The sequence below is a fragment of the Rhinolophus sinicus genome, linkage group LG16, assembly GCF_036562045.2.
Source record: "Rhinolophus sinicus isolate RSC01 linkage group LG16, ASM3656204v1, whole genome shotgun sequence".
Classification (NCBI taxonomy): domain Eukaryota; kingdom Metazoa; phylum Chordata; class Mammalia; order Chiroptera; family Rhinolophidae; genus Rhinolophus; species Rhinolophus sinicus.
Window position 1 is genome coordinate 11,545,627 of NC_133765.1, and position 72,089 is coordinate 11,617,715.

A 72,089-nucleotide genomic window follows, 5' to 3' on the forward strand; every position below is an offset into this window, starting at 1 on the left:
GACAGCAGCTGTGGTCCTGATACCCCAGATAAATACTGAATAAAGAACAATATATTAGGAGGAAACAAGGTGCTAAGTTGTGAGTGAGGATGGCGACTGAGATTTCTGGGGTTCCATTTCTGTTTGGGGTTATGTTTACCTAAGCAATGTGAATGTGATAAGATTCTTTGTAGAATTGGAGCATGGAAATGATCAAATTGTGGGTCATTCCCTCAATTATTTGATCAGCAACCTGGTACTAACACAGTCTTCTTGATGCTGAACACTGGGCTTGGGGCTGAGGCAGACAAGAGACGAGGCTGAGCACATGAGCCTTCGGGCCAGTGTTCCAGGTCCACTTCTCACTCTCTGAGCCACCTCACACAGCTTGTTCAACCTGGTGGAGGAGACAAATTGTGACTATGAAACTGATACCCTCACACACACACACACACAAAAGTTGAACAATTAAGTTCACAAACTTTCCACCATATAAGCACACGGTGTGTGTGTGTGTGTGTGTGTGTGTGTGTGTGTCTATATATGTCATGTAGTGTGGGGACAGAGCCAGGAGTACAGTTCCCAGGCTCTTGCCCTCATGTGGAAAGGTGCTGGCTCAGGTAGTAAATGGCCATCAACTGTGATTGGATGACCATCAGCAGTGGTTAGTTGGCCGTCAGCTGTAACCAGTGAGCCATTGGCCACTAATACAACTGCCGTGACTACGCTAGCAGAAAATGGGGGGCTAGCAAGCAGATGGTGGCTGAGCTAGCAAGAGTGGATTGCAGTTAGCATGGCGGATTGCAGCTAGCAAGTGAGGTTGGTTGGCAGAGAGAAGTGGACAGCAGGTTGTGGATAGTGTGGCTCTTGCTTTCTGTGTCTCCAACCCAGCTGTTAGAGAGATAATAGTGGTGTGACTCCCCTATCTATGGCTCTGTGGGTGTTCCTTTTTGGCCTCACCATGTCCTGTGTTCTTACATGGGAAGCGGGACCAGAGACCCCGCATGACACCCTGCATGACACATGGTGTCATGCGGGGTCTCAGCTCCCGTCCCCCACAAAAGAACGCAGGATATGGTGAAGCCAAAAAGGAACACCAACAGAGCCATAGATAGGGGAGTCATACCACTATAGTCTCACTGGTGGCTGGGGTGGAGACACAGGGAGAAAATACCCACCAGTACCCCCACAAGGGGTCTTCCTGCACCCCAGTCTTTCTGGCAGCCAGGAGAGACACACACAGGAAGTAGTATCCGCATGATCTGCAATCCGCCGTCCACTTTTCTGCCTGCCAACCAACCAACCAACTAACTAGTGCAGCTACGGCAGTTATATCAGTGGCTAATTGGCTAACTGGTTACAGCTGATAGCCATCCAATCACAGCTGACGGCCATTAATATCCAAGCCAGCCTTTCCACGTGAGGCTGAGATCCTGGAAACTGCTCTCTGGGACTCTTTCCCCACAATGTATATATCCCTAGGGGTTCAATAGTATATGTGTACATATTTAAGTATAACATACAGTTCCTACTTTTAGGAGCTTAATTACAGTTCTCTGCTTTTAAGTGTGCTGCATAATAGAATTACCTGGGGAAATTTTAAAAAGTGTCAATGCCTAGCTCCTTCCTCTAGAGATCCTGAGGACGTGGCTAAGTTTTAAAAACTTCCCATGTCGTTCTAAGGCACAAACAGGATTGGGGACAACTGTTTTACAAAACATAATTAACACAGGCATAATGAGATAAAACTGTACCTCTAAGTGTCTGAAGCAACTTTCAAAGAACCTTAGTCCTGATGGCAATATTCTCATCTAAGTTATCCACAGGGCTTTGAAAACTTCCTACAAACTCATTGAACATTTAACAGTTGTATTTGGAGGCTTCTACTAAAATTCATATTTATGGGTTCCTACTTTTTAAAAAAGTCCCTTCTTCCTAGTAAGCATCCTGGCCACTTTCTCTTGCTCTACCCATGCTCTGTTGGCTGAAAAGCATTTGAGACTTTTATCTCCAGAAGCACAGACAGATTTTTTTTTTCACTGTATCTCCCATGAAAACCAAAGCCAGGGAGCAGGAAGGAGAAATAGAGAATATTAATTGCCTTTTATAACCTTCCCCACTTCTCTGTCCCTCTTGCCCCTCAAACCCCAGCTCACCTGATTCCTATTATGCCGATGTTAATGTTTTCCAAGCCTTGGGCACTTGGAGACATTGTCAACTCCACAGCTACCTGGTCACTTCACTTCCCTTGCTCTTGTCACCCTGACCCAAAGCACCAACCAGCTCTGACCTGGATATTGACGAGAGCATGGACATCAAACTCTTAAACATGAGTGTTTTATGTCAATAAGACTTCTTAACCACCATCCTCCTCCAGTCTTATCCATCTCCCAAGCCAGGAAGTCAAATCTCTTAACAAATATCAGTAAACTAATCTTTCTGGAACCCTGGAAGGCGGTGAGACAAATTAAATATAAAGATGCAAGTAATTATCCAAGGCCATTGCAAGGAGAATCAGGTGTTCCTATCTCCCACTTCCCAACACAAGGCCTAGTTCTCTGTTTGCAGAGCACCGTGTTGCTGTAATAGCCTAATTGATTTATAATGTTTTTCTCCATATTGTACCATGTGTGCAATTAGTTACTGAAAAGGAAATGCAGCTCCGCTCACTTGCCGCATCTGCTGCTAGTCAGGGACGTGCAATTTCATGCCCTATTTTCCAGATGGCTTGATTAACATTCAGAGAAACCTGGTGACTTGGCCAGGGCTGCAAAAGAAACTGGGGGAGCTCAGGTATAATCGGAGCTGGGAGAACTAGCCCAGATGGAAAGAAAACACAGCACAACCTCATAATGCAAGCCAAACACACAACACTGTGAGAAGGAATCGAACATGTGGAATGGCTCTTTCCTTCCCCCATGCCATTCATGTGTAGTTCATTCATATAACAGATATTTATCAAACACTTACTAGGTACCCGTATTCTTTGATTATACAGTGGTAAGCAAACGGATATGTTCCATGCTTTTATGGAGCCCACAGTCAATTCGAGGAGTCACATATTAAATAATCGCACAAATAAAAATATGAATATGCAAGTAACATGTGTTAGGATGGAAGTACAGGACTCTGAATCAGGGGAGGCTTCTTTGAGGAAGAGGTATTAAATCTGAGACTGAAGAATAAATAAAGATTAGCTCCAGAGAGGCTGAAAGGCACTCCAAGCAGTGGGAACAGTGGATTAGTGAAAACACCTTGGTGAGTTTCAGGAATGGTGGGAAGGCTGGTGCGGCTACACGCAGGGGTGTCCAAACTGCGGCCCGCGGGCCAACTGCGGCCCATGATCCATTGTTAATTGGCCCGCAGCAAATTCCAAAAATATATTTAGTTTACTTAAATAAACCAGGTCAGGCAATACGTACTTCACCTCGAGTGAGTGGCCCGGCTGTTTGTGTATTTTACCGCATATGGCCCTTGGTGAAAAACGTTGAAAAAATTTGGACACCCCTAGGCTACAGCATAAGGACATATGGGAAGTGGTATAGGTAAGTCTGGACCTGTTGAAGGGGAATTAGATAAATTAAGTCTTTGAAGTTTTCCTTAAGAATTTTGTGTTTGGAATCTTAAAAGAAAAAGGCAATCTCAGAAACACAGAGCAGAGAAGTGGTTGTCCGGGGCTGGAGGGTGGAGGAAACAGGAAGATGTTGGTAAAAGGATACAAACTGTCAGCTATAGGATGAATGAAATCTGAGGATTTAAAGTATAATATGGTGACTATAATTGATAACATTGTATATAATTGAAATTTGCTATGAAAATAGAATTTAAGTTCACATACGTTTTATGTGTGGTGATGGATGTGTTAATTAACTAGATGGGGGAATCCTTTCACAATGTATATATGTATCAAATCATCATGATGTACACTTTAAATATCTTGCAATTTTGTCAATTATACTTCCATAGAACTGAAAAAAGAATTTTACATTGTCAGAAAATGAACTAAATTAAGCCTTTTAAGTAGAGGAGATGATATGATTTAAAACTTTAATTATTTTTTTTATCTGCTCCATGGAGAATGGAGACAGGATTGGAAGTTTAATGAGAAAAAGCAAAGATATTAGTTAGAATCCAGGTGACTGATGGTTGAAGCTTAGGTTTGGATAAACAGAAATAGAGTGAAATAGATGGTTTAGAGCGATATCTAGGAGGCAAAATAAGTAAGATGTGGTGGCAGATTAAAAGTGGAGAGGGAGAGAAAATGGTAAGAAGAATGTTGTTTTCTTTCTTAAGCCACTGTGTGTACATGGATAACATGTACTGAGTTGGGAAAAGGCCGAGTGGCAGTAATTCTAAATATTTGTCATATAGATGGAATTTAAAACAAGAAGGTGGAGTAAATCATTTTGAGGAAAATGTAGACTAGAAGGAAAAGAGGGCTCAAGGATGAGGCTTGAAGAGTTTCAACTTTAGAGGTCAAATTGGAGAAGCATCTGGTGAGGAAGAAGTGTATCTGGAGAGAAACGAGATAAACAAGAAGAATGTGGCATCCCAGCAACTTAAGAAAAAAATATATCGAGGAAGGGCTAATTAGCTGTGCTGAATGCAGTTGTATTATCAGATACCATGAGAGTTGAAAAATGTCTATTGGGTTTAGAGCATGGAAGTCATGAATGACCTATAGGAGACCAGTTTTGATGGATGTACGACATATTTTCAAAGGCCCAAACTCAATACCAGACTGACTCCCTGAGAAGTTATGTGAAGAACACCAACATGCTAGAGATGTTTCTCTGTAAGTATTGAAAGGAACTACTGGATGGTTGAATGGGTGGGTGAAAATAGACTTTGCCTGCATCTCAAAACTTTTTTTTTTTTCATTTTCTTAAGTCTTCTGGCTGGTCAATATAACATGGTAGAAATAAAGGAACTAAAAAGTGCTGGAGATGGGAGTTGTAAACTCTCCTTGCTGGGAAAGAAAGGCATGGAGAAGATGATGAAGAGGGATTGCTCATACATATCTTCTAGCTAAGAGTTTAAGACCTATCAGGAGATCCATATTAATCCTCCATCTAGACCAGCCATTCTCAAGCCTGGCTGATCATAAGAATGACACCTATACTTGCAAGTACACTAGTTCAGCAAGCAAGTGGTGAGCCTGGGAATCAGCATTCTACAAGGTCCACAGGTGACTCTGATGATCATTCAGTCAGAGAACCACTGCATCAGCTGACTCTTGGTTTTAACTTCTACCATAATGCTTCCTGAAAATTCCAACATAACCCTTTCCCCTATCCCTCTCATTGTTTTGTAGAATATTGACCACAAAGAGAACATATTTTTGATTCACTTATAGTGCCAATAAGTGTGAAAGAGTTAATTTTTCTCCTATCATCAGAGGAAACCGAGCCTGAAAAATAAGTGTAACATAATTATTTACATCCATAGGGCAGTTAATTTACAAAGCTGCTCATATTATTCTGGAATGAATATTGGGAGGCAATTATCAACTCCATCAACTTCATTTTTCATATGAGGAAACTGACAGAGAGATTAAATGCACAGCCATTACATGATAAAGTGAAGACTTCTATCCAGATGTTTTATCTCCAAGTACAAGTTGTTCTTTTGGGGGAGTTAGGGTGCTGATCACCATCCTGATTTTTGAGATGGAGACCTATACAAGAGGGGACAACCAGCCTGGTGACTTGTAATATAATCTATACCTTGACACCTAAATACATACATGCATTCATTTTGAAAATTATTGGCTCCGTATCAAGCACAGAAAGAAAAATAAAGTAGTAACTATCATGATTTCTGCCCTCAAATGAGCCTGCAGTCTCAATGCCATGATGGGACACTTACTTCTGTAATGCCCAGATAGCTAATAACACAAGGCTGCTGGGCTAAGTGCACAATGAGTACTACAGATCATATTAATAGCTGCTGAAGATTAGACAGAGGTCAATTGTAATCACTAATCTACATTCCAGGTAGATAAGTGCATCTTATGAAGCCTTCCACTTGTACATTCTGGGATGAACCCTATCCATGCATTCACATGCTCATACATTTTTTGTAAAATGTGCAAAAGTAAGACTTTTTAATTGTAAGATTTTTTTTTTAAAAATTAAATTTATTGGGGTGACAATTGTTAGTAAAATTACATAGATTTCAGGTGTACAATTCTGTATTACATCATCTATAAATCCCATTGTGTGTTCATCACCCAGAGTCAGTTCTCCTTCCATCACCATATATTTGGTCCCCCTTACCCTCATCTCCCACACCCCACCCCCCGCCCCCCTTACCCTCTGGCAACCACTAAACTATGGTCTGTGTCTATGAGTTTCTGTTTCCCATTTGTTTGTCTTGTTCTTTTGTTGTTTTTGGTTTATATACCACATATCAGTGAAATCACATGGTTCTCTGCTTTTTCTGTCTGACTTGTTTCGCTCAGCATTACTCTCTCAAGATCCATCCATGTTGTCACAAATGTTCCTACCTACCCAAAAAATCTGAAAACATTTAGAGATAAAGACACGTGTGCTCCAATGTTCATTGCAGCTTTGTTTACTGTGGCCAAGACATGGAAACAACCAAAATGTCCTTCGATAGATGAATGGATAAAGAAGTTGTGGTATATATATACACAATGGAATACTATTCGGCAGTAAGAAAAGATGATGTAAGATTTTTTAATGGTCTCTTTCTGCTTTGGCTTCAACTGCGTCATATTCTTCCTCATGCCTGTTGGTGTAGGACTGGCCCTGGCCATTTTGGAGATCTGGTTAAGGGGAGTTAGAGTCGGGGATATACTTAATTCAGGGTTAGTGGAATATGTTTATGTGGCTCACAATCACTTCCGTGCATTGTTAAATCATAGTGAGCAGTGCTGGTATAGAAGTAGCTTTCATTAATATGTGTACTGCTTACTCTGCCAGCTCACCAGCATCATGCACAACGGTTCTGGGTGAGTGGTCTTCTCCCAAATGAACATGTCCCATGGAGCCTGCCACAACAAGTATGTATTAATATGTGGGCAATTTTTAATGAGTGTATCAATTCAAAGATTATTTATAAGTAGTCACTGAATAAGAAAACTTGAAATCCTTGAAATTTTACAGGTCACATGTGAGGAAAACGTGTTAGAGATTTCTCCAAACTTGACAGCAATTCTCAACTATCAATTTTTGTTTTTAGATCAATGATGTATGCTAGAGGAAAGACTGGGTTATCTGTCTAGTCTCCATATAAAAAAAGATAATACAGAATTGCTGTCCTCTGAAGAGGACGATCATATTTTATTATTATTATTATTTATTAGTTTCAAGTGTACAAAGTAACATAGCAGTTAGACATTCACCTTTCACAAAGTGATAAACCTCTCCCCCAAACTACTTCCCCTCTGACATCTTACATACCTGTTACAATACCATTGACTATCTTCCTTATGCTGTACTCCACCTCATGTGGCTGTGTGTGTGTGTGTGTGTGTGTGTATATATATATATATATATATATATATATATATATATATATATATTTGACATATAATATTATTCTACTTCAGCTTAAATTGTACAGTGCATTGGTCAGGCATCTACACAGTCTATGAAATGATCCCCTTTATAAGGTGCCCCCATCTGGCACCCTACACTGTCTTTACAACATTGTTGATTATATTCCTCATACTGTATTTCATATCCCATGACTATATTGTGTCTACTAATTTGTTCCTTCTAATCCCTTCACCTTCTCCTCAAATAATAATTTTTTTTTCATAAAGGGCATCCTCCCCAAACTCTATACATTTCATGTCCACCCCGCCCCTCCACACACACACACAAAATGGATCTGCCACTGAGTTTAGGGAATGGATAGGTCACAGGGGAGGTTAGGCAAGGCTTCATGACTTCTAGAAAGTGGGGAAAACATTCCAGGTAGACACATTTTGCACGTGGAGGCAGTATAAAGCCCAGCTTGAAAGGAGCACTTGGAAACTGTTCCTAGTGTCCTTGAAGGAAATCTATCCAGGCCAGTTTTTGTGGGGCTGTTTCTTTGTTCCTATTCCTCGTATTGTTTTTTGTTTTTAGTCATTTAAATTTTTTTACATCTCACTGTTGTAGAGAGGGGGCATCTCCCAGTGTTTCCAGGTAGGGTTGCCACATAAAATACAGAGTGCCAGATAAATCTGAATTTCAGATGAACAATGAACATGTTTAAGTATAAATGTATCCCATGCAATACATGAGACATATTTATACTAAAACACTATTTGTTGTTCATCTGAAATTCAAATTTGACTAGGCACCCTGTATTTTTATTTGCTAAACCTGGCAACTTCATTCCAAGGATAAAGTTGGGAATTCTGAAGGAAGGAAGACCAGTTTTAGTTGTGGAAACCTCTGACTCTGGGCCAGGGGTCTGCCTCTAGACACCGTTCACTGAACCAGCTGCCATGCTATGTCCAAAGTACAGTTTTAGGATCTGAAGAGCCTCCTTCGTCGGTCCACACAGAGCAGGGTAGGTTGGTAAAGAGACAGCGCTGTTGCATGATGGACTTTACCCATTCATGTTGGTGGCAAAACTTCCTTCTGGGAAACAAATGTCAGAGAGTGAAGTAAAGGCATTCCCCAATGAATGGGGAACACAATTAGCACCAGCGAAACGGAACCCAGGAGAGCTTCACTCAAACAGATCTGAGGAACGGAAACCTGATTTTGTGCAAATCCAGGGGTGGTTTTGTTTGGTTGATTCTTAATGTATGCTTGGCCTTCCTTATAAAGATGTTTGGAATATACTTTGGTTTCCTTGATTCAAAAATAGTTCAACATAGATTTTTAATTTCAAAACTCACTTACATACAATATTGTGCTCATTTATACCCTAGTCAAATATGGGTTTGCTGTGTGGATGGCTTAAGGTCACTAGATTTAGCAAATAAAAATACAGACTGCCCAGTTCAACTTGAATTGTTGATGGACAGCAAATAATATTTCAGTGTAAAACTGAGATAACATTTGTTATCAATCAGCAATTCACATTTAGACGTGCCATGTGGCTTATTTGGTAACCCTATATGGAATACAATCTGATATTCCTGATTTTGAAGTTACACAAAGGTGAAGAAAAGAGAGGGAAAAGAGAGAATTTTGTACACACGCAACATACTGCATTTTATTAAGAGACTTCTGGCAATGGGGAGATTTGAAGTTTCCCTAGATCAGTAGAATTATATTCCTACACAGTCTCAAGCCACTCTTGGTTTTGTGACCCAGTCTCCACCTGAGAAAAACGAGGTATTTGCAAAAGCAAATGATGGACACCTGCTCTGCACACAGTCTGCTGCATAAATCTCCTAACTCAGCCCACATGCCAAAGATCACCCCTTCGGAGGACCCAGTTGGGTTTCTAGCAGAGGGCCAGACAGTGTAGAAAGGAATATCTTCCAAAGTACCATCTGTAGCAACTTCAGCAGATTCGTGGATCGCCTACAGAAGCTAACACGTTCAACTTAACACGGAAGGGAGACTTCGTGAACTACACCTTCGGATATGTCTCGACTTCTTCAGGTATCTCATTTCTCCTTCAAGAGTTCACTTCTCTCTCTCTTTTTTTTAAAATTAAATTTATTGGGGTGACAATTGTTAGTAAAATTACATAGATTTCAGGTGTACAACTCTGTATTACATCATCTATAAATCCCATTGTGTGTTTATCACTTCTCTTTGAAAATGTGACTATCTGAGTTTTTTAATAGGGGAAACTGTTCAAAGATGGAAAACGTGCTTCAGGAGGGAGTGAGCCCCTTGGATTTGGGAGACTGGGTGAGCATTTTGTGGGCATGTTACAGAAGTGATGCATATTTGAATGAAAATATTTGTTGAATGTTTGGACTCGATGACATGATGATTTCTCAGGTCCTCAAATCTGATGTAGCATAGCACAGGCTCTAGGATCATATAGATTTAGTTTCATATTCACAACTTTGCCTTTTATTAATATTAACTTTGAGTAAATTACTGTATTTTTCTACGCCTCTATTTCTTTGTTTGTAAAATGGGGGCAAGCCTAAGGAGTTGTTATAAAGATTAAAAAGATAATGGATCTAAAGCACATAACACAGTTATAGATACAAGTCATAGTGAAATGAATGTTAGCTATTATTCACGTTCCTTCTAGTTCAGAGATTATATATTTCTATGAACTTCTGCCAGAAAAACCAAAGATGGGTATTTAAAGAGACCAGGAATTTAGGTTTGTAGAAGAGGTTGGCTAAGTTCAATAGCATGAGATCCTACCATGGTAAAGATCAAAAAGATATCACGGGGTCTCTTCATCAGTATGTTTTTGGAATTGGCTCAAGGAGAATGAATTTAGGCTCTGCTTTTCTTGTCTCTCTCTCTCTGGCACCTGGCACAACATTAAGTACATTTTTGGTGCTCAGGAAATAATGTTTCATGGAGAATGTGCTCTTCTTTGCCATAAATGAGAGTAAGGACTTTGATGTTTATTCCACGAAACCTCTGGCTAGAAAGAAACAAGAAAGAAATTCAGTCACAAGGACACAATGAGGCTTTTCTGTTCTTTAATTTCTCTGCAGACCTTCTAAAAAGTGGTTGTGAGCTTAGTTGTGGATAAAGAATTCCTATTTGCATTTTAAGCAGCTCTTAGTGAGGGGATCTCACTTTTTGAAAGGGCAGTCTCAAGCATTCGAGGTAAAAGTTCTCTGACTATTTCAGTCTTTTGTCCATATTAGCACAGATTAATATTTCTAACTGCCTGCTAATCTGTTTCTCAGTAATTTGCAGAAACCCTTGTCTTTTTTTTTTTTAGGATGTCATCTTGATTTGATCCATTCTTCTAAAATAGCACTGTCCCACAGGTCAGCAGATTCAAATAATAAATACATTTGACACAGAGGCTTTATAAAAATTAGTTTGTTTCCTGCCCACATAAGGAATGTGTTGTGTATGCACAATAAACCGGGAAGATTAGTTTATGAAAATTTTAGGTCCACCCTGAGTGCACAGAGATAAGTTCTAAAAATAAAGCTGACTTGGACTCTCCTCCCCCCGCCCCCAAGGGTAAATGCTGAGCGTAAGTCTTCCAGAGCCTTGAGACTAAAACACAGCCATCGGTCCTTATTCTGCAGTCTCACAGTGCCACCTTTTGGTGCTAGCTATCTCTCGTTACCTGAAGGTAAATTCCAGACAATCAATTCTTTGGGTGATTTTTACAATCTGGCTTCCTTGGTTATGGCTTGACATAATTTCCCTGGGGAGTTCAGGCTTAGCGTATGATAATATACTTTGGATCTGCAAAGCATTAAAAGGGAGGATATTGTCAGATATATGATCTAGCCGTGGACACAGGCCAGATGCATTCGTAACGAAAAGAGAAGGCCCTCTCGTCCTGGTCCTCTCTCAACTGGTTGCCTTTGCTGTTACCTATCAGCACCTTTCTTACTTTTGCAGGAAGCCTCCATTAGTTTCATTCGTTGGCCTTCCACTTATGTTGCTGGGAGCTTTCTTATGGCCATTTGTAACAGGTGACAACACTGTATTTTCAGAGAAATAAAACCAAGAGGGCAATAGCAACCGTATCGTGTTCTAACGGCATCGTTGGAATATTTATCTACAGTAGAGAGTGGGCTGCAGTGAATTATTTATAATGGGGGCACACTTCATTTTATTTATTTAATTAATTTAATAGTACATTTATTTATTTATTTATTTATTCATTATTTAGGATTGGGGTTGTAGTTCAGGCATTAACTGAAACTAGACTTGAGTTAAGAATACGAAGTATGGTCAAATAATATGGTGAAGGCTGCTGTCGAGTGCCATCCAACGGAGAGGCAGGGATCTTTAATAAGGGAAGTGGCTCATCGAACCTTAGTGACAGTGTGTGACAAGTTTCAACTTGTTTGGTGCAGTCAGTCGGGTGTGAGCTACGAGTAAGGGGAGTGTTTTAAAGCGTGCCATAAATCGTGGATCATGAACAATGCATGAAATTTTGTTTCAAACTGCCAAAAAGGGCTAAAGAAACACAGGACATGTTAAAATTAGTTTATGGTGATGCTGCAGTGACCATGATCTGGCACCGTGCAACTTCTGGCTATTTCCCAAAGTCAAAATGATCATGAAAGGTAAACATTTTGAATCAATTCAGGACATCGAGGCAGCCATGACAGCGCAACTAAAGACACTCATGAAAGAAGACTTACAGAACTGCTCAGAAAGTGGCAAGAACGATGCGATAAATTTGTTTGAAGTGAAGAAGGGTATTTTGAGGGGCATTAATGACAATGTGTCTTTTACTGTTATATATTTTCTTTAATTTAAACATTCACCGTATTTTCTGATCACAACCCGTATAATAAAATAAATCTATCTGGGCCAACATTTTGGAGGGAACTTCAAAACAGCCAGAGACAATGAGATTGTGTTTTATGCTTGTGGCTTCTGGTTGGAAAACTTGAGAGAGAAAAAACTGGCTGAGTTCTCTACAACTAGGTTTAATGCACGCCAAACCTTAGAATTTCAAGTCAACCATTGTGGCTGAATTTCTACACGGCCCCAATAGTTAGTCAACTGAATGAAAACACAACCTCTGTTGTTTGCCCTCACGTATCCATCAGAAATAGTAGTAATTTTCCTCCTTTAGTTTTCAACCAGAAATTTTGGTTTGATAGAGACTCAGTCTGTGTTGGCAACATTGTAGAATGCTTGTTTTAGTCTGAGTTTCAACAAGGAAATAATGAAGAGATGTTAGAAATAGAAGCTCTGATCTCTACTTTCAATTTGTATTTTAATATACAAGATAAAGTATACCTTTTTGTTAGAATGTTTGAGCTCCTCTACTTACAAAAATCCTACCCATCCATCACCGTCCAGTTCAGCTTTTATTTACTCCAAAAGCCATTCTATAATAAATCCTCCAATAGAAGTCTTTCTTTACTCTGAATATCTTTATCTCTTTTACATTATGACAGTGTGTTGTGTACTAAAGATGGAAATGTCCTAGAAATCCCAGACCATGTCTTACTGACATTAGTGCTTTGTTCCTCAAATGCTCTCAGTAAGTGATTTTTGAATAAAATTATGAAGGTACACATGGCAAAAGCACAAGAACATTTCTAAAACACAACAGCATAGCTCAATATAGTATAAATATCTCTGTGAGTATATAGCCATTACCTCTCAGTCATTTCTTTTTTTCTTCTGCCCAATCTAAATTCTGCTGCCACAGCAGTCAAAAGCAAATTTGAGACTATTCCTCTTCTACTTTAAGCTCCATGCTTCTTTCTGGCCTCTGGAATAGGCTCCACACTCCTTAGATGGGTCTACCAGGCTTGTACTGTGTGTCCCAATTCACTTCTACAATTTTTCTTCTCATCGTTCCACCCCATTCACACCTTGGTCGTACTCTGACTTCTTCTGCTGTTACCCTTTTCGCAAATATCCTTCCCTCACTTTTCTGCCTGGACAAATTTTCTTCATTATTCAAGACTCAACATAAAAGTTTTCAACCTCTGTTTAGGATTTTCCAAAGATCCAAGGCGGAATAAGTCTCAACTTCCTCTTGGATTTTACATAATTTTGTTTATTATTTTATTATAGACCTACCATGTCTTGTATCAAATTTTCCCTACTTACATTAAATCACTTACTAGATTTAAGTGATTTGAAGAGATTTGAAGAGAGGGACCATATTGATTTATTTATATCTTCAAGCAGCTAGTCCAGTTTCTAACATGTAGCGAGCTTCCATAAATGTGTAACAATGAATAAATCAATAATCCTGAAGGATAATAATAATGACAATGGACTGGGAATTGGTAGGCCTGTGTTCTAGACTCAGCCGTTTCTTTCTATTGTGATCTCAGACAGTTTAATCTTACTGGTCTCTGATTACCAGCATGAACAATGAGTGCTTCAGATTAGATTATGTAGCAAGTTTCTTCTGATACAAGGCCTGTGAAGTTTTGGCTCCTGAGTAAAGTTCATTGAGGCAGGCTCTCTGGAAACCTCCAAATTGAATAAGTTTCAATCGATTAGTCATGATTGAAGTAGATTATTGCAATAATTTCTGAAGTGGTTTTTCTGACTTCACATTTGCTCCCTTACATAGACTCTTCCAGATTTGGTAGCTCAGGATGTATTGAAAGTATATACCAAGTAAGTAATGAAAAGATTGGAATTTCTGAAAAGAATAGATTTTAATCTTGAGCTTCTGATCTGTTTAGAGATAACTAAAATGTTGCAAATTCTGTCAATTCTTATTTACTTGAGGTTAATTAATGAACATCAGAGAATAAAGAGATACATTATGTTAAACATGTGAATAAGTGAATTGATTCTTTTATAAGCTATCCACATTCAGTGTCAGACTAAATTTCATAAAAAGTAAAATCCACATATAACATTTTGGAGGGTTGAATCCAGAGCATTTTCTTAGACATTCTAACAAGGGGTCTATAGGGCAGTTACCTAACATGCAAGTTTCCAATTATGTCATACTCTATGCTTTTTTTTTTTTTCTTACTATGCCTCACTTTTTAAAAGAGAACAGAAATCTAGGAAATTGAAGACTGGCCCCTGAGTATTCAACTCTCTTCTCAATATGTAATGATGTCTAACTGACATATCAAACTTAACATGGCATAAACAGAACTCTTCATTGTCTCAAATGCCCCAAATTCACTTCTTCAAGTATTACCTAAATGCCATCATTAGTAGCTCAATTGCTCAGGACAAAAACTTAGAAGTCATTATACATTCTTCTCTTCCCCTGAATCCCATCGTCCAATTCATCATTCAGCTATAACTTTAAAATAATGCTGCACACAATCACTTCTCACCACTCCACTGCAGCCACTCTTTCTCAAGTCACCATTATCTCTTACCTAGATTATTGCAATAATTTCTGAAGTGGTTTTTCTGACTTCACATTTGCTTCCTTACATAGAGAACCTTCAGGAATTAGCAACCACTGAGATCTTTGTAAAGCAAACTCCCCTATTTAACAGTTGTTAGTGGCTTCCAAATACTGTGTTTCCCTGAAAATAAGACCTAGCTGGACAATCAGCTCTAATGCGTCTTTTGGAGCAAAAATTAATATAAGACCCGGTCTTATTTTACTATAAGACCAGGTACGATATAATATAATATAATATAATATAATATAATATAATATAATATAATATAATATAATATAATACTGGGTCTTATATTAATTTTTGCTCCAAAAGACACATTAGAGCTGATTGTCTGGCTAAGTATTATTTTCAGGGAAACATTGTACACTTTGAATAAAATCCAAACTACCTTCCATGACCTTCCCAGCCCAGCATTATCTGGCCTTGCAATGTCCACAACCTAATCTCCTTCTCTTCTTCCTCTGGTTTACTTTGCTTAGTCCATGGCCCTTTTTTTTTTTTTTTTTTTTGGAGTTTTAAACATACCAAAATATTCTCATATCGTATCATGGCATTTGTATACTTACGGTTCCTTCTACATTGAGTGATCTTCCCATATGGCTGGCTTATTCTCATTACATAGGTCTCAATTAGGGTGTCATCCTCATGGAGAACTTCTCTGACCTCCCTACCGAAAACAACTTCTCCTATTATAGTCACTCTCTGTCAAAATTGCCCTATTTTATCTTCTTCATAGCACATATCAGCATCTTAATTATCTTATTTATTGGCTTATTTACTTAAATATTGTCTGATCATCTCCACTACAATGTAATCGCCTTGTAGATGGAGATCCTGCCTCTCTTATTAAGTGTTGTGTTCCACTCTTTTAGAAAGCATGGTCAACATGTCATAGAATCTCAATAAATATTGGTTAATTGGATAACCAACCAACCTTTACTATTACTATATATGAGCATTTGGAAAACAGAAGACAAATAGCTGATTCATAAGGACCTGGATATCCCCCAAACAATATAAAAGCCTTTGCTTTATAAAGGAAATTTGTAATACACGGATATAAAAGTACATAAGACTTTTAAAAATATTTTCTCCCTTTTCTCTTTGGCAAGTGTTTATAGAGATATTTGTCAGAGTGAGACTATCATATGTGTTAGATAGATAGATGATAGACAGAACCTAACAATTATTCATGATTATCAGTTAGGGTCCAAAAGGAGATACCACACTACAATTGAGTTACTTGAGGAAAGTTTAATAAAGAGATACTTTATAAAGTTGGGAACAGGGTTCAGGAGGGACCCTGGTACTAGTAACAGCAATAGGCCATTATTACCTATTTCTTAAGGGTGAAGAAGCAATTACCTGAACCCAGAGAGAGGTGGCCAGAGAAAATCTCTTGACAGCAGCTGCAGACTTTGCTAAAAGGATGGAGCTAAACCAAGGTGACCTGCCAGCAATGGAATTAGGGTAATTGCTGTCGCACTGCACTCTCCTTCCCACTGGTTTCCCATGGGCAGAGATCTCCTGGGCAGAGCTCTACCAAAGCCTGGAGCCCCTTATGCTGCACACCTGGGTCACCCTCACAGAGCACAGAGAAGGGTGGGGTGTGCGAGAATGGCTCTGCAGCAGCAAATGGAAGATATCCAGCATGTAAGGGAAATTCAAAGAAAACCACAAACTATGGTCTCATCAAAAAGTCAACAGGCCAGGTCAAACAGAGCCACAGTCTAGTCCTAAAGCAGGGGTCGATGACTGTGGAGACAGAGTCCCAGAGAGCAGTTTCCAGGCTCTCGACCTCACGTGGAAAGGTGCTGGCTCAGGTAGTAGATGGTCATCAGCTGTGGCTAATTAACCATCATCTGTAACCAGTTAGCCAATTAGCCACTGATATAACTGCTGTGGCTGGCTGGTTTGGGAGTGGGTCGAGAGAGTCAGTCGATTCGAGAATGAGTCGAGTGGAATCGGTCGGTTGGCAGGCAGAAAAGCGGACAGCAGGTCACACGTCTTGTGACTCCAGCCTCCAGTGAGACTATGGTGGTATGACTCCCCTACCTATGGCTCCGTGGGTGTTCCTTTTTGGCCTAGCCACATCCTGCGTTCTTATGTGGGGAGTGGGAGCTGAGACCCCGCAGGCCGCCCTGCATGACAATAACCTTCTAAAAGTTTTCTGCCAAGGTACAGGTATACTTTCGCGCAGGAATCATGCCTGAACATAGAACTTCCTCTTTCTTCCTTTCCTTTTGTATGTACCTTTTATAAACCTGAGATGGTGACACTGGCTCTTCCCAGAAGTGCTAGAGGCCTAGTGCCACAGCGGTCGTGTAATAGGGTACACAATAACAAGTTTTGTTGTGCTCAGAAATCCACATTTTTTAACAACTTCACATAGAAGAAATGAGTAAATTTTAACAGCTTTCTGAAGGTAAATCTAGGAAAATATGAAACAAACGAACCCAATACTGTTAAATTTTACTAACTGGTGAGGTTTGAAGCATTCTAATTAAGAAGCAATATCAAACTGCTCACAGTTTCATATTGCTCCTCAGAGCATATACCTGGTTTTCAATAATTTTCAGGTAAGTTTTAAGAGACATCACAACCATCAGAAGGAATTACTGATATGTTCTCCAGCATGGTAAAAGAAAATACCGAAAGGTTGTATATTGGTCCTTTCCATTTTATGACCTTGGCCCCAAGCAGTTGGACTTCAGCAAGAGAACAATCATAGAAATATTTAAACTTCCTGCTGTTTATTTTCCTTGAAACTTTCATGCTCTTTATTTGACCCAAAGTGATTTGGCAAAGAAGATTACAGAATATTTCATTCAACTATTATGGATTTAGGCATGGAAGAGAAAGAGTTGGGATGACCAGGCACATACAAAAAAAGTATAAAGGAAAATGAAATGGGCCTGAAAGAACTAGGAATGGGGTGATGGAAATGATACCCCCATGTCGTGCGGGGCGTCCGGCAGGGTCTCTGGTCCCGCTCCCCACATAACGCAGGATATGGTGAGGCCAAAAAGGAACATCCACGGAGCCATAAGTAGGGGAGTCATACCACTACGGTCTCACTGGAGGCTGGGTTCACTGGACGTGCGACCTGCTGTTCGTTTTGTCTGCAACCCACCGGCGACTCTCTTTCACTCTCCTCCACTCTCCTCAGCTCTCCTTCGTAGCCGCAGCAGTTATATTAGTGGCTAATGGCTCAATGGCTACAGCTGACGGCCAATCAGTCACAGCTGATGGCCATCTACTACCCGAGCCAGCACCCCTCCACGTGAGGCCGAGAGCCTGTAAACTGCTTTCTGGGGCTCTGCCCCCACACCCCAAGATCTGTATCAGACTCTAAACTTAAATTAGGGATTCTTAACCATCCATAGAGTTGTCTATAGAGCACAAAGAGAGTGACAAAGGTAAAAAGGAGAAAGGAAATGGAGAAGTTACAAGGGAAAGGAAACAGGAGGAAAGGCTAGGAGAAGAGATAGAAGGGACAGGGGAGGTGGAGAAGGGAGCAAGGTCAATGGAATGAAGAAAACTGAAACCTCATGGGAAACCAGTCTACTCAGAAGGTAGAGGGGTCATACTGGCTTGACTTGTTCCAGGCATGAAGAAGCCAGTTGCAGACAGTTTTCAGTAGTGGAATTTTTAATTCTTTTTTTCCCCCTCTTTGGAAGGGAAACCCAAATTTATTTTGACAAATATATCATTAAAAGAAAGAATAAAAGGTATTCAAAAGCACACACATTGAACACTTGAATTGTTAGCACGTATGATGAAAAAGCCATCAGTTCCCAGTCCTAAGTTATGAAATGATCAACTTAGTATTTTGCAACTTTAGACAATACCATTTTTCAGGAAAATAAATAAATAAAAAGCTAGCAGCATAAATGGAAGCCAGACCATAATAAGTCAGGATGAAAAGAAGGGCATGTTCCTTTGCTTTCTTTCTTCAAATCCTTTACCTTTCCATCTACCGTGTGCACACACACTCAGACACACACACGTGTGTGCACACATGGCTGCTTCTAGAGGAAAGGAATTTTTAAGAATCTTATGTGAGTCACTGAATCAGCTAGTATATGGGAATCCTTGTCAGGTTTGCCTGACTGACTGATGAGAGTGTGCGATGTGCAGGGCACACACCCGTGTGTGTGTGTGTGTGTGTGTGTGTGTGTGTGTGTGTGTGTGTGTGGAGAGAGAAAGAAATACAGGAATTGTCACCTAAGTCTCAGCCCCCCAACGGTAAGGAATTGTTTTTACAATTTAGTTTCAGTTGTCCTAAGCAGTACGATTTCCTTGGCTCTGTTTGGGAGCCAGGTCCATAAATAACTCTTTCTGCATGCAAGGGAGAATTTTCTGACATTCAGGTATAATTTCTTTCCCTTAGTGTTATTTACCTATTCCCAATTATACTTTGAGAAACCTCTAAAAAATTATTTGATCTATCTGGCTAGGAATGATAACAGTAAATGAACAACCAAAGACTTTTCTATTCTAATATGTGTTTCCTGGAGTAATACAAAGGAATTTTGAATGGTAATCAGCTTGATTAGGTGGAAATGCAGTGAAAATCTGGAACAGGATAATTTCCAAGTGTCACATGTCACAGCCTTGTACAAGCACTGACTAAATCCATGATAGAAAGATCTTTGTGTTGGCCCAAAGAGATGAGATCCTATATAGCAGCTATCAAATGGATCCTGTGTTTGAATAAATGTATTCCTACGGTAGATAGTGAATTCCCGACTATAATTAAAGGTCACAATTGTTTGCCCAGTGTGTATCATTAGCTTTGCTTCTTCTTCCTTGACGCTTGGGTGATAATATAAATTTTCAATATGTTACTGCACTTTTATTATAAGGTTCATTGAAAATTTGGCATGTTTTATTTTAAAAATCTAATTCAGTGGGCGTGCATATACCACTTCAGTGACCCAGTCTAAATCACCTTTTAGACTAAATATATGAGCATGAAAATAGAAAATTTATACTTTTCTGGAAAGTAGTTTAGTAATATTTATCAAAAAGAATGTCCTTAACTTGGGGGTCAAAAATTCCTTTTATAGGAAGTTACTGTAAAATCACAATTATAAATGTAAACGAAGATCAGTACATTTTGTAGATTTATTTATAACTGAATAGCAAGTGTGGAAATTTAAAAAAAATCAACATAAGAGGATGAGTTAAATAAAGAATGATGCATCACTTAATGGGATATTTTATAATCATCTAAAGAATCATATTTAAAAACTTTTTGATGATGTGACAATGTTCACAATATAATCTTATGTTTAGAAAAGCTAGATGAAAAGGACTTTTGAATATAATTCTAATTTTTAAAAACATATGACATGTATCTTAGCTATACCAATAACAGCTAAAAGACCAACTGCAGGTCCAGTCCATGACTAGGAAAAACATTTACATTTGCACAAATATACATGTACCCAGAGCCCAGAAGATGATACAAACTATTGATTTTCTTTCATATAAATTTCACCTTTCAAATTATACTGCATCTACTTTGGTAGGCACCTAATATTTCCTTCATATCTGAGAATCCCTTCGTCTTTTAATCTCTTTCTTTTCTCACTGGAAGTCTTGCTCCATCCTAGAGGAACAGTGTGCTGCTGGCAAGCATTTTAGGTTCTACGGGCTTTTTTAAAAGAATAAATTATCCACAAGGTAAACAAGCACATTTTTTGCCAGTATTGACCACCTCTAGCTGTCATACTCAAAACCCCTTCTCATGTGGGTGTAGGGGGCAAGCAAAGGGAGGAAGGAGAAAGGAAAATTCTAGACACACACACACACACACACACACACACACACACACACACTCGCAATTGAAGGGATAATTATCAAAATATTATGAGTGGTTATTCTTGGGTTTGGGGATTCTGGATGACTCTAAATTTCTTAGTTGTACTTTCTGTATTTTCAGGGTTTTCTAGAATAAATATATTTTATAACCATAACGTTTCTGTTTCATTCATGTCCAATGTGAAAGAGGATATATAAATCTTCAAACTGCAAAACACTGTTAACATTAGCCTTCAGTCTATGTCAGCGTTCTTATATCTAACTTACACCTTGTTATAGATACAAAAATCCTTTTTTTAAACAAAAGACTAGCAATTAAAATAACAATAAAAACATGAGCAAAAAAAATCCATCCCAGAGAGAAGCTGGTTTATATTCAATATTAGCCTCTAAATTAAATATGTATAAGATATTTTCTCTTGATTCATTCCATTTATTATTTCTACTGAGTCATAACGAACTATATTTATCAAGAAATTTGTTCAGGAGGGGTGTTACTTTAGGACAAAGTAAGCCCTTTGGCTGTCACTCAAATTCCAATTGTGTGAGGCAATTGGATTTTGGAGAGGAAATCGTGTTATTATGCTACTAGTTAATATCAGTGTCTCTTGGGGATTGTAGAAGAGTGGCTTCTAAGAGCCAATAATCTCCCAGTCCAAATTATCTCCAGCAACGCCCTGGACAACCCTGACCTGCAGTTGTACAGGGATCATTTCATCCATTAAAATGTATAAGTCATACAGAATTCAATGGCTTACATTCAATCAATGCTCTTGAGAAGATATTTTAAGGTAACAATGTGAGCTTTTGGGTTCAGACCTTCTAAGGTGTCATGACTGAGGCTGAGACAGAAATGCCAGCTTTGCTAATTAAGGTGTGACTGTTTCATTTCCTTTTCAACTGACCTGGCAAATCGGAACTCCAGAAGGTGGTAAATTGTGACCAGCCCTTGGGATTCACTCATTCTTTTGTTTTTAGAAAATTCAGGTGATGTGAATTCAACCTATTGATGAATGTCTCTTCTCCTTCCAAAGCATCATCTGTACCAAATTGTACAATTTGGCATTTGCCTTGACAACTCTAGCAAGCAATCATTTTGACAGGAGACCATCTGTGTTAAAATACACAGTGTCTACATAAAAAAAACCGAGAACAGTGCATAGGAACAAGTAATTGTCTGAAATGACCTGGAGGTTGTATTTAGAATTTTAGGGGAGAATATATGCCAAGAGTTGAATATTTCAGACAGATTTCTGTCTAGAATGGTTTCAGGGACTAAGACTCTCCCTAGAGGATTGCAACGATGAGCGAGACACATTTAATAAATAGCTACCAGCATTGGATTAAGAAGCTGGCTCTAATCCTTTCCCTTTCATTAACTGACTCTATTTCCTGGGGTAATCCACTTGACCTCTTGGTATTCTGTTCTCTTTTCTGCATTAACTAGTCGTGTGTTGCCTTGCATAAGGCATTTAGCATTGGTTTGTCTATCTAATAAGCTTGACTATTTCTAGGAATTGTCTCACCCTCTCTTCAATGAATTTCCTCAGCTCCATTCCAAACAATAAGGCTGCCCTCCCCCACCTTGGCCAAAATGCATTGCTCCAATCAGATTTGTTCCCTTGTGTTTGGAATAGAGACAAAGACATTACAACTCAAAAAAATCTTCCTGTTCTCTTGAATTCAGACATGAACTTGAGGTCTCTTGGCAGCAGCCATTTACCATCATGTATGTGTACAAGGAAACTGAAGAAACTATTCTGGACAAAATAGACGATAAAGCAGATTTTTAAAAAGGCACAGAGAAAATATTCAGATGATTCACTTGCTCTTGAAGTCTAGGTATATTCATCTCTCTGAATTTTAGGAGATGTTCTAGTATCCTTATTATTATTTTTCCCCCTTTAACTAGTTTGTCATTTACAGCAAAAGGAAAGTAACTAAATGTTTTATAGGAGTTTGGTCTCTGATTTGCTCCTATTTTTATACAGAAATATCACTTATAAATCTTTGGTTCTCAATGAGGAAAATAAAATGATGCTATACAAAATTAGTAAGCTGAATTATATGAGCCCTGTCATTCCATTCTGTTCTGTCTATTTCTAATTCTGTTTCTGTTAAGGTCAAAGTTTGGTAAGACATCCGCACGTAAAATCCATCACCTTTTTTTTTTTTTTTTATCATTTACACTTTATTGGTCATCGCGGTTTAAAATATATTTTGTATATTTTTTCCCTACTTTTTGGTATCTTTTGCCGTATGTATGTTTTTTTTAAAGTAAACTTTAAACATTAAAGGACACATAAATACAAAAACATATATACATTATACGTGTTCACCTTGGTGAATTTTTACAAACTGAACAGGCTGCGTAATCACCATCAGATCAAGATTTAGAATGCCACCAGAACACCAGACACCTCCCCTTGCCCCACAGAGTATTAACCCTCTGAGGTGACCTCCACCCTCACTCCTAGCCACACAGATTTGTTCTGCCCCTTTAGAATTTTATACAAACGGATTCATACAGTTGGTAGTCTTTTCTGGTTATGGAAATAACATGATCATTTACAAAATTTAGAAAACATAGTAAACTATAAAGAAGAAAATAATGGTTAGAGTGGTTTAGTATATGTTTCTCATTTATGGGCCATTTCTATGTTTTTCTTCTGTGAATTGCCTGTGAGGCTTTTGCATCTTTTTTCTATTTAAAGTTCGCTTTAAAAAAAGAAATGTGTTAAAGCACCTTTTCTGGAGTAAGGATATTAACACTTTTCCATCTTTGTTGCCCATATTTTTTCTTGGTTTGGCATTTACTTAATTTTATCACTTGGGGGTACAGATACTTTTACATTTTAGGTAAAATTTTTCTTTGTTATTTAGTTGTTTCCTTACTTTAAAAGACCTTCCTTAACTTACTATGAAGTCAGTTAAATATTCAACTGTATTTTCTTTAAAATTGTTATGGTTTCTTTTTTATGTTTAGCTGATGCCAGCTCCAAGAGAAGCTACAGCAGGAAGTGTCTTCTCCCTCTGGCTTGACTACGTGATTCTGAGTTCTCGTACTTAGGTTTAATTGTGACGTCAGTCATATCAGAAATTGCAACTTAAAAATAAAATTTAAACAAATACTGTTTATTCCTATGCAGTTGGCAAGATCTGACACTTTTCAGGGCCAAAGCTGGCTCAGCTGGGAGAATGAAATGTCTGATTGTTGTACTAAGAGCCCTCCTTGAGGTGAATCTCATTGCTTACGGGCCCATAATAATTTAAAGACAATAGCAAGTTAAAGACTTGAAGAGGTAATCGACAGCTTAGTGACAGCCTTTGGAGTCAGGGTCCTCTTGGTATTCTGGTACAACTTACCTGCTCACTGCTTTCTCTGTCTGTGTTCAGTCTCCTCTCCTGGTATCTTTGTTTGCACAGATTCTCCCGTATTGTTATGGTCTCTGCCCTGTACGTCTCAATTCCAACTTCATCTCTTGAAGGAAGCTTTTAGCATACTTTATCCCACAGTGATGGTTCCCTCCTCTGAATTCAAAGTGTTTACTCTGAAAATCATGTAGAGCTGTGCTATGATAATGCTAGCTACTCTAAGAAATAAATTCCAAAAACTTCAGTGGCTTAACCCAATAGAAACTTATTTGTTATTCATAACCTAGTACAGGTTTCTAGCCATTTGATATATTTCCTCTAAATGGTGATTCAGAAACCAAGATTCCTTCCATCATGCTCTCCTGCAAAATGCTCCAAGGCCTTAGAGACACATACCATACCGTCTTGGCCTAGAAGTGATGGCCGTGCATTTTTCTTGTATTCATTCCATTGGAAAAGAACTAGTCACATGGCCTCACATGCAAGTATGATGACATATGTAGCTCCTGGCTGGATAACCCCTTTTGAATGCAACTCTGTACAAGTGGGAGCTTGAATTTTGGTTGATGGTTGGCTCTCTTTTTTCCATATTTCTTGCACTTAACTCGCTGTCTATGCAATATTTCTCATTTCAGTAGTGACACAATAATATTCTTAGTAGTGACACAATAATATTTTTTCCCTTTTTTTCTTAATTAAAGTTTATTGGACTGACAAATGTTAGCAAAGTTACGTAGATTTCAGATGTATTCCCATGGCATAAAATATACTACCTTGAACATATATTGTTATCATTAAATGTATCTTGATCAGTTTGTACTAAATTGGGAAAGCATCTAAGAATTACAGTAATGCAAAATTTCCCCAAAGTGCTTAGATATTACCGTTACCTGGTTTGATGACTCCTGGGGACAAATGGATAAATAGAATAGAAATATTCTCTAAAACTGTGGTACTGTGCTTCCCTCAACAATAGTTATTTCACAAATATTTGTTGAGTAACCACAGTTTGCCAAACATTATGCCAGATGCTTTGGCAAAGGAGATGAATATATCAGAGTCCCTGAACACGAGATTCCACAGTTAAGCCCAACAATAAAAATCAGTTATGAACATGCAGACTGGTAAGTCTTCAAGAAGAGCACAGAAGAGCGGTCCCTCACTTACAGTTTAATTCATTGAGGCAAACAATAGATAGAAGCCATGAGACTATTCTTTACCATGATAAAAATCAATGTTACTAATGTAAAAATAAAATTGGTATCACACAATATCAAATGCTTTTATGTAAATCATACTGTTTGCCTCCACTACAATTCTTTGAGGCAGGTGTAATTGGTATTTCACTTTGGGAGGACTGAAAAACCAAGGCTCAGGGAAGAAAAGTGAATTTCCCAAGATTATAAAATTAATACATAGTGGAGCTTGGAGTTATCCCACTACTGTAACAAGTTTGTACCATGTATTAGGTATCTAATTAGATTCCTTCAACTTTTATATTTTTTAATATATGGAAGTGAAGAGTCACAATGGCACAGTCAGTAATAGGAATACATCTTTTATGTCTGTCACCTTGTAGGTGCTGAAGAAATAAGCGTCCTAATGAACGGGTGAGTTGGCATTTTATGTAATTGTGTGTACAAGTTTAGATCATTAGGGGGCCATTACCAAATTGCTCTTTTCAGTAGGTGTGCTAACTAGTAAATTGATTACATATTTCCCTGGAAGTTCCAAAATAGGAGGACTTGAACTAGTATCTTATTAGCTTTTCATTTAAAATGGCAACAGTGTAGGAGGAGACAGAGTCCTTCACCGAGAGTGCAGAGAGAGAGAGCAGAGTTCACAAAGCAATGTGGAGTCCACACTGGCTCCAGACCATCTTGCCAGTAAAAACGTTATGCTGGAGTTGAGCAGTGCTACAGCTACACCTACTGGACTTTCCCTAAACCACAAGTGGAGTTTCAATACAAGTGTGACATATAATAGAAGAAAATTTAAAATTTTAATGCCAATTCATCTTTCTTTTTAAAAGATCTGCACTTACACATATGGGAAATAAGATAGCTTCCTTTGGAAAAAATAGTCACGAAAGATTACCTTACTTTCCACATGTGTCAGCATAGCTTTTTATGTAGTAGAGAAAAGATCTGACAATAAATGTTTAATTTTAGACTAAAATACAGTAAGAAATGTTTCTATTTTACCACCCAAAGCAAAAGTGGAATCATTGATAATATAGAATTGCAATAACATTAGAGTCTATAAATCTGAGCGTATTTATAAAATACATTGTCTGATGAATAAGCTGTATCGCTTTTCATGTGGCTCAAAGATAAAGGTCAAATTTACTCCTCACTGAGATTGCTCTTGTTTCAAAGTTCCACAGGTCACCCCAGCCAGAACTGGGTTTGTGCTTCTTTTGTCTTTTTTTCCCCTTTCTTTTCTCTTCCACCTCCACTATTCTCCCTGTCCTCCCATAAACCTGGGGCAAAGTGTACTCCACGAGCAGCAACACCAGCCACAGCATCTTGGATTAGTTAAGAGCTTTGCAGATGAGCTCAAACTCATTTTTCATCTCATTCTTGAAGTCATCAGATTCAAGCTTGTCACATTTTCTGGACACAAAACTCCAAGCATGTTTTATTCATTATCTGTTCTCATCTTTGAGACAAACACCTGCAACCCATTTCAGGGTCGGGAGACATCTATGAAATTTCAACCTACCCTGCATAGGTTTTTGTATCTTTTCTTGGGCCAGGAATCCCAGCAACAGTGTGGTTCATTCCAGCTACTTGGTGGCCCATCTAAGAACTAGGTTCAAGTGTTCATGAACATGTTTTTGCTGTTGGTATTTGAGGACAAACTGAAACTAACATAGGACGAATTCCTTATTAGCCTTTACATCATATGACTTAAGCTATTGTCTTGAAATTCTTGAGGATGATGGCAGAAAAATGGAAGTAATACGGACTTAAGTGCAGCTGGCTTAATTACTAACACAATGGCCTACATGCGACCTCATGACTCATGATAACGACTGTTAGTGGGCAAAACACTAGGATGCACAAGATTATTAATACTTCCAGGTAATCTTGGGAAGCTGTTCCACTTCTCTGCTTTGGTGTATCTATTGCTGAGGGAGGATAATTGTAAGCTGATCAATCATTTGCAAAAATTGCCTTCTTTCTCGAGTGCTCAAAGGAGATCACATGATAGAGATGGTGGACTCTTTTTTGATTCTTTAGAGTAAAAATATAAGTAATGTAGATGAATGGCAAATCAATGGTAGAAAGATATATACATCAAGTATTTTAATTCCAAGTCTACTGATCTTAGGAGAAGACCTTGTCCTGTGATAGAGTGTTCCCTAATAATAAAGAATCCAACATTTCTGAAGTTATTCAAAACAGAAGAAAATCAGAATTGGTTTAAAATTTAGTGGTAATAATGGTCATATGATAAATTCCATCCCAGCTTTCTATATATGTTTATCTTTGTGTAGTGTGACAAAGCTATGTTTAACTAATTAGCTAACTAACTTACAAACTAGACAAATAAATCAAAGGGGAAAGGCTCCAGAAGGTTAAATGCAAATTACTTGCACTGAAAATTCTATGGGGAGGCAATATTGGGAAACACCATTCTTTTTTCTTTTATTCACAGAAAAACAAATACAAGTACTAGGTCAGAAATCAATTGGTCATTCAGCAAATAACCTGGATACAGGCCCAGGACCTCATATAGGGTCATACCACTTCATAAAGGGATAGCATATTTGATAAGTGTCACACAAGGATGGGAGCTGAGCTAATTGATCACAAAGGATGGTTTTACTCTATTCCAATCTCACCTTCTAGTGATCACATGCAGGACACCAGTTTCCTCCTTCTCAGCTGCTGGAAGAGGTCCACAGCATGCCCTAACGGAGACTATACCTTCCCAGCCATGGCTAATACAAAGAGAAATATTCACAAAAGCTCAACCACTTCATATACATGTATCGAGGGCATGTATTGTAATTTTAAGGTATACAAATATGTATGAGATATAATCTCTGCTGACCAAGAATTTACAATCCATTTTGGAGAAATAGTACTTCCCAAAAATTTAAGCAGCAGTAGAGAAGGAGGTTACCATACATGAGGTATTATAAAGTATGTTATGATAAAAGCAAAGGAGAACAACAGGTAGAAAATGCAGGGCTTTGGGGAGGCTACATGTGGGATGAAGGGGTAGAGAAGACTTCTCAAAGGGGAATTCTGAGATGGCTATTGAAAGATGGGTAGGAGTTGGATGCTACAAGTAAGTCCAGTTGTGATAGCCAATGGAAAAACAAAAATCTTGGTTGCAAACAAAGGCATGGATGGAAACAAAAAGGCAACCTGACTACATTCAGTGGCTCAGACACACATGCCCATGGCCAAATGTGTCTGGCGAACCTCTCTTTTAGACTAAGCCAGTTCAATCTGTTGGGTTGCTGGTTAGCTGCGGAAATCTGCACTTATTCCCTACTGCCTCTTTTTTATTTATTGTTCTAATCACTGGACATAATAGCGGCCAAGTCATCGAGGGATGGTCCTGTGACAGGATAATGATCTCCGGCTTTGAAAATAACGTCTCAGTTTCTTGGAGGCCTCTTCTATGGCATCAGGAGACCATTAGCTTGTCACATTGTCCGGCCCTATTGACATTATCTTTTAATTTCCCCCAAAGACCCATCTCCTAGGCAGTGGGTCTGAGGTTTTCAGAGCACCGGGCTTTTGGACTGACATCCCAATCCATTTTATCATCTAGCTTCAGAACGTCTAAGGGGAAAAGAAGATTAAAGGCTTTTTAAAATGGAGAGGGGCATTGTGGGAAGATGTAGGGAAGGATATGTTCATGACAACAATTAAAGACAAAGTAAAGTGGCAAGGAAAGCAAGTTATTCTGCAAGAATTCTAGGAACAGATGTGTGTGTGGCTGTATGTAAGGAGAAGTATGCCATGTTAAATAGAAAAAAAATCAAATTTCTGAACTGAGCATTTTTATAGTTTTATATAGGGCATAATTAGAGAAGCAGGATGGTGCCAAGTCTGGGAATATTTGCTCTGCCCTCAACTTTTCTTGGGAGACAGATCTGTATGTCTGGGTGGTCCTTTCTGTTGGCTCCATTGTTTCTGTCAAGTGTCTAACGTGTGATTATGTCCAAGAGGTTGGACAGCTGTTCCCTATCTCCACTGAAGACAAAGCAAAGTCAATCAGCTTAAACTGTAGGAAGAGGCTTTATACAGGTGAGACATAAGAAAGCAGTTTGGGACGATGGACAGTTGAGATCTGATAGTCAAAGAAAATGGAAATTTCTTGTTGTTAATAGCTGATTGGTGTGGGAAAGCTTAGGTGTAGACTTAGGTGTCGGGAATCCCCAGGTGTGTGAGGGTTAGGAGAAGAGAAGAGAAGGATAGAGCTTCTTACATTTGAGTCCGTGGTGGGAGGGACTGACTCTGGATTTGTGACGAAAGGATGGGCACTATGGGGCACTCAAGTACAAATGGGAGGTAGACTCCATGTTTCTCTATTGCTTCAAGCCTAGGATTCTGCCTTCATCATCTTATGGCTGCGAGGTTCCCCCTGGAGCTCATTTGTGAGAAAATGAACTCTGCATTAATATGTCTTTGCCTGTGTACAGTCCTAGGACCCAGTGAACAGACACACCAAGGCAGCTATTTGGGGATGTGTACTGCTTCTTGCCCCAGCTCTGGGAGTCATGGCTTCCTGCCCATGTTTCTAGCTCACAATAACATCATGGCTGCCAGCCTCTGATTAAAGGCCTCCCTGGGGCCTTCACTTGTAGCCTGTCTTCTTTCCCTACAGTCCCACCCTCTTCTACATTCCAGAATCCCCTCCCTCTTCCTGTTATTGTCCTGCCTGTTTCTGATAAGATTTCATTTGTCCCTATGAAGAGAAAATTTTCTTTCCTGTACATTAATGTTTTTCAAAGGCACACTAATGAAAAGATCTCTACCCTCATGCCAGATAATTTATACTAAGTGTTAAGGGATCTGAGAGAGGAATAGGAAGGCCCAGGAGGTAGGGGAGCCCCGATTCTCCTTTAATCATTAATAAAACATTTGACAGACTATCAGCAAACTTCTGATTCTAGTTTCTAAGTGTAGTTTTATGTTGTCTACAGGGAAAGGAATTGCATTTTACAAGCTAGAGTGAATAGGTCAGCTGTAAAGGAGAAACAATCCAAAGAAGTGAGTTCCAGTGTTAACTTTTCTGTTGAGCTTAGCTGGTATGGGGGCAAGTCAGTTCATATCCACCTCAGCTTCTTCATTTGTGAAACAGGCCATTAATCTACCTCAGGGTTCTTGTAGGAGTTAATGAAATATTTTGCCAACCATGTCTTATACAGGGGAAATATAAATATAATGTCGTTTGATCACCTAAACATATCAATTGTGACTCAACGTAAGTTTCATGAACTCTGGGAAACTGGCCCCATAAAGGGTTTTAGACACTGTCTTCATCCTCGTAGTCAGCTCCCAGCCAGGTCTCAGCATTCAAACTTTGTTTAAATATGCTACAGAAGTCTTTCCAAGCTCTACCACATGAAAAATGATCCTTAGCAATCACTTCATAGATGGTGAAATTAAAACTCCAAAGGACAAGATAATTATTCAAGTTGGTGCATAATTTTTAACAGCAAAGACAGCACTAGATAGAATTCAGTCAAGACTTGAGATACCTGGGCTGGGTTCTGTCCAGTCAAACATGGAGTTTCTTTGACCAAGAACGTGATTATTGTGATTGTCCTTTAAAGCCACATTGGATTTAACCGCAGTAGTCCATGGACCTACTGTAGGCTCCCTAGCATGAAAGCAAAGGACTTGGGTTTAAATTGATAGTAAATTTACAGCCTTCATCTGCTGAGCTGACTATCTTCTGATCTATCATCCTGTTTCCGTTGGCTCTACTGATTTATCCTTCTCTTGGCCCCGACTGAGCATCTTGGCTTGCCAGTTTACCAGAAGTTGGGGCTGGAGGGAAGTTGGCTTTGGTCCATTAATCAGTGGTTCAGAGAATTTGACACCCCTTAGTGCAATGGCAAACCTTGCTACCCCACCTGGAAATAATAGACAACTGTTTCCATAGGAGCCATAATAACAAAGGAAAACACCACTGAATTCATGTAAAAGTGAGACTGGAGACTCAAAAGACCCAGAAATCCTCAGGAAAAAAAATGGCCAAAAATAGTAGTTCTCAAACTTGTATGCAGAATTAGAATCATCCGGAACTTTTAAAAGTTTTGGATGCTGAAACCACAGCCTAGACTGGTGGTTCACCAATTTTAACATTCGTCAGAAACACATGCAGGGCTTGTTAAAACAGATTATTGGGCCCCACCTGCAGAGTTTCTGATTCAGTCGCCCTATGGTGGGATCTGAGGATTCTCAGTTCTAACAGATTTCTGGATGAGATTATGAGATTATAAGATTATGAGATTATGAGATTATGTCTCATATGTCCAGTGGTCTCATTTTGAGAAACACTTCCATAGAGCAATTATATCAAAATTTCCGGGGAAAGGCTCCAGACATCAGTACATTTTAAAACTCCCTAGGTGATGCCAATGTATAGCTAAATTTGAGAACTACCTATGATAGAGGGTAACACAGATACCAAAACAAGTAGCTATGGGGGCCCATTCATACTTCTCAAGAGGATGTATCCTGAATCTTCTCAGGAGAGTGCATCTTTCTGATAACCAGATAGCTAGGCATCTGCCTCTGTGGTATGTGCAGTTTAACTGGAAAGACACTAAGAATTCATTGTGCCAAACATTCCTTCTTATGCTCCTTTTATCCCTTCCTCTTTCCTTAACTAGAGACCTAAGCTTCATGGGGTATGTGAAGCTCACCCCCTATACCTTGAAGACATAGGGAAGGCCAGCCTTAATGTCCTAAAGGATCCTGGAAGGAGTGATGTGAGAGACTAGCCAGAGGTTCTTATCTTATCCCTGTAGTCTGAAGACATTTCCAGCTGAAAAATAAATAAATAAATAAATAAATAAATAAATAAATAATAAAATAAAATAAAAAGCATAGCAGGACACTGTAGCTGTGAAATGCCAGAGGTCGCTACGTCACTAGCTTGTCCTCATGTTGGTCATCATTAAGTCCTGTTCACACTCAAAAAGCAGAATCTCTGGTCACGGAGAAGCTTTGTATGAAGCATGTAATACTGTCTCACCATCTGGAGCCAGTAGGGTGATATCTGCTAAAATGGAGTCAGTAGATAGTAATCTGACGTTTAGTCATTAATTAAGACCTAATAACTAATATTGATCGGTCATATGACAGAGCTCATTTTATACATTTTCTTATTTAATTTCATCACACCAACCTTATGAGACAGGCACTAGGTTTCTATTTTATAGAGCGGGGCACTAAGGTTCAGCAAGATAACATAGTTTGCCAAAGGTCATAAAGCTGGGATTGCTACTTAAGTCTGACCTGGTACACCACTGAGTGCCAGAAATATGAGGGGAGACTAGGCAGCAGCAGAGAGCAAAGGCATGGCATGTACAGAGGCCAGAACCATTCTGGATAGAGGAACTGCTAAGGAGGCTTGAGAGTGCGGCCAGAGATGGAAAAGAAGAGGACCATTCAAGAGACAATGAAACCAACTTCATAATTTGTCTTAAGGCCTCCTTCCTGGACTAGCGTAGTACTTAGACAATGAAAACACAAACACAATAAGGAAAGCTTGAAAACATAATTCTCATTAGCCAAAGTTATTGTTAACATAATGTAGTAATTTATGCATATGCAAATCTAATGGATTTGTAAAATCTGGAGACATGCTGCAAATACTGATTTGCAGCTTGTTTTTTTTAATCTATGAGTTATTCAACCTAAAAATTGTATTTATCTTGATAAATATTTTCCTAAAATATGATTTTAACAAGTGTATTTTATTATACTCTATGTTTGTGTGCCATATTTAACCAATTTCATGTTGTAAGTATTTTAGCTTTTATCCAGTTGTCATCTTTATAAAATAAAGTTATAATGAAGATTATATATTCCACATCCTTCCTTATTTTTAATATAAAATTCCTATAAGTTGAATTCCTGGGTCTTATGTATGCATATTTTTTAAGGTCTTTGATGCCTATTACTAAACACTACAGAAAGTTTTTATTTTGTTGAACTAGTCTATACCTACATTATCAGAGGGTGCTCATTTCTGCCAACCTCAGAAACACTGCATAATAACTCTTTTAAATATTAATCGGAGAGGTAAGAATTGGTGCTCACTGAATTTTTTTATTGGCATCACATTCTCCTAGAAAGTGAAAAAGGACACCATTTATTTAACCAAACAGGATTATTACACTAGTAACAGGTTTCTCAACACCATTGTAATGACACATCTTTGCTTAAATTGTAATTCAGACGTACTAACACGCTTAGCCACACTTTCTTCTCCTGCTCTTACTGTTCTTTCTCTTTTATAAACTCTGAACTTTGCTACTTAGAACTCCTAGATATAAAGTGTGTCTCTCTCTCTCTCTCTCTCTCTCTCTCTCTCTCTCTCTCTCTCTCTCGGATGTTATTTCCCCCCAAACTTTGGTATTTTAGAACTAAATAAAATAATATTTCCTTCTTAGGAGAACCAGTATTTCTATTTGTATCTTCATTTCTCCACTGTTCTCCATCTCCTTGTTAGCTACCTCATTTCCCAATTAACCTAGGCATCCTCGATTCGGGGGGTAAAAGGCGAAACTGAGAGCTGTGCAGACAATATATAATACCCCCATGAGGGCGTCAGAATTTGACAGCCTTCAATAGGTTAATTTTTCAAAGTGGTAAGCTGATATTTCTGTATAAAATGCACATCTGCAGGGTAAATGGTATTAAGTGTTGGTGAATTATGGTCCCAGCCTAGGGGTCACTTGAGCTTCAGTGCTACAAGCACCTTAATGCTTTTTTGAATGAAGGCTCCACTAATTGCTTCCATATGACTCTGCCCTTGCCCCTCCTCCCAGCCTCCATCATTGTCCTCACCCCCTCCCAATTGTGCTTTGGCACACACAGGAATAATGAGCTATGAAATTGTACCGTATTGATTGGGGGCTGATCTTAGAACAGAAACTGCCATTTTCCCCTGGATTTTCTTTGACTCTTGACGTTCAGACAGCTTCAGGGTCAAGTCCCAGAAGCCCTAAGTCGTCCCCCTGTGCTCCCTACGCCCCCATTCCTTTAAACCACTGGGAGTACACACTTAGACTGTGAAGGGGCAGGCAGACCATTAATTAGCTTGACTGTTATGCTGTCTGGTGGAAGCGGGATCTGAGGGCATTTTAAAGGGTGTGTTGGCATGTTCATGGGGACGAGGGAGAGGAAAGGAGTTGTAAGCATTTCCAAAATATGCCACTGGAGGGATCCCCTGGGTGAGGCAAGCAAGCCCAGAAATTAGTTTTCTGAGGTTTGCCTAATTCCCACCCAGATTACCCAGCAATGTTTGAACCCTGGCACGCCGGATGGAGCCGTGAGAGACAACTCAGGCTGGTCTCCCAGTTGGAGGTTTAATTTTAAAATATTGTGAATTTGGTTAAAAGAGGATCAACAGGATACCTGGCGACAGGCAAATACAAAGAAGGAAGCCTACATGTATCTCACACCTATTGCAAGTAGGGTGCTCTCATAAGCATCACTGGCTCTAACTCACCTAGCTGCCATGGGAGGCAGGTATGGATATGACCACTTCTACAATGAAAAAAACGCTCACCACATCAAACTGTTTGCCCAGTAATGCTACTTGTTAGTCTGATCTTACAAACAGTGTGATCTAGATTGTTGTTACCATCATTATTTCTGTTTCCTCCTAGGAACCACCAACCCCCACTGTCTCATATATTTGACACGCAGTCCGCCCTAGGGCTCCTCATTCCACCCTACCCCCATTTTAAGTGCAGTTTCTTATCCTGACCAGTCCAGGTTGAAGTGACTTTGCATTCTTTTGAATTCTCCTAATACTACCAGTCCTATTCTCTTGGCAGTAATACACACTGCTCTCTCCCTTTAATTATATTATTGAACCAGTGTTTTTCTTTTATAGCTATATAATTTCCCCATATTTATGGCTTGTTCTCCCCCAACTAAATTGTGGGGATCTCTACAGGGCAGAGGTCTCACATTTCTTTTAGTTTCTTAGTGTACCTGGCTTGAAACCATGCCAAGCATTGCTGCTCAAAGAAAGTATGAGGATTCTATTTTATAACATTTTAATAAAGAGTGTAAAATCTTGTTTTAGATACCCTAAAGAAATTTGGTGGAATGTATTTTATTCCCCACGTCACTGGTCTATTCTGTAGTCTGTACCTGGCTAGGCAACTCAGAACCATCTGCATGTCTCGGGCCACTGTGGAAGCTCATGCTGGCATCTAATGTGAGACAGTATTTGGTATTGAAATTCTCTTTTGAGACAATCAGATATAATTTTTTTAAAAGACACCTAGGTAAACAAAACAGTTCAAAAAATGTATTCAGCCAGACTAATTTTTTTTTAAAGGTTATACTCTCTCGCTGTGCCCCCCACCGTGTAGCCAAACAAATGGTTGACATTTATTTATCTTTACGCAGCAGAAATTCATGCTGAATTTTACAGTTACAGTTCTTTCAGGCACATTTTGCAAAAACTCAACACAAACTAGCTTGAGAAAAAAAGGATACTAGGGATAGACTGAAAAAACAAACCAAAACAGCTTTCAGGGATCTTAAAAACTGGAATCCAAACCATCCTTCTCTCTCTGCCTCTCTTCCCTTACTTCTTATTTTTTTCCTTCTCTCTAGGTGACAGATTTGTCGTCTTAATTTATTCTGCTTTGGAATTAAAGCTCCACAGTAAAATAAAAAGGGTGTTTCCTCCAACAGTTCTTTGTAGAAAATGACCAGGGTGAATTCCAATAGAAACAGGAATGTGGGATATTATAGTTAGCATAGTCTGGGTCTCAAGCTCACAGCCACCTCCACCTCCAACCCCACTACACCCAGAAAGGCCAACATTTGTTGCCACTCAGCAAAATACCTTCCAGGTCCAGGCATGTCACTGCAGATGGTAGAACCCATTCCCATCCATGGTCGAACAATATTCTATTGTATATATGTACCACTTCCTCTTTATTCATTCATCCATCAATGGACACCCAGACTGCTTTTGCATCTTGGCTATTATAACCAGTGTTGCAATTAACATATTGATGCATTCATCCCCTCAAAGCAGTGTTTTGGGTTTCTTTAGATAAATACCCAGAAGTGAAATTGCTGGTTCCTTCCTTATCCCTTGTTATAGCTTTTGTTTTTAAGTCAGTTTTATCTGGTATAAGTATTGCTACCTCAGCTTCTTTTTTTTTTTCTTCCATTTTCATTAATTATCTTTTCCCCATCCCTTTACTTTCAGTATGCATGTGCCTTTCAACCCGAAGTGGGTTTCTTATAGGCAACATATGTAAGGGTCTTATTTTCTTATTTATTCAGACACCCTATGTCTTTTGACTGGAACATTTAATCTATTAACATTTTAAATAATTGTATGCAGCCAATATGCACCTATTGCCATTTTATCATTTATATTTCTGACTTTTTTTTCTTGTCTTAAAGAAATCCCTGTAAGATTCCTTGTAATATGGGTTTGGTGCTGCTGAACTCCTTTAGCTTTTTCTTCTTTGGCAAGCTCTTTATTTGTCTTTCTATTCTAAATGACAGCTTTGCTGGGTAGAGTAATCTTGGTTGTAGGTCTTTTCTTTTCATCACTTTGAATATTTCCTGCCAATCCCTTCTGGCCTGCAAAATTTCTGTTGAGAAATCATCTGACAGCCTATGGGAGCGCCTTTGTAGTTAATTAACCACTTTTCTCTTGCTTTTAAGATTCTCTCTTTGTCTTTAATCTTTGGCATTTTAATTATGATGTGTCTTGGTGGAGGCCTCTTTGGGTTCATCTTGTTTGGCACTCTGCACTTCTTGGGCTTGTAGATCTATTTCCTCCACCAGGTTAAGGAAATTTTCTGTCATTATTTCTGCAAATAGATTTTTCAATTCTTTGCTCTTTCTCCTCCTCCTGGTACCCCTATAATGCAAATATTGGTATGCTTTATGTTATCCCAGAGGCCACTTAAATGATCCTCAGTTTTTTATTATTCTTTTTTCTTTTTGCTCTTCTGTTTGGGTGTTTTCTACTACCTTGTCTTTCAAATTGCTAATTGAATCCTCTGCTTCATCTAATCTACTCTGGATTCCCTCTTATGTATTCTTCATTTCAGTTATTGTACTTTTTATTTCTGACTACTTCTTTTTTATGTTTTCTATCTCTGTGTTGAACTTTTCCCTGAGATCACTGAGCATCCCACTAATCAGTGTTTGGAACTCTGCATCTAGTAGATTGCTTGTCTCCATTTTGTTTAGCTCTTTTTCTGGATGTTTGTTCTGTTCTTCTATTTGGGACATGTTTCTATGTCTCCCTATTTTGACTGCCTCCCTGTATTTGTTTCTATGTAGTAGGTAGTGCTGCTATGCCTCCCAGTCTTACTAGAGTGGCCTTATTTAGTAGGTGTCCTGTGGGACCCAGTGGGGCAGTCTCCCTGGTGACCAGAGCCGTGTCCTCGAGGTGTGTCCAATGTGTGGGTTGTGTGTGCCCTCCTGTTGTAGTTGAGCCTTAGTGGTTACTTGAACATCATGTGAGGGATTGACCCTCAAGCTAATTGGTTGTGGGGATTGGCTGTGACTATAGTGGAGTAGCAGGGTTTGCTTTAGCAGGTCTCTGGCACTTGTCCTGTATGCCCTTTGGGTGTGTCATCCTTGGAGGCAGCCAGGTGGTGCTCTGGCATGGTCCAAAGGTGGCCACCAGGAGTGCCAGCCCTGGGGACTCCAGGAAGGGGTCTTGCTGCAGGCCAAGTTTAGCCACAGACTGTTACTTTCCCAGGGCTACCTGGTATGTGCCACAAAGCAATTCCCAGATGGCTGCTGCCCACACTGGGCTTGGAGATGCCTTGATCAGCCAATCTGCAAACCAAGGCTGGCTGTCAGTAGTGCTGGCCTTAGGGCTGCTCAACTAGAGGTATGGGACATGCTAAAGCCAGATGCTGCTTATTTGGGTTTTGTGAACTTTAAGAGATTTTAGGAAAGACCACAGCATGAGCTAGGATAGGTTGTTTGTAGGGAAAAGCCACTGGAAGCCTTTTGGGTGTGCTGGAAATTTGGGTGGGGTGTGGTCTCAGAGAATTACTAAGGTGGAACAGATGAAAGGTGATGGCCAATTTGACGGAGACTCATATGGTGGCAGCCTGTGTGTGCACTTGGGGGTGGTGGGAAGGGCTCAACAAAGAAACAATGGTTTCCACCAGCTTTTCCCTCCTGGAGAAAGCTGCCGCTCCAGCCTTCACCCTGAACCTAGACAATTCAGTTCCTCCTGGTATGTCCCTGGTGATGTTAGAGCTAATGCCCCAGTGCTGGTGCTCAGAGTAAATAAGTCTGTCAGTGAATAAGTCCATATGTGGGCTGCAGCTGCCCTCCAGCTCACTCAGCCACAATCTCCCCTGGTTTTCACAGATGGAAGTTATGGCACTTCATTTCCTAGTGCTAGAACCCTGGGTTGGGGAGCCTGGTGTGGGTTGGGACCTCTCACTCCTCCTCTGGGGGTTGGGGGTACTTCCGAAGCCAAGATATCCCTCTTGATTTTTAATTGTCACATAAAGATGTGGGACCAGCCGTTCCATGTCTCTGCCCCTCCTACCAGCCTTGAAATGGCTTCTTCTGTATGTTTGTAGTTGTAGGGCTTTGGATCAGCTAGACTTCAGATAGTTCTGAATGACGGTTGTTCTGCACTTTAGTTGTGACAGATATGGTCCTGAGAGGAGTGGAACGCAGTGTTTACCTACTCTGCCATCTTGACCAGAAATCTCCAATATCTGTTTAATTCAGCTGGTGAAGGATAAGCCATTGTGATGACGGTTCCACAGAGTTGATGAATATTTGATTTGAAATACAATATTATAGAACATGTCACTGTATAGACCCTTATGAGGACCAAGATGGATATGTTAAAAAGTTTCAGATCTGAAAGCTTTTCTGAAAGAAGGGGTTTATTGAGAGATATACTAGGCAGAAAAAGGACCAGGTCTGGGCCATGCAGTCTGAACCACCAGCAGCAGGGTTGGATGGGGAAGACATGTCCACTGTCTTATAGCTGACAGGGTTCTTTTAAAGATGTACATTGTTTTGAAAGAATTTACATTAGCTACAGATAAGGGGATGAGAAAAGGTATACTACTTTTGATTGGTTGTAGGCAACAGTCCTGAAAGTTAACGCATATGCAGCATATGGTGGCATCTTGTTGTCAGCTACTTCTTTTGAAACAGACACCTGCAAGTCTGCAAGTTGATTCAAAGCTACTTTGTAGTTTTCTTTTCTTGTGATGTATTTCCCTGGTTTTTGTACCAGAGTAATACTGTTTCCTTTATATTTAATTTGCTCTTCTTTTTTTTCTAATTTCCTAAGGTGGAAAATTAGTTTATTGATTTTTAAATTTTTTCCAATGCATGCATTCAATGCTATAAATTTTGTCTAAGCAATGCTTTTGCTTGATCCCACCAATATTACATTGTATTTTAATTTTCATTTAGTTAAAATATTTTGTAATTTCTCTTAAGACTTCCTCTTTGACCCATGTGCTATTTAGAAGTATGTTTTTTACTCTCCAAATATTTTTGGATTTTCCAGTTATCTTTCAACTATTGATTTCTAGTTTAATTCCATTGTGGTCTGAGAGCATACTTTGTATGATTTCTATTATTGTCAATTTATTAAAGCATGTTTATCACCCAAAATCCAGTCTATCTTGCTCAAGGGTTCATATAATCTTGAGAAGGAGGTGTATTCTTCCATTATTGGATGAAATATTCTGTAAATGTCAATTAGATCCCATTGATTGATAGTATTTTTCAGTTTGTCTATATACCTACTGATTTTTCTGCTCATGGATCTGTCAATTACTGACACAGGGATATTGAAGTTTCCAACTCTAATAGTAGATTTGTGATTTTCTTCTTACAATTTTATCAGTTTTGCTTCATATAGTTTGATGTTATGCTATTAGATTAATGCAAGCTAAGGATTATTATGTCTTCTTAGAGAATTTATCTCTTAAACATTATGCAATATCCTACTTTATTCTTGATAATTTTCCTTGTTCTGAAGTTTGCTTTATCTGAAATTAATATAGATACTCCAGGTTTCTTTTTATTGGTGTTGTGGTACATCTTTCTGAATCCACTTACTTTTAACCTATCTGTGTCTTTATAGCTAAAATGGACTTCTTGTGAACAACCTACAGTTTGGTCTTAATTTTTATTTCGACTCTATATATTTTTATTGGTGTTTTTGAACCATTTATGTGCAGTGTGATTATGGATATGGTTGGATTAATATCTATCATATGTGTTACTATTTTTTTATTTGTTACACTTGTTCTGTGTTTATTTTTTAACTTTTCCTCTTTTACGGACTTCTCTTGTTTTATTGGAGCATTTTTTTATTGTTCTGTTTTCTCTCTTCTCTTAGCATATCAATTACATTTACTTTCTAAAAATTAAATCTAAGTTGCCCTGGAGTTTTCAAAATACATTTACAACTAATCTAAATCCATTTTCTAATAACACTGCTCCACTGTATTTGTAGTGCAGGTACATTGTAGTTGAGTATTCTTACTCTTCTCATCTCTTATAAAATTGCTGTTTTTCTTTTAACTTATTTATATCCTATAGTCACCGCAGAAACCATTGCTGTTATTAATTTGAACAAGCATTAATTAGGCCAATAAGAATGAGTTAAATAGAAGATTTTATTTTCAACTATATTGTTATATAATTTTGTCTTTCTTTATGTAGGTTCAAATTTCTGACATATATCATTTTCCTTCTCTCTGAAGAACTTCTTCTAATCGTTCCTGCAGAGCAGGTGTACAGACAACATACTCCCAGTTTTTGTTTCTCTCAGAAAGTCTTTATTTCTCATTCCCTTTTGAAAGAAAATTTTACTGTCTACAAAATCATGGGTTGATATTTCTTTTTTTCAATACTTTAAATATTTTACTTCATACTTTTCTTGCTAGTATGGTTTCTGACAAGAAGTCCAATGCAATATTTATCTTTCTTTCTCTATACTAAAGTATCCTCACACAACCTCTGGATTCTGTGACAATTTTTTTTTTGTTTTTAGTACCTGCGATTTGAATATAGTATGCCTAAGTGTACATTTTTTGTTATTTATCCAGCTTGGTGTTCTCTGAGCCTCCTGCATCTGTGGTTTGGTCTTTATCATGAATTTGGAAAATTCCTAGCCATTATAATCAAATACTTATACTTCTCAATTCTCTTTTTTTTCTCCTTCTGGTATTCTCATTACACATATGTTACATCTTTTTAATTATTCCATAGTTCTTGGAAGTTGTCTTCTAGGGTTTTGTTATTATTATTATTATTATTATTATTAGGGTATTATTATTATTATTGGTTTTCAGTTTGGGGAGTTTCTATTGACATACCTTCAAGATCACTGATTCTTTCCTGAGCCATGTCTAGTTGACTTATGAGCTTATCAAAGACACTGTTCATTTTTGTTTCAGTGTTTTTGATTTCTAGCGCTTCCTCTTGATACTTTCTTAGAGTGTCCATTTATGTTCTTACATTCTTCATCTGTTCTTACATGTTGTTCTTTTTAAAAATTTATTTTGGAGTCCTTAACATATTAATCATAATCATTTTAAGTTCCCTATAGGATAACTCCAAAATATTTGCCATATCTGTGTTTGACTCTGATATTTGCTCTATCTCCTCAAACTGCTTTCTTTTTTTTTTTTTTTTGCCTTTTAGTGTGCCTTATAATTTTTTGTTGAATGTTGAATATGATGTATTGGGTAAAAGGAATTGAAGCAAATAGGCCTTTATGGTGAGGTTTTATGTTTTTGTGGCTAGAAAGAAATTAGGCTGTGCTTACCGTTTTCTATATCTATAACTATCAGAGGCTAAAATTTTCTGTAGTGTTGTGGGGACAGAGCCAGGAGTGCAGTTTCCAGGCTCTCAACCTCAGTGGAAAGGTGTTGGCTCAGGTAGTAAATGACCATCAACTGTGATTGGATGGTCGTCGGCTGTGACTGGTTGGCCGTTGGCTGCTGATATAACTGCCATGACTGCGTTAGTTGGTTGGTTGGTTGGCAGGCAAAAAAGCGGAAGGTGGATTGCGAATCGTGTGGATCCTACTTCATATGTCTCGCCAGGCAGCCAGTGAGAATATAGTGGTATGACTCCCCTATCTATGGCTCCATGGGTGTTCCTTTTTGGCCTTACCATATCTTGTGTTCTTATGTGGGGAGCAGGAGCTGAGACCCCACGTGACACCCTGCATGATAAGTGTCATCATTTTTGTCTTCTTTGTTGTCTTTGGGTTCCCTATAAACTTTTCTTAAATATGTACTGAGACTTGTATTTATTTTACTTATAACATCTTTTACTATATAGAAATCCTAGTTAAGTGGTAGTAGGTGTGGGGGAGGGGAAGTTTTCTATAGTCCTATGATTAGGTCTTTTAGTCAGCCTGTGCCCCTATTGTGACCTTCACATTGCTTCTCAGTCTCTCTGCCCCTCCAGTGACACAGGAAATACAGAGAAGAATGGAGTTGGAAATTTCCATTCCCCCACATGGGAGGCTTGACAAGGCTGGAGTTAGGTATTTCCCTCAACTTATGTTGGTTAGGCTCTCATAAAACCCAAAGTGGTTAGGCTCTGATAAAATAATTTCCCTTGAAGTCAGGCTTTGTTAAAGAAACAAAATGCTCTGGGCATATTTTAGAATGGTTACTTTCTCTTCTGTCTGAAGGAAGCATGAGGGGATTTTTCTTTGATCTTCACCCTAACAACCTGGTGGGATTCCTGGAGATAAAACTTAGGAAAGTGTGGGGATTCCCTTAATATTGGTGTCCCCTGGGGTTCTTAACTCTTGAGCTTGTCCATACCGAGCCTCCAGAAATTCATTAATTACAATTTAAGTTCTCCTACCAAGGTACTGGCTCTGGATTTAGGCTTCTGTGCCTGGGCTGCTCCTACGGTGAGCTGTCATTATCTGTATATGCCTATCGTTCCAATTTGGGGCACAGTAGTTTGCCCAAAGCTCATCCAGAGGACTATGGCCAATTCTGAGAGGTCTCTTTATTGAAAGTATGGAAATAGGAAGAGTTCTAGGTTCAGAATTTAATCATTTAACTAAAGCACCTTAATTAAGTGAGGGGAGCACAGCTCATCCCTGAAGTCTCAGTACCACAGGAATGGCAGTGTAACAGCACATGTCCTGTGTAGGATACAAGTGCTTTGCCAATATTATCATGGCCACTTTCTGCTCAGCAGCCAGTGTTTTTCTTCTGAATAAATGTCATGAAAAGAGGATTGGATTTGATTGAATTTTCTACCTTAAGATACCTGTAAGCGTTATAGAAACCCTGAATACATAATGGGGATGGGATTGGCCGTCTTATATTTGGATATATTGGACTTGTGGGTTTCTTACTATTAGGGTCATGGGGGTGCTTGATTATTCAGTGAATGGTCTGAAACATTCTATTTTTATACAGAACCTGGTAGAAGGTTATTCCACTTAAGTAAGTACGTATGTTGAAATTAATTAAATTTTAAAAATTCACCTGAAGTCAAATTGTGCAGCTGTTTTCAATAGATGAGGATCAAGCATATACTATAACAAATGAGATATAGGCAGAAACCAGACCTTGGGTTTAGTTGAGGGAAGACTTGTGTTGAGGACAATGCTGGGTTAATTATAGAATAATAATCCATGGTCAGGAGACACCATTTGGGTGAAGTTTTAGAACACCAGGTGGCATGAGTGTGTAAAGTTAAAATATCTACAGATTTTTCTATATGGCATGAAAAACAAATGAAATGAAAAAAATGAAACTCATAAAGTTTATGGATGGGCTTTGAAAGGGGACATGCAAGATAAATGGAAAAACTGGAGACATGAAAAATAAGTACAGTGTACATCAGAGATCAGCAAGTGTGTTCTTGATCCTTCTTTTCCTCTTTCTATTCAAGAATGTTTTCTATTTTAAAACTAAGTATAGAAAATTTTGAGAACACAGAAGAGAATAAAGAAGACAATATAAATCCCTCTTAATCTAAAACCCAAGGTAATAGCTCTTCCCATTTCAGTGTATATTATTACATTCTTCCAGAAAATGTATTTATAATAATGGGACTTAAGCCAGGGTTATCGAACCAGACCTCTCTGTGGATTTAAACATTTGAACCAGGACCTGAATGACATTTTAGTATTAGCATTGGAGACAGCACCAGAAAAGAGAATGTGAGGAAGTGGGAGCTTTGACTGAGGGTTCAGAGTGAAGGAATAAATTTGGGGCTTGATTGCTTCTGAACCTATCTTCAATTTAGTCAGTGCACTTGACATTTGGGAATGGGGAGAGCTCTTAGGTAAAACAAAGAATTCCCTCACCTTGCATTTTTGGAAAGTGTGCTTCATGAACAAGTAGTGCTAGAAGATGTTAATTAGTGTCCACTGGACAACAAGGTTTTATGATCAAGTAAGTTTTGGTTGGGTTGAATAAAACCAAACAGGTTTCTCTATGGCACAATTTCTCATACCATTTAATATGCTAGTATGTAATACTAATCACTGAGACAGGAAATAAAATATGCCGTGTTTTTCAAATACTGACCAAGAAGGTAACCATGGAAGGAGCTGGTATTCCAAAGTAGATCCTTTGGAAAATGCCCCCCTGTATTCATTTAGAGTGATGCTTTGCTCATGTTTCCAGAGATAGTGGAGGGAAGATACAAATACCCTTCAAAGACAAGTTATGACACAGCTGTGGCAGAGCTACCCAGGTGACTTTGTCAGGCATGTAGCAGGGCATCTACTGGGGCTCTCCATCAGGCTCTCAAATCTTTTAAGAGGATGAGCTGAGTGGTAAAGGAGAATAGGGGCTACTGCCCCAGAGAGAGTTAGAGGAAGAAGGTGGCAAACTAGGCATGAGTCAAAGAGAACCAGAGAACCGAGACAAAGCAGGCACTGACCCACACCAGCTCTGCTTGTGCCCACTGTGGGCGGTATACAAAGGAAATCAGATAATCAGAGTCTCTGGGAAGCTGATGGCTCCTGGGTTATCTCATTGGGATTATAAGTTCCTTTTTGTACCTGAAAGCGCTCACAGTGGAGGCCCCTTCCTTGGTTTTACAGAAAACATGTCTTAGGAAAATTGCTTTCTAAATTGCGCTGTGATGATCCAATTAACTCTACTATAGAGGATTGTGTTGTTTTTAACTTCTACTTACTCTAACACTGTAATACTCATGTGGGAAATAAGGCAAATTATGCAAAGTTTATAGAGAGGTTAAATGAATGAAGTCAAGATTGTTTTCCACAGGGCTGTAAATATTATTTAATGAATATGTATTATCTGCAGAGATCTTCAAAGTTTTGGAAAATCGGCCCTGTTATTCTAATTCAGAGAAGAAGAAGAAGCTTTAGTTCAGGAATAATTATTTGTGGAGGAATTGCACAGTAGAAGAAAGCGTATGGACTTTTGGACTGATTGTGCTTTAATTCTGACTCTGTTGTTTCTCTTTTGCTTTGTACCCAGGGACAATTTGAGTCAAGCCATAAATAGCTATAAATCAAATCACATGCATCATGCTCTCCCTTGACTCATAGCAATATGACTTGGGTAGTTTATTGTTTCCTCAAAGCCTGAATTTCTCATCTGAAAAAATTGGATTAGTGATATTTGACTCACAGAGTTCAAATAAGGTAAAGTTTAAATATACATAAACTGTCCAGCAAGGTTCTCAAATACATAATAAGTGACCAAAAAAAGTAATTACTGAGCACATCATGGGTAGGCCAGGCATATTTTGCCTTCTTTGGTGTTCAAGTTACAGGTCATAAATGCTGACATTTTCTTTAAATGGCAGTAAAGGGTCTTAATTATCAGTCACTAATGTTCCAGGAAAAGTTATTTAATCTGAGGTACTATATAATTTCAGATAAATTATTGAACACCTCTGTTTTCTGTCATGTACCCATTGAAATAATTCCATCCCATCCTAGTAAAAAATAGAATTGGAGTTATGGGACCTGAATTGGAGACTTAGCTCCTTGGGACTTTCGACCAAGCGTCTTAACATTTCTGAGTCTCACTTCCCTCATGCATACAATGCCAGTGAAACCTGTCCAATCTATTTCACAGTAGGACACACCGGAATAATTGAGATAAAGTGTTTGGAAGTACTATGTGAACTGTGTAAAGCAGGATATAACTCTACATTGATATAAACAACAAACGGAGGAGTAGAGTTCATAGGTCTCAGCTGCTGGAAGCTCCATTAAGATATGGGGAACTTGAGCTGGCAAGTAAGAGATTGTGTTTCTCATTCTTACTATTTCTGCCTGTGTATCTTAGCGTGTAATTTTACCTCTTTGTTTTCCATTTTATCATCTGATAAAAATTGGGGGAGTGGAAGGGAAGGCAATTTGAATAGGATTCTAAGATTTCTCACTGCCCACCATTTTGAGTCAACATGTATTGTAATTTCCCTTTTCTGTTGCCATTGTAAGGGATAGTGTCAACATTCCTAAGTCTGCTTGGATTCAGTGGCTTGTAGAGAAATTCCTGCCAGAGGTATATAGTATAGTTTGGTAAACCTGCTGTGTTTCTGTAAAAATTACGTCTTTTACATTTTTCTTTCAGAGGAAACAAATGCACAGTTTGGCCTCCTTTTCAAAAGAACTTTCTGTCCCACATTCTTGCTGGTCAGATACCAGGTGCCAAGAACCAAGTGATCCCACAAGTATTTCACTTTGGCACTACCGAGGACAAAGGGGTCATTTTAACATTTCACAATCATGGGCAGGCTCAACACCTAGTTTGAAGCACAGAGTCTGATTAATTGGGTTGTCACTTTCAACAACTCTGAGCTTTGGCCTTTCCATTTGCCAGAAGAAAAAAGAAAGCAGCATTCCTATACTTAATTTTCACAACCTTGATCCAATAGCATGTGACAAAGGCCGACTATTTCTCAACCATGAGTTTCTTCTCCCTGTAACGCTGAACCTCAGTGGTTCTTTTCAGTTGTATAATTGAGGTAACATGTAGAACTAAAATTTGAGTGCAAGAAACCACTCCCATCCATACACTCTCAACACACAACACACACACAATCTCATAGCTAGATATACAGACACACAGATGTGCACTCACATATAGCATGTACATATCCTGTGGGGAAATACAGATTATTTGAGACTCTTAATTACTACTATTTGCTAGTCTCTTTTGAGCTTTTTAGGAGACAGATTTTTGTTTCCATTATGTGTCTGTATTTGTCTTCTTATTTCATAATTAACCATTAGTCATATTTATGATGATGGTAATAATAGCTGACATCTAACAAGTGCTTCTTATGTATAGGGCTTTGAGTTAAGCGCTTTATTTATAACACCCCTCCCAGAAACTCTATGAAATCAATATGATTGTTATTAATTGGACTTTATAGATGTAGCAACCAAAACATAAAGAGATTAAATCACTTTTCCACAGACATACAGGGCTTGAACTTGTTCTTAAATCAAAGTATTTCTGATTCCAAATCTCAAGCTTTTGGTCCCTTTCCTCTACCCAGTTCTACATATATGCCTAAGTTAAAAAAATATATGTATATCTGTCAAAATTTTTTCAAGCCCAATGACTTTAAAGTCCTAAGAAAGCAGTAACTCTTAAGTACCTATTGTGAATCTTGAACTGAACCCCTTCCTAGTTATGAAGCAAGTAGACAGAATCCATTCTTACTCTCGAAGCAGGAATGAGCACTATATTACATGTTGAGTGATATGAAATTGCTGATTGTTGACTATTTTTAACAACAGAAATGGCAATTTAATATGGATTTATATACATCAAGTATTTTATGTTTGGCACACACCAGGATATTTCAAACAGGAGTGAGGCAGAAAATGTAAGTAAGTGAAGCATTAGACATAAAGTTTTGGAGATACCAGGACATGTGAAGAAAAGGAGATGACTGGCCTTGCCAAAAGACATATACATAAAATAAACATAAACCAATCTGCTGGTCCAAAAAATACATGTCTCCAGTTTTCAACTGCTTCTTTAGAAAACAGATTTACCAGTAATTAGAATAGGCAGAATTAACTGACAAGTGGAGTTTTCAGAAAGCTGCACAGAAATATAGAATCTTTTAGGAAAGATAGAATTGAAATAAACAGAATTGCAGTTAAATGACCATGGACCATTTATTTTAAAAATATCTGGTCCTGTAATATTTTACTACAGTGCAAGAATATATGAATAATCTCAGAATTTACATAATATTTTGGGAAAATTTAACACGACTAGTACTTCGATCTCAGCACAGATTCTAACAAATATCACAATGAATTAATAAATATTTATCACATGCTTCTATGTGCTCCGTGCTGAGCAAAACGTAAAGAGCTGGAACAAAACTACAACCCAAGTTTCTTATGCTCACAAAACTGACAATTTGATTTTGAACTATCCCTGAGTTTTATTGTATATCCTAGCTGCTGTTGAAATTAGGAGGGAAAGCCCAAATCAATCTTGGTGGGGAATTCGCTGTTTCAGCCTTTTGTTAAACTACAGTTCCTTTTCTGTCAAACAGTGTCAGCCTTTCTATATCCAAGACTCTGCTTGCCTAAGTGGTCAGCAAGAACCGCCCCTCTCCTCCCAGACCTTCCCAAGAGAGTTTGATCCCAGTCTCACAGTCATTCCTGGGAGGGGGAGGTGCAGCTAAGCCCAAATGAAGTCAATGCTGGGACTGACAAGTAAATGAGTGCAGGGCTACTCTGGCTCTGTCTGCCCTTTCAGAAAGTAATCAAGTCAAATTATCTATGAGAAGAAGCTAGGCTCATGGCTGAGGGGGCGTGCAAATGAAAACCAGATTCCTATGGAGGCTGACTTGAGAAAGCCCAGGAGCTTTATTTGGGAAAAAAAAAAAAAAAAAAAAAAAGGAATACATGTTTTCTCCCCACCCCCAGACTCTGCTTACTTTTAAATACTTTGCTTTCTCTTGTGCATTTCTTCCCCTCTCTGTTTCCATCCGGAATCTTCTCAAGCTAGGCTGAGGACTCCAAGGTCAGGCAGAGGAGAACCTCTTGGTGCGGGCATGGGGAAGGAAGAAGGAGAGCAGAGTGTATGCTTGGGCATGAATGTGACTTGGCTCTGGAGTGACCTTCCAGCAGGAATGATGGGAAGGGGCCAGAACTGGTTTTGGTTTAAAGCTACACACAGCAGCTTTTGGCCCAGACTGTAGTTCATTTGTGGGCCCTGTAAAATGCATTTGAACCCTTTAGGCTTTTCACTGGACAATTTTATTTTAGAGACACTTGGTAATATCTGGAGATAGTTTTGGTTGTCACAGCACTGAGGGGTTTTGCTTTTGGTATCTATTGAATAAAGGCCAGGATGCTGCTAAACATTCTACAATGCACAGGATAGCCCCCCCCCCCCAAACAACGAATTGTCTGACACAAAATGTTAGTAGTGCTCAGACTGAAAAAACTGCTTGATGAGGGCCTGAATGACAGTCTAGAAGTAAACAAATGGCGGATGGAGTACCCTTCCCAGCTACCTCTGCAGAACCCTCTTTATTGTGTGCTTAGCATCTCCTGTGCCTTTATTTGAAATAGGAGGCTAAAGTTCCATTAGAAATGACCTCTCCAGTGATGATCTCTTCCCTTGGGAAATAGAGCAGTAGTGATGTAGACACTCACTTATGGGCTCTCTCGCTGGGCTATAGTCCTTATTCTTTTCCGTCTATCCCTAAGAACCATAGTTCCCTTTCTGAACAGAACCACCTCCAAGAAGCATCTCTCTAGCATGATTCTGTGCACCCATCACATCACTTGCTTCTGCCCTCCCCTCACTTAAATATGTGTACCGGAGAAATCAGGACGACTTTAAAGAGGAAAGGATGCCCCACATGTGGTTTTCTCTATGGAGTGTGTGCCTAGAAAGGGAAAAATCCAATCACTTTGTCTTAAGGCTGCATAGCATTTGGCAAATGGATCTCTGAATCCAGACATTGCTAGCGAGCTTGATGATAGTAAACACATTTTCACTTGGGGGCAATATCAGGTAGTTCAGCAGTGGGAAGGAGGAAGATAGCATGGTTATGGTGTCACCAGAATGCCCCTTGGTGCCTGGTTCACTTTATCTCTTGACAACTCCCTTCATATGCCTCACCTTTTGTGGTGATCAACCCCTCTTTCTTTCACTGTATCTAATGCAATTTACAGTCAATCTCTGCTTCAGCCTTTGTGTATTCTTGTCAGGGGCTGCCCACCATTTCTCTTTCTAAAAGCAGCTACAGTTCAGCTAATTTGATTTTTTTCTAAGTTCCAGAATGACAGACAGAGAAAATAGCTTATCTCTGCAGCCCACTCAGGGTTTGTTATGGTTAAGAAGTGAACTCAGAGGGAAGAAGTGTGGGTGTGAGCCCGTGTCCTAAGGGAGACAAATCCACAGATGGTTGTAGCAACTGCAACAGATTCCAGTGATCACATGGGTAATTATCTATACCTGTGTGTCTGCGAATGGGCATTCCAATTCTTGAGGCTCTCCCTTCCTGACACTGAGGTGGAAGGAATTGTGTCTCATGCCAGACTTTAGCAGGGGACATTGGGAGTGAGAAAACATAGCTTCAACTTACAAGATAACATTTAGGTGCAGATTCTTACCTTTTCCTTTCTGTGCTTTATTCCTTAGCTAATGTGCTCTCTCTCTCTCTCTCTCTCAAAAAAAAAAAAAAAAAAAAAAAAGCCTTATTCAAAGGGACTTTACTTTGCCTTGGCAAAAATACAACTTCACGTTTTCAAAAGTCTCACATGCCTGCAACAAGGCTCAGAGGGTGGCTTGAGCACTGACGGCTTGAACAAAATGATGTGGAGATGCAGTGAATATAACTCAATCAGTAGCTTGTGGGTTATATTTCTCTTAAAATCCACACCATTTTAAACGAAAGGAAGAAGCATAAGATCAAAGAGATGCTAAATTTTGTTCAGCCTCAAAAAACCATGAACAAATTGTTCTCCTCACTTGTTTTCAGTTTTTACTCTATAGGGAAAGGAGGCTACACCACATAATCTTTTATGCCCCTTTTAACTCTGGCAGTCTGGCTCTCTGACCCAGAATTCGTCCTGTTCACTCGTTCAACTTTTCTTTTATGGTGAGAGTGGGATTTCTGACAGGTCAATGAAGAAGAGACCAGAGGGTAGATTTGTCCAGTAGATAACTCCCATTGGTCTTCACTCACCATAAAATCAAAATGAAAAATGAAAACAAATGAAGCTTTCAAACGCTTAAGCCATCTGGAATTGAAACACTTGTTTTGTTTTCAAGGAGGGAGCAGCAGTGATTAGGTGTTTCAGAACAGCCTCTCTAGATTCTGATGGAGCATCAGGAAATTTCATTGTTTTAAAGGGCTGAATTATGCTTAGTTGAATGAAAAGCACAAAGAATTGAGGAATTTGTACCACATACCACCCTGCAGGCTTTTGTTCAGTTAGCCTCTACTTGCTTGCAAGGAATAGTGGCATGAATGATTGCAAACAGATGCAGGAAGAATAACAGTGTGGTCTGAATAAAGGGGCAGCTAATATATGAAACTACACTTTTATGGGGCCACTCATCTGGTCTTAGTACATGAGAAGATGATGGAGTTCCACTTCGCTACAACCACTTTAACCTGGTGTAGCAGATGCTGTTCTAGCCATGTGGCCTCTAATAACAAACATTACCTCAAAAAACTAGCTGGAATAAGGTAGACATCAGTTGAAACTCTGGTTAATCAGCTACCATGTCATGATTTTCTTCATTCATTCAAGAAATATTGTTTGAGTTCTTATAGGTGTCAGACAATGTGCTAAAATGCTGGGAATGTAACAGGGAGTAAAGGAGATGTAGTCCCTGACCTCAAGGAACTTATAAAGAACTTACATAGAAGGAATTAAACGGCAAACCTTTAAAGGCATAATGTGACAGCTTTGTGCTAGCTGATGCAACTATCTTATTTAATGCTCCTGCCCAACAGCTGTTTTGCTATAGTTGAATAAACAGATGCTCAGAGGTGAAATAATTTGTCCAATTCCACTTACCTGGTCAATAGATTTCAAAATCCCTCAAAATCCTTGTAACCTGTTATGCCCTCACTCATGAGAACAACTTCTCTGGGAATTAAGATTCCTCAACTCTATAGCGAAGAAGCTGGAGCTAATTATTTAGAAGGTGTCTTCCAAATATAATATTTTATTTGGACATTCACAAATTTCAGGGACTCTTCTTCCATATTTGAATTTCTTAAAATGTTTTTCCTTTGTTGGATTATTTAGCTCCTTTCTTTCCTGGATCTTTTTCTGGTTTTTCTGAATGCTCTTTTCCAATCTTTTTTGCTTGCTTATTTTCTTTAGTTCCTTTGAAATGTTGCTGTTGCCCAAAATCTCACTCTGGACCATTCTCGCCCCTGTTCCTACTTTTCTATGGTGAGATAACCAGTTCCAATATTTCCATCCCTCTTCCATGTGCAGATAGTCCCAAAGGTATAGGTTCAGACATCACTTTTATTCTGAGCTCGAGACTGATGTTTTTAACTTCCCCAGAAACATGTTCATGTGTTTTTGCACAAGCACTTCACTCTGTGATGAATGTGAAGGATTGGCCTTCAGCATCCATTCCAACCCCCTTCTCGTATGTTTTTTGGTATCTAAGAGGCTGGGACCCATGTGCAATATTTTCCAGTGTGTAAATCATGTCTCACTTATTAGAACTTGTGCAATATTTGAAAATTGGTAGAGAAACAGCCACAGATTACTGTTGTTTTTAATGTTAATGCTGGTAGGCAATATTGTGGAGGTTTTCTGTTTTTATTTTTTGGCAATAACATTGCAATTAGTAGCTTTGTAGGTGTTGAAAGACATTTCTGGGGTGGTGGCATCCTGAAACATGTATCACAGGTCCAACTGGGTGTTCTTTTTTACTTTATAAAACATTTTATTTACGTTTAGTATACCTACAGAAAAGTGCACACACCATGCACTTACAACTCGATAAATTTCACAAAGTAAGCACATGAACACACATGTAATGGCATCCACATAAAGAAACAGCATGAAGGCTGACAGAGGATTCAAGATAGTGGAGTAGATAAATGCTGCACTTGCCTCCTCCCATGACCACATTGAAATTACAACTAAATTATAGAGCAATCAACCTGGAAAACTACCTGAAGTTCTAGTTAAACAGAAGTCCTGTAACTGGGGATATAAAGAAATCAAGTCAAGACTGGTAGAAGGGACAGAGATGTGAAACAGTTCAGCCCAACACCTGCATGTGACATTTGAGAATTGGGAGGGAGATCACAGAGGTCCCACCCATAAGACTGAGGGTCCCCAGCCTCAAGTACTGATGCCAGGAAGAGGAGCCCCCATAACATCTGGCTGTGAAAAACAGTGGGGATTACAACCATCTAAATGAGAGAGAAGGTTGTGGAAAACCCATATATCCTCTTTAAAAGCCTATGCACAGATTCCTCATGTGCAGGCACTCACCTTGGGCTCCAGTGGAGATGTGGTGGTTCAGGAAGAGTCAGAGACATATGGGGAGAGACTGAGCTGTGTGGCTTCTGGACAAGGACTGGAGGGACATTCACAATTTTCCCTGTGTAGAATCCTTCTCCTGTGCAGCCAGAAGGTGGGCACCATCTTTCCTGTGATGAGTCCTCCCCCATATGGCCAAATCTGAACCTTCATTGGCATAGTGAGTTCTTTTCACTCCCCCCTGGTGACTCCCTGCGACCCCAGATCACCCAACTTTCACAACATGAGAGGCTCTTTTTTGGCTAGCAGTCAGCCCTGCCAACATTGCCCTGTTTCTTGGAAAACCCTTAGAGTTTGTAGTCTCCAGGCAGGCAGCAGCTGACCTCAGTGTGCTCTGAGACTTTTACTGAGTAGCTCCAGGCTCAGCACTGGCACCAAAGCACAATCTACATTAATCTAGTGAACACCACTCATCCCTCCCTGGTGATACTCTGAGATCCCTCTTCACCCAACTCACCTACCACACAAGTCTCTATCAGTGGCTAAACCTTACAGGAACCAGCAGCTGACAGCAAGACTTGGGGGTGTCTTGGCTTTTTGCAGAGCTACCCCAGGCCTAGTATTGGTGGCAGTCATCCTTAGTTCATAACGTGGTCACGCTCATGCACCTCCAGGATCAGCACAGGGAGCAACCAACTGCAGATTGCTTTGTAGCTCATACCAGGTAGACCCTGGCTGGTCATAGGCTGTGGCTGACCTGGGCCTGTACAAGAAGTCTCAGAACTGACATAGCTGGGGGTTGGCTTCAGACCATTGCAGAGCACTACCCAACTAGTCCAACTGGCACACACAAAAGATGGTCTCAGCAGACACTAGAGCCTGTTGGGGCAAATCCTGCTCTGCAAGATAAGTCTCCTTCACAGTAGCCCATAAGCTATGGATGTGGCCAAACCCCACAGCCAGTCAGCCTGAGGGTCAATCCCACACATTGACATGCCAGTAGCAATCAAGGCTCAACTATAACAGGAGGGCATGCACAACCAACACAGAGTCGTACCTGGAGCACCTAGCACAGGTGATCAGGGAGACTGTGCCACTGGGTCTCACAGGGCACATACAACATAGGGCCACCTGGCCAAGAATTGCAGATTCTGCCTAATACATAGAAACAAACACAGAGAGGCAGCCAAAATGAGGAAACAACTAAATATGTCCCAAATGAAAGAACAGGAGAAACTCCAGAAAAAAAGAACTAAACGAAATGGAGACAAACATCCTATCGGTTACAGAGTTTAAAACAATGGTTATAAGAATGCTCAATGAACTTAAGGGAAGAATAGATTAATTCAGTGAGAACTTCAATAAAGAGACAGTAAGCATAAAAAGGACACAGAAACCACAAAAAAGGACCAGTCAGAAATGAAAACTAAGAGAATAACTGAAATGAAGACTATGTTAAAGGAATCAATAGTAGATTAGATGAAGCAGAAGATAAAATCAGCAATTTGGAATATAATGTAGCAGAAAACACCCAATCAGAACAACAAAAAGAGAAAAAGAATCCAAAAAAATGAGGATAGTTTAAGGGCCCTCTGAGACAATACCAAATGTAACATCATGGGGTATCAGAAGGAGAAGAGAGAAAGCAAGGGATTGAGAACCTATTTGAAGAAATAATGACTTAAAACTAACCTGGTGAAGGAAATAGACGTACAAGCCCAGGAAGTACAGAGAGTCCCAAACAAGATGAACCCAAACATATCCACACCAAGATGCATTACAATTTAAATAGCAAAGGCAAGAGACAAAGAGAGAATGCTAAAAGCAGCAAAAGAAAGGCAAATAGTTACTTATGAGGGCACTCCCATAGATGGTTAGCTGCTTTCTCAACAAAAACGTAGGCAAGAAAAGATTGGCACAAAATATTGAAAGCAATGAAAAGCAAGGACCACAAACCATGACTACTCTACCCAGCAAGGTTATCAGCTAAAATCGAGGGAGAGATAAAGAGTTTCCCAGACAAGATACAGCTGAAGGAGTTCATCACCACCAAGCAGGAATTACAAGGAATGTTAGAGGGACTTCTTTAAGAAGAAGAAAGGGGAAAAACATAAATATGAATAATAAAATGGAAATAATTATGTAGCTATCAATAATCACTTTAAATATAAATGGATTAAATACTCCAATCAAAAGATGGAGTAGCTGAATGGATAAGAACACAAGACCCACACATATGCTGTCTACAAGAGACCCATTTCAGATTGAAAGACACACACAGTCTGAAAGTAAAGGGATGGATAAAGATATTAAATGTGAATGGAAATGAAGGGGAATAAAAGCTGGGGTAGCAATACTTAGACAAAATACAGTTTAAAACAAAAGCTATAATAAGAGACAAAGAGGAACATCACATAATGATAAAGAGATCAAGCCAATAGGAGGATATAACCATTGTAAACATTTATGCATCCAACATAGAAGCACCTAAATATATAAAGTAAATATTGACCAACACAAAGGGAGAGATCAACAGTAATATAATCGTAGCAGGGGACTTTAACACCCCATTGACATCAATGGAAAGATCTTCTAGACAGAAAGTCAACAAGGAGACAGTGGCCTTAAATGGTACACTATGCCAGATGGATTTAATGGATATTTTAGAGCATTTCATCCCAGAACAGCAGAATATATATTATTTTCAAGTGCACATGGACCATTATCCTAGATAAATTACATGTTAGGCAACAAAACAAGTCTCAATAAATTTAAGAAGACTGAAATCAGATCAAGCATCTTCTCTGACTACAATGGTATGAAACTAGAAATCAATTCCAAGAAAAAAAATTGAAAACACACAGACAAATGGATACATGCTAGTAAATAACATGTTAGTAAATAAGATGCTAGTAAATAATGAATAGTTCAGCAATGAGATCAAGGAAGAAATCAAAAGCTACCTTGAGGCAAGTGAAAGTGAAAACACAATGACCGAAAATATATGGGACACAGCAAAAGCAATCCTAGGAAGGAAATTCATAGCAATACAGGCCTACCTCAAGAATCAAGAAAAATCTCAAATAAATAGTCCAACTTTACACCTAAGTGAACTGGAGAAAGAACAGCAAACAAAGCCCAAAGTGACAGGAAAGAAGGAAATAATAATGGTCAGAGCAGAAATAAATGAAATAGAGGTTTAGAAAAAACAAACAAAAAAAGAATATGAAAAAATCAACGACACCAAGAGATGTTTTTTTGAAAAGATAAACAAAATTGATAATCATTTAATAGACACATCAAGAAAAAAACAAAGAGGACCCAAACAAATAAAATCAGAAATAGAAGAGCAGAAGTGACCATGAACAACCCTGAAACAAAAGAGTATAAGGAAATATTACTAACAATTATATACCAGCAAATTGAACAATCTGAAAGAAATGGATAAATTCCTAGAAACATACAATCTTCCAAGACAGAATCAAGAAGAAACAGAAAATCTGAACCGACTGATTACTACTAACAAAGTTGAATCAGTAATCAAAAAACTCCCAAAAAACAAAAGGCATGGAACAGATGGCTTCTCAGGTGAATTTTACCAAACATTCAAAGAAGAATGAATGCCTATCTTTTTCAAACTATTCCAAAAAATTAAAGAGGAGGGAAAATTCCCAAGCTTATTTTAGGAAGCCACCATTACCCTGATTCCAAAACCAGACAAAGATATTACAACAAAAGAAAATTATTGGCCGGAATCCCTGATGAACAGAGATGCAAAAATCCTCAACAGAATATTACATTAGAAAGATTCAGCAATATGTTAAAAAGATCATATACTATGATCAAGTGGATTTATTCCTGGGATGCAAGGTTGGTTCATCCATGCTTGCAACAACATGGATGGATCTATAGAGTATTAAGCTAAGTGAAATAAGTCAGACAGAGAAAGACAAGTGCCATATGATTTCACTTATATGTGGAATCTAAAGAACAAAATAAATGAACAAACAAAGCAGATACAGACTCACAATTACAGAAAACAAACTGATGGTTGCCAGTGGAGAGGAGTGTTGGGGAGCTGGTGAGAAAGGTGAAGGGATTAAGAAATACAAATTGGTAGTTATGAAATAGTCACAGGAATGTGAAGTACAGCATAGAGCATATAGTCAATAATGTTGCAACAACTAGGTATAGTGCCAGGTGGGTAATAAAGTAATTGGGAGATTATTGCATAAATTATATAAATGTCTAACCACTATGCTTATGCTGTACACCTGAAACTAATATAAAATGGTATTGAATATAACTGAAAAAAAAGTAAATAATTAAAAATATAGATAAAAAAGAAGAAAACGAGCATGAACAGTAACCCAGAGCCCCTGTCCCAGTCACTGCATTGTTCACAAAAGGATGACCACTGTCCTGACTTCTAGCAGCATAAAGTTCTGCCTGTTTCTTTTTTTAACGTTATATAAATGGAATTGCATAGTATATATTCCTTTGTGTCTGACTTCTTTCCACTCAACATTATTCTTTTGATATTCACTCATATAGTTGTGCGTAAAGGTAATTTATGCTAATTATATATATATAACATTTTATGAAGTACAGTTTCTTTCTAAATTCTTTTGTTGATGAACAATTGAATTTCCCATGTAAAACCACTACAAACAATGTTGCTATGAACATGCTAGTACACATATTTGGTAAACTCCATATGCATTTTTGGGGGTGTGTACAGGGAGTGGAATTTCTGGGATGTGTATACTTAGGCTAAGTAGATACTGTCAAGCAGATTTCCAAGTGTAATTGGTCCTATCAATTTATACTCTACTGGCAATATATTTGAGTTTCAGTTGTTCCTTATCATCATCAACATTTATTTTCCATCTCTTGCTATTTTTGCTATTCTGGTGGGTATGTAGTGAAAACTCATTGTGGTTTTAATCTCCATCTCCTTCGTGACAAACTTGAACACCTTTTCATATATTTATTGGACATTTAGATATTCTTACTTAATAAGTTCCTATTCAAATCTGTCTTTTCTCACTGATTTGTAAGAATTCTTTATACATTTTTGATATTAGCCCTTTATTGGCTAGATGTGTGTTATTGTGCTTTGACTTTTCCATCTCGTGGTGGTTTTTTATAAACGAGTTAATTTATTTACAGGACAATTTATCAGTTATTTTCACTTATGGTTAGTAGTTTTATAATCTATTTAATGGCTTGTTCGCCTATGTTTACTTCTAAATCTTTACTATGTTTTATATTTAGATCTACTACCTTCGTGGATAGATATTTGTGGATGATAGGGGGAGATCAAGGCACATAATTGTTCATTTAGCTGTCCAATTGACCCATCGCCATTCATTGGGAAAATCGTATTTCTCCCCTACTGAAGTGTCATATTTGTGATATATCAGGTGATAAGTGTGTGCAAGTCTATTTCTATATTTTCTATTCTGTTCCCTTAGTCTATCTGTGCATTAATACTATACAGTCTTAATTATGATAGTTTCATAATAAGTCTCAAAAGTACCACAAGAATTTCTTGTAGTAATTCTCCCAGCTTTACTTTTGATTATCCTTGGCCCTTTGCCTTTCCAAATTTTTGCAGATGTTAGCTTGTCAATTTGCACAGATACACACACATAGACACACACCTGTTTGGATTTTAATTGGGATGACATTGAATCTAGAGATTGTGAAGAACTGACATTTTTTCTGTATTGAGTCTTCTGACTCATGAGCATAAAATATGCTTCCATTTATTTGGGTCTTAGTTAATTTATCTCAATAGCATTTTGTTGTTTCCAGTGTAGCTATATCGCACACATTTCTTCAAATTTACTCTTGAGTATTTGGTTATTTTTATGCTAATATAAATGGTATCATTTTAAATTTTATTTATTATTTGTTTGTAGCCAATTTATAGAAATGCAAAAGATATTGCACATTGACTTTCTATATAGTACTCTCACTAAATGCATTTATTAATTTTCATAGCTTTCTGTATTCTATTTGATTTTTGCATTTAGAACCATGTTGTCTATAAATAATGTTACTTTCTTTTTCATAATTATGACGTTTTTCCTTAATTGCATTGGCTAGAAACTCTGATACAATTTTGAATAAAAGCAGTGTTAGCACAAATCTGGACTTGTTGCTGATTTCTGAGAGAAAGCATATACTATTTCACCATAGAATTGTAGGGTTTTAAAAATATATATTATCAGCTTAAGTAAGCCCTAGTCCTACTTTGTAAAAATTTTTACCATTAATATATTGAATTTTGTCAAATGATTTTGCTGCATCTAATTTATTAGCATTACAATGTGATTTTTTTTTCAATTTGGAGAATTACATTAATTGATTTTCAAATGTTAAGCCATTTTGTACTGCTGAAATAAGCCTCAATTTGTTGAACTGTATAATATTTTTTGTCTGTTGTTAGATTTAATTTGCTAACTTTTAAAATAATTTTTCCATCTGTAATTGTCCATACTAGTTACCTCCTTGTCAGCTTTTGGCATCAAGGCCTTATAGAAGAAGTTGAAACAGCTCACTCTTCTACTCTCCGGTAGACTGTGTGAGATTGGAATATTTGAAAGAATTCATCAGTTCAAACCATCATTTCTTTTCTTCTTTTCAGCTTTGGCAAGTTGTATTTTTTTTAAAGAGGTTTATTCATTTCATCCAAATTTTTCTGTGGTCACAATAAATTCAAACTAGAAAGAAACACTGAAAAACAATTCAAAACAAATGCAGATCCTTGAAATGATCCCTCAGTAACTTTTGAATCATAGGAAAACACAAACCAAGACATAGAGACTAATGAGGAAACAATAAAACAATTCAGTACATATTAAAATATCTAGAATGCAGACATACAGAAATATTAAATACAACTTTATATTTCTAAATACTTTTATTCCTGCCTTAAAAAACGTGAATACAAACAAACTAATCATTTGAATAGAAACATGGGAAAAGACCTCAAATTAGCTGGAAGGGAAACAATAGTAAAAAGGAACTTTCTCCCATGTTCTGGAAGGAATAAAGAGTAGCAGGAAGAGTAAATACTAGGGAAAATATAGATAGGGTTTTATTTTTACTTATATTCAAATTTTACATTTATAAAGATGATTATTGACAGATTAAATATGAAAAAACAATGTGTTGTAAGCTTATAGATATATAGAAGCAAAATATATGACAAGTTTAGAGCATGTGGGAGATACTTGGAATTATAGGTTTCAGGTGTACAATTCTGTAATATGTCATCTATATATCACATTGTGTGTTCACCACCCAGAGTAGTTCTCCTTCCATCACCATATATTTGATCCCTTTTACCTTTGTCTACCACCCCCTGACCCCCTACCTTCTGGTAACCACTAAACTATTGTCTGTGTCTATGAGTTTTTGTTTCTTCATTTGTTTGTCTTGTTCCTTTGTTGTTTTCAGTTGTATATACCACAATATGACATCTTTTAAAATCCCTAAATTTTGGAAAGATAAGCAACATATTATTAAAACAACCAACAGGTTCTAAAGAAATAATTCTTTTGAACTGAATGATAACAAAAAGACAGCATGTCAAATTTGTGAGATGCAGCTAAAGCATTGTATTCAAGGAAATTTATAGTGCCTATGTTTGGGAAGATAGGAAGATTTCAAATCCTCCTGTAGAGCCTCTACATTAAGAAGTTCCAGGCAAAAAAAAAAAAAAAAAAAGAGAAGGAAAAGGGGGTGGGGGGCGGGGAAAGGCAAATAAAGCCAAAAGAAGTAATGGAAGGAAATAACGAAAGTAAGTGTTCATAACAATAAAATAGCAAACAATGAAGAAATGCAACAAAATGAAAAGTTTGTTCATTAAAAAGATTAACAAAATAGATAAACCTTTTAGACAGACTGAAAAAGAAAAGAGAGAAAGCACAAACTACAAATAAAAGAGGGATAATTAAAAAAGGATATCATGGTAGATCCTACTGACATTAAAACGATAATAGGGAGATATTATGAAAAACTTTATTCCAACATATTCAACAACTCATATAAGATACATAAATTTCTTTTTAAAAAACTTACACTGTAAAAAATTGGATGTAATACAGAATTGTACACCTGAAATCTATGTAATTTTACTAACAATTGTCACCCCAATAAATTTAATAAAAAAAAAATTTGAATAGCATTAAATCTATCAAAGCAATTAAATTTGTTAATAAAAAATCTTTCACATTAAAAATTTCAGATACAGATGCCTTTATTGGTGAATTCTATCAAACATTTAAGAAATAATTAACACCAATCTTACACAATTATTGCAGAAAATAGAGTTGAAGCAGATACTTCAGACTTGATGAGGCTTGCATAACCCTGATACTAAAATCAGACAAAAACATTAAAAGAAAATTATAAGCAAATAAATGTCTTATGAATAGATTCCAAAACATTAATTAAAATATTAGCAAATTAAAGTCAGTAATATATAAAAAGATAACTTTATAATTAAGGGGGTTTCAATTACAAACGGAAAATTAGTTTAACAATCAAAACTCAATTAATTGATTGCCATATTAACAAATAAAGGAGAAAAAACAGAACACAGGAGATACACAATGGGTGTAAAAAAAAATGACAAAGTTTAGTACACACTCATGATTTAAACAACAAAACAAAAACACCCTCATCCCTTCCCCCCAAAAAAAAGAAAAGAAAAAAAACCTTTGCAAACTAGGAATAGAAGAAAATGTCTCCAGTTTGATAAGGGACATCTATGAAATACACAGAGGTTAATGTCTTAATTACCGAAGAAACATTGAATGCTTTCCCTCCTAAAATTGGGCACATCGTAATCATTTCTGCTCTTATCACTTGTATTAATCTTTCATTGTACTGGAAATCACAGCTAGTACAATAAAAACAAAACAAAACAAAATAACAACAAACTAGTATTTCTAGATACCATCAAAAAGCTATTAGAAAATGAATTTTTTAAAGGCAATCTGTTAGCACACACAAAAAAAATCAAATACCTTAAAATAAATCTAAAAAAAATGTGAACGGTGCTAAATATAAAATGCAGAGAGAAATCAAAGACATACATAAATGGATCAATACATCATGTTCATGAGTTAGAAGACTCAATATTGTTAAGATGTACATTCTACGCAAAGTGATGTATTATTTGATTCAATACCTTTTCAATCAAAACACCAGCAAGAATGTTTGATGAATAAGTTTACAATTTATATGGAAAATCAAAGGATATGTAAGAACAAAACCATCTTGAAAATAGATTAGTGGTTGCCAGAGGGTAAGGGGGGCGGGGGGTGGGGGGTGGGAGATGAGGGTAAGGGGGATCGAATATATGGTGATGGAAGGAGAACTGACTCTGGGTGATGAACACACAATGGGATTTATAGATGATGTAATACAGAATTGTACACCTGAAATCTATGTAATTTTACTAACAATTGTCACCCCAATAAATTTAATAAAAAAAAAAAGAAAAGAAAATAGAAAGAACAACTTTGAGAACTTTATCCAATTTTAAGACCTAATATAAATTCATGGTAATCAAGATACTGCGGTATCGATGAAAGATAACATGGATCACTAGAATTAAATCAAGAGTCCAGAAATAAAGCTACATATTTACAGTCAATTGATTTTTAACAAAGTTCTGAAGTCAACTCAATAAGGATAGAAAATTCTTCTTTTACCATTCTGTTCTGGAAAGATAGATATTTATGTGTAAAAAGAAAAATCTGGATCCTGACTTCACTGCATACACAAAGACCATCTGAGATAAAAGTATAGATCTAAATGTTAATACTAGGTCTATAGATGACATAAAGAACATTACCCATAAAAATAATTGATAAATTGGACTTACTGGAAATCAAATATGCTGCTAATGAAAAGACATCACAAAAATGGATAGGCAGGTAAATGATAAGTACAATATAGTCACAATCATGTACTTGTCAAATTACTTCTATGCAGAATATAGGGGTAAAACATAAGGTGGGAAATGGCCAAGCAATAATAAAAAAACACAACCCAATATAAAACAGACAAAAGACTTAATTAGATACTTCTCAAAAGAAGACACATAAAATGGCTAACAAGAGCATGAGAAGTTGCTCAGCATTACAAGTCAATAGGGAAATGCAAATTATAACCACTATGTAATATTATTTTAGATCCACAATTGTGGCCGCCCAATCCAAAAAGACTGAAAACATCAAAAGTTGCCGAGGCAGTGGAGCGATTGCATATCTTGTACATTGCTGATGAGGGTAACGCAAGTTAGGAAAGCTGTTTGGAAGTTTCTTACACAATTAACATACATCTACCCAATGACCCAGCTTTCATCTGGATATTTGCTCAAGAAATATAATATAGTTCCCCAAAAAGACTTTTCTAAGAATGCTCACCGCAGTCTTATTCATAATAACCCAAACTGATAGTAAGCCAAAATGTCTACCAGCAGGAGAATGGGTAAGCAAATTGTAGAATCATCACATAATGTAACTACTTTCAATAATTGAGACATGTTACAACACGGTTGAATCTAAAAGATATTGTGTAAAGTAATATAAGCCAGACAAAAAACAAACAAACGAGTACATACTATGTGATGCTATTATAGGTAAAACTTATCCATGGTATTAAAAATAAGAATGTCACTGCATCCGGATAGATTGGTTGGGGTTAAGGGGTGAGGAAATTTCCTAGACATGGTCAAAATGGAACTTTCTGGGGATGATGGAAATGCTCTATATATTGTTTTGGGTGGCGGTTACACAGATTTTTGCAGTTGTCAAGTCTCATCAGACTTAGTCCTTATGACCTGGGCATTTCTTTCTATATAAACTATAACCCAATATCAAAAAAAATATATTAACTGAGATTTTTCTGTATTAGTGGCTGTTAAAATTTTTCTGTAAAAGGCCATATAGTAAATAATATAGCCTTTGAAGGCAGCACTGAGTCTTGCAATTATTAAATTCTGCCCAAAGTGCCCATCAATAAAAGTAGCCATCAACAAGTTAACAATGGGCATGGCTGTATGCGGATAAAACTGTCTTTACAAAAACAGGTGGCAGATTGGTTTGCGGGCCATCATTTGCTACCTCTGCTCTGTATACTTACTTATTTTCTCTAAGTGATCAATTATTATGAGAGATATTGAAATAATTCCTCTATTGCTGAGCTTGTCAATTTCTTTGGGTTATTCTGTCAAATTTTACTTCATGTACTTTGAGGATTTTTTATCATATGAATGCATTTTATGTACTTGTAAATACACTGGTGAATTGAAACTCTTTAAAATCATTTTTTGTTAGCATACTCTTTATCTGTAGAACAGAAAGTTATTGGTTTTAAAGTATAAAGCTAGTATTAAATTCTATTACCAAATAGTAAAATATTCCATGTTTAAAGTAAAATATATCTGATAGATATTTTTTTCATGTAAATATAAATAAACTTTCTGTGCCTTTATCATTTTGGAAGAATTTTTTTTATAAGCAACATATAGTTAAATTTCTCTTTAGCAATCTCTGTCTTGTAATTGGAAAGTTTAACCTATTTATATTTGTAATTTTTATGCTGTGTGTATGTGTATGAATACTAACATATATTTTCATTTTCTCTATGTCGCTTATTTTATGTTTATTATTTTTTCTGTCTTTGTGTGAACATGTTGAATTTTTATATTTTATTTTCCTATTCTACTATTTTATAACCGACACACTAGTTCCATTCTTTAAGTAGTTTCTAAAATATATGCATACTTTACTAAAAATCTAAAGTCAATGCCTCTGAATAGTAAGATAATATAACATAGTAACTTCAATTACATTAGTCCATCTTACCATTTTATCCATTTCCAATATTTTAACACTATTTTATCTCCCAAATTAGACATTATTGTTATTATTTTGTAAGCCAATTTATATTTTTACTTACAGCACAAAACTTCCTTTAAGATTATTTCCTGCCACCTGAAACATATCTTTTAGAAATTATTTATACGAGAGTCATTTGAGTCAACTCTGTCAAATTTTAATAAAAGTGACTTTATCGCACTCTATTTTTAGATAATAATATTTCTTATTTACTTATTTTTATAACTTATTGGGGTGACAAATGTTAGTAAAATTACACAGATTTCAGGTGTACAATTCTGTATTACAATCCGACAGTCAATTCTCCTTCCATCACCATATATTTGATCCCCCTAACCTCATCTCCCACTCCCCACCCCACTTACCCTCTGGTAACCACTAAACTATTGTCTGTGTCTGTGAGTTTTGTTTCTCATTTGTTTGTCTTGTTCTTTTGTTGTTTTTGGTTTATATGCCACATATCAGTGAAATCATATGGTTCTCTGATTTTTCTGTCTGACTTATTTCGCTTAGCATTATACTCTCAAGATCCATCCATGTTGTCACAAATGTTCCTATATCATCTTTTCTTACCGCCAAATAGTATTCCATTGTGTATATATACCACAACTTCTTTATCCATTCCTCTATCAAAGGACATTTTGGTTGTTTCCATGTCTTGGCCACCGTAAACGAAGCTGCAATGAACATTGGAGCACACGTGTCTTTATGTACAAATGTTTTCAGATTTTTTGGGTAGATACCCAGGAGAGGGATTGCTGGGTCATGTGGCAATTCTACTCGTAATTTTTTCAGGAACCTCCACAATGCCTTCCATAACGGCTGCACCAGTCTGCATTCCCACCAACAGTGTATAAGGGTTCCTTTTTCTCCATAGCCTCTCCAACACTTGTTACTATTTGTCTTGTTGATGATAACCATTCTGACTGGGGTGAGGTGGTATCTCCTTGTGGTTTTTATTTGCATTTCTCTGATGATTAGTGATGTTGAGCACTTTTTTTTATGTCTATTTGCTATTTGTATGTCTTCTTTAGAGAAACATCTCTTCAGGTCGTCTGCCCATTTTTCAATTGGGTTGTTTGTTCTTTTGTTGGTGAGTTGCATGAGTTCCTTGTATATTTTGGATATTAGCCCACTATCGGAGGCACTGTTTGCAAAAATCTTCTCCCATTCAGTCGGTTGCCTCTTTATTTTGTCGATGGTTTCTTTTGCTGTGCAGAAGCTTTTAAGTTTCATATAGTCCCATTCGTTTATTTTAGATTTTATTTCCCTTGCCTTTGGAGTCAAATTCATAAAATGCTCTTTGAACCCAAGGTCCATAAGTTTAGTACCTATGTTTTCTTCTATGCAGTTTATTGTTTCAGGTCTTATGCTTAAGTCTTTTATCCACTTTGAATTAATTTTGGTACATGGTGACAGATAGCAGTCCAGTTTCATACTTTTGTACGTGGCTATCCAATTCTGCCAGCACCATTTATTGAAGAGGCTGTCTTTTCTCATTGGATGTTTTTTCCTACTTTGTCAACAATTATCTGTTCATATTTAGGTGGTTTTATTTCTGGGTTCTCAATTCTATTCCATTGGTCTATGTGTCTGTTTTTCTGCCAATACCATGCTGTTTTGATTATTGTAGCCCTGTAGTACAAGCTAAAGTCAGGGAGTGTGATGCCTCCAGTATTGTTCTTTTCTGTTAAGATTGTTTTGCCTATTCAGGGTCTTTTGTGGTTTCAAACAAATCTGATGATTTTTTGTTCTATATCTTTTAAAAATGCCATTGTGATTTTGATGGGGATTGCATTAAATCTGTATATTGCTTTGGGTAATATGGCCATTAAAACTATCTTGATTCTTCCAATCCATGAGCACGGAATGTCTTTCCATTTCTTTGTGTCTTCTATAATTTCTTTTAAAAATGTCTTATAGTTTTCAAAAAAAAAAAAAAAGGTCTTTTACATCCTTGGTTAAGTTTATTCCTGGGTATTTTATTCTTTTTGCTGCAATTGCAAAAGGAATTGTTATTTGTATTTCTATTTCTGAGATTTCATTGTTAGTACATAGGAAGGCAATGGACTTTTGTACCTTGATTTTGTAGCCGGCAACTTTACTGTATACGTTGATTATTTCTAATAGCTTTTTGGTGGAGTCTTTAGGGTTTTCTATATATAGCATCATGCCATCTGCAAAGAGTGATAATTTAACTTCATTCCCAATTTGGATGCCTTTTATTTCTTTCTCTTGCCTGATTGCTCTGGAGAGGACTTCCAACACTATGTTGAAAAGCAGAGGTGATAGGGGACAGCCCTGTCGTGTTCCTGAACGTAGAGCAAAGGGCTTCGGTTTTTCACTGTTAATTATGAGATTAGCTGAGGGCTTGTCATATATGGCCTTTATTATGTTGAGGTATTTTCCTTCTATACCTATTTTATTAAGTGTTTTAATCATAAATGGATGTTGTATCTTGTCAAACGCTTTTTCTGCATCAATTGATATAATCATATGATTTTTGTCCTTTATTTTGTTTATGTGATGTATCACATTGATGGATTTGCAAATGTTGAACCTTCCTTGTGCCCTGGGGATGAACCCCACTTGGTCGTGATGAATAATCTTTTTAATGCATTGCTGTTTCAATTTGCTAGAATTTTGTTTAGCAATTTTGTGTCTGTATTCATCAGAAATATTGGTCTGTAGTTTTCTTTTCTTGTGTTGTCATTACCAGGTTTTGATATCAGGGTAATGTTGGCCTCATAAAATGAGTTAGGGAGTACTGTCTCTTCTTCAATTTTTTGGAAGAGTTTGAGCAGGATTGGTATTAGATCCTCTTTGAAGGTTTGGTAGAATTCACTAGTGAAGCCATCTGATCTAGGACTTTTGCTTTTGGGAAGGTTTTAGATAACTGATTCAATTTCGTTACTGATGATTGGTTTGTTTAGATTTTCCAGTTCTTCATGGTTCAGCCTTGGAAGGCTATATGTTTCTAAGAACTTGTCCATTTCTTCTAGGTTATTGAATTTGGTGGCATATAGTCATTCATAGTATTCTTGGATGATCCTTTGTATTTCTGTGGTGTCCGTGATAACTTCCCCTTTTTCATTTCTGATTTTGTTAATTAGTGTCTTCTCTCTTTTTATCTTAGTGAGTCTATCCAAGGTTTTGTCAATTTTGTTAATCTCTTCAAAGAACCAGTTCTTTGTCACATTAATTTTTTCTATTGTCTTTTTGTTCTCTATTTCATTTAGTTCTGCTCTGATTTTTGTTATTTCCTTTCTTCTGCTGAACTTGGGTTTCATTTTCTTCTTTTTCTAGTTCTTTAAGGTGTAACATGAGGTTTTATTTGGGATTTTTCTTGTTTCTTGAGGTAGACCGGTAATGATATAAATTTCCCTCTTAAAACTGCTTTCACTGCATCCCCCAAATTTTGGTAGGATGTATTTTCATTGTCATTTGTTTCTATGTATCTTTTGAACTTTCTTCTAATTTCTTCTTTGACCTGGTTGTTCTTTAAAAGTATGTTGTTTGGGACTTCCGGAAAAATGGCGGCGTGAGGTGAGCCTCTGTAAAGCTCCCCTGGAATTTACAACGAATCGAACAACAAAAACTCCACAAAGGACTCCCTGCACAGCACACAGGCAACACGAAGAGGCCCACTACCGACTGAAATCACCTACAGGTGGGAGATTCGCGCGAGTGGAGGGAGGAGGAAAGGGAGAAGGAGACGGCAGACCTCTCAGTGCTCCGAGCTCGCTGCTTCCCGGAACTACCGCAGCTGCGGAGAACTCGGACTGCTAGGGCTCCGCTTGTGGCCCGCAGGGCTGAGGGGACAGCATATAACACGGCTGAATCCAACGCTCACGGCAGAGACCTCGGAGAAAAGACTGAGGGAAAAAGGCTGAAAACGGTGGTTTAAGCCCGCACTGCCGAGCAGAGAACGGAGCCTTAGGCACTGAGACTGGCCGCCCCCTCCCTCCCCTCCCAGAGCTCGCCCCGCCCCCACCTGCCCGGTGCTAGAAGTGAAACAGTAGCAGTGTCAGATCAAAACAACAGAAAATTTGCTATTTTGAGAACTGTGTAACGCAGACACAAATTCACAGCCCAACTAGTTCCGGCAAAGGGGAGAGAGCTGTAGAAGCAGGATCGGCTGTGGTGGTGGTCGCCGCCATTACTCTGGGCCACCTCTCACAACTCACCCCGCCCCTGACCCCACCTATCTGGGCGGATCCCTGCAGGAGTAAACAGAACTGCTGAAATATATGGGCTCTGAATCAGCAGCTGGAAGAGCTTTCGAACATCAAAAGCTCTCCATACCCACCGGGACACTGCGCCCTGTGACCTAGACGAACTATTAACAGAGGAGAAGCCCGTCTCCCAGGGAATCCCCCATTGTGTGAGAAGTTGGAATAGTGCAGAGAAAACATAGCACTACCGTGTGGGAGAAGAAAATAAGTTGCAGTTGGAGAAATAATAAAACATTCTACCAACAAGTACTGGCAAACAAAAGAAAGACCGCTTTCTATCAACCTATTGCAGAAGTCACTCCTGTAGATGTCTAGGAAGAGAAATAGTAAACCAGTAATCCCCATGAATAACCAAGGCAACAAGATAGCTCAGAAAGAAAGTGAAAAATCTCCAGAGAAGGCACTTAAAGATACAGAAATATGTGACTTAAATGACAGAGAATTCAAGATTGCAGTTCTGAAAAACTCAACGAGATACAAGAAAACACAGATAGGCAGTTAAATGAACTCAGAAACTCAATCAAAGAACAGCATGAGCATTTTACGAAAGAGATTGAAATCTTAAAAAGAACCAAATAGAATTTCTGGAGATTAAGAACTCAATAGAAGAAATTAAGAATGAAATAACCAGCTTAGGTAGTAGAGTTGACCAGATGGAGGAAAGAATCAGTGACATCGAAGATAGAAACCTGGAAATGACACAGAAGAAGAAAGAGACTTGAGACTTAAAAGAAATGAAAGAACTCTACAAGAACTTTCTGACTCCATCAGAAAGAGCAATATAAGAATAATGGGCATACCAGAAGGAGAAGAAAGAGAGAAGAACAGAGAATATATTCAAACAAATTGTCGATGAGAACTTCCCAAATTTGTGGACAGAACTGGACCCTCGAATCCAAGAAGCAAATAGAACACCTAGTTACCTCAATCCCAACAGGCCTTCTCCAAGGCACATTGTATTGAAGCTGTCTAAAATCAACGACAAAGAAAGAATCCTCAAGGCAGCCAGGGAAAAGAAGACGGTAACTTACAAAGGAAAGCCCATTAGATTATCATCAGATTTTTCAGCAGAAACTCTACAAGCCAGGAGGGAGTGGAACCAAATATTCAAACTATTGAAAGAGAGAAATCATGAGCCAAGAATAATATATCCAGCAAAGATATCCTTTAGATATGAAGGAGGAAAAACACAAATACATGGAGATTAAACAACATACTTTTAAAGAAGGACTGGGTCAAAGAAGAAATTAGAGGAGAGATCAAAAGATACATAGAAACAAATGACAATGAAAATACATCCTACCAAAATTTTTGGGATGCAGCGAAAGCAGTTTTAAGAGGGAAATTTATCTCATTACAGGCCTATCTCAAGAAACAAGAAAACTCCCAAATAAATAACCTCATGTTACACCTTAAAGAACTAGAAAAAGAACAAGTAAAACCCAAGGTCAGCAGAAGAAAGGAAATAATAAAAATTAGAGCAGAACTAAATGAAATAGAGAACAAAAAGACAATAGAAAAAATTAATGTGACAAAGAGCTGGTTCTTTGAAAAGATTAACAAAATTGACAAACCCTTGGCTAGACTTACTAAGATGAAAAGAGAGAAGACACTGATTAACAAAATCAGAAACGTAAAAGGGGAAGTTATCACGGACACCACAGAAATACAAAGGATCATCCAAGAATACTATGAAGGACTATATGCCACCAAATTCAACAACCTAGAAGAAATGGACAAGTTCTTAGAAACATATAGCCTTCCAAGGCTGAACCATGAAGAACTGGAAAATCTAAACAGACCGATCACCAGTATTTCTTGTAGTGCAGGTTGTGCATTAGAAAATTCCCTCAGCTTCTGTATGTCTGCAAAGGTCTTTATTCCTCCTTCATATCTAAAGGATATGTTTGCTGGATATATTATTCTTGGCTCATAATTTCTCTCAATATTTTGAATATTGCGTTCCACTCCCTCCTGGCTTGTAGAGATTCTGCCGAAAAATCTGATGATAATCTAATGGGCTTTCCTTTGTCATGGGCTTTTCCTTTGTAATGGGCTTTCCATCTTCTTTTCCCTGGCTACCTTGAGGATTCTTTC